Source organism: Cynocephalus volans, chromosome 3 (genome assembly GCF_027409185.1).
Source record: "Cynocephalus volans isolate mCynVol1 chromosome 3, mCynVol1.pri, whole genome shotgun sequence".
NCBI classification, from domain to species: domain Eukaryota; kingdom Metazoa; phylum Chordata; class Mammalia; order Dermoptera; family Cynocephalidae; genus Cynocephalus; species Cynocephalus volans.
The window spans coordinates 119,284,647-119,356,735 of NC_084462.1; the positions used below are offsets into that span (position 1 = coordinate 119,284,647).

General features: G+C 38.9%; 1 protein-coding gene and 2 non-coding genes across 3 annotated transcripts; 2 read left to right on the top strand and 1 right to left on the bottom strand.

Moving 5' to 3' along the window:
* Positions 1–2,476: 2,476 nt before the first annotated feature.
* LOC134374446 (U1 spliceosomal RNA) lies at positions 2,477–2,640 on the top strand. The gene has a single exon (XR_010023291.1). It is a non-coding gene; the product is annotated as a U1 spliceosomal RNA (small nuclear RNA).
* A 4,170-nt stretch (positions 2,641–6,810) lies between these two features.
* Positions 6,811–57,364, bottom strand: SNX6 (sorting nexin 6). The gene is made up of 14 exons (XM_063089057.1): positions 57,288–57,364; positions 57,084–57,131; positions 44,218–44,322; positions 43,282–43,392; positions 40,998–41,119; positions 38,975–39,098; positions 32,006–32,101; positions 29,394–29,499; positions 24,939–25,014; positions 23,044–23,083; positions 20,603–20,689; positions 15,919–16,078; positions 15,744–15,829; positions 6,811–8,643 (listed from the first exon to the last, which is right to left on the bottom strand). Exons 1-14 carry the CDS (start codon positions 57,327–57,329, stop codon positions 8,590–8,592), a joined length of 1,257 nt encoding a protein of 418 aa, XP_062945127.1. The 5' UTR covers positions 57,330–57,364; the 3' UTR covers positions 6,811–8,589.
* On the top strand, positions 30,247–30,321 carry TRNAI-GAU (transfer RNA isoleucine (anticodon GAU)). Its single transcript has one exon. It is a non-coding gene; the product is annotated as a tRNA-Ile (tRNA).
* Positions 57,365–72,089: the final 14,725 nt, after the last annotated feature.

The window sequence follows — 72,089 nt, forward strand, 5'->3', positions numbered from 1 at the left end:
CCTCTGTCATCACATGGTGTTCTCCCTGTGTGGCTCTGTCTTTACATGGTGTTTTCTTCTTCTCATAGGACAGCAGTCATATAGGATTAGGGCTCACTGTAATGACCTCATTTTAACTTGAAGGTACCTGCAACGATCCTACTTCCAAATAAAGACAATTTCATAGGTACTGGGGCTAAGAATTTCAACATATCTTTTGGAAGGATGCAAGTCATAACATACATAACGTACATACATAACATCTGTGTAATCGGTTTGCCAAGTTTTTACTTTCGTTTGGGTTCAAAGGATTCGTTGGTAAAACAAACCACTTGTCACACTAATAAGCCAGCTTATGATATTTATGAACATACAGCAATAAGCAAGTAAGCAAAGAAAGCGAGCTTATGCAGGCATATTAAAAAAGAAGAAGAGGAAGAAGGAAGAAGGAGGAGAAGGAGGAGGAGAAGAAGAGAGAGAGAGAGAGAGAGAGAGAGAGAGAGAAAAGAATTAAACAGTGTTTACATCACCAAATTGGGGAAACACCTACATCCAGATCCAAGCAGCGCTGAAAGTCCCCTGAACAGCGATCTGGAGTCTCAGCTGGGATCGCACCCGGGCAGTGCGTCCACTCCACGGGTGAGACTTCAGAGAGCGGTCTGGGGAAATCCCGCTTTTATCACCCAGCCGCAGACTGACAAAATTAGTCTGCGTGCAAACATGCAGCTGTGGTTATTTTATTAATGCTTGGATCTCTTCTCACAAGTCTTCGCGAGGTTCTTCGGCCCTGGGAACTGGTCAGGTCACCAAGGTCCAAGAAGCTCCAGGACTTACTTTCCTTCTTATGTGATGGTTACCAAGCAGCTATCCACACAGTTTCTGAGAGTCTGGCACACAGCCTATGCAGGGTCGGTCATTCTTTGGTCAGAGGCCTGGCAATGCCTCTGAAGCCTGAACAAGACTATAAACCTTAATGTTCCCAATAGTAATGTTCCTGTCAAAAATGCATACCTGACTGTAATTATGAGGAAACATAGGACAGAGCAAAACTTGAGGGACATTCTACAAAATAACTGGCCCGTGGTCTTCAAAATTGCCCACGTAATGACATGCAAAGAAAGACCTGGGAACTGTTTCAGACAAAAGTAGGTTAAAGAGACATGGCAACTGAATGCAACACGTGATTTTGAATTTTCCTTTGCTATCAAGGACATTCTTGGGACAATCGGTGAAAACGGAATAATGTCTACAGAGTAGATAATAACATTGTATCGACGTCAATTTCTTGATTTTGATCATGGTACTGGAGGGATGTAAGAGAATCCCTTGTTTTTAGGAAATGCACACTGATAAAAGAAACTGTTCCTGAAACAACCAACAATGAAGAAGGATGCCGCAGTCGGCGTTCTCCCCTCTCTGAGGAGACACAACCCCAGGGAGGCCTTCCCTGACCCTGACCCTATAATGTCTAGTCTTCTCTCCTGCCTAGTCTTGCTCCACAGCACCGACCATCCACGAACTCGCAGAGGTCTCTGACTCTGTTCACACCGGGGGAGGAGGCACGACTGGCCCAACCTTTAACCCCCCACTGACCTCGAGAACAAAACATCTTGTACGGAAGAGGAAAAGACAAAGTCCCCGCGGCGAGAAGGAGGCAACCGAATCCCCTAGGACGGAAATGTGGCATGTGGCATTTCTACTCACTTGATTTTCAGAGACCCTTCAACAACCTCCCCCCCCCCCACACCTACGCAGTGAGTGGACGCCTTGCCTCGATGTCCGGTTCGATTTGCCCTTTTTCTATCACAGATTAGGTAACTACGTGGTCTGAAAGGAGACAGTCACGAACGGAGATCACGAGAATTTCACGCTGGGCTGGCCGGTTACTCACTGGGTTAGAGCGTGGTGCTGCTAACACCAAGGTCAAGGGTTCAGCTCCCCACACCGGCCAGCCACCGAAAACAAAAACGAAAACAAACTCCACGTTAAATAGGTGAGGAAACTCTGCGATTAGTATGTAAAGTCCTCAAGGTGCGACCAAACCCGAGCCCGGAGCCGCCCCCGCGGTGGGAGCCTCGACTGCGGGGCGGCGGGGCCACCAGGCCTCCTCTCCCCGCTCCGGTGCCAGACGCGTCGCCGCGCGCCCACCGGCCCCGACCCCGACCCCGACCCCGACCCCGACCCCGAGGTCCCCGCGGGTCTGCCCCGGGCCTCAGCAGATCCGGCGTCGGGCAGGGGGAGAGACCGCAGCGGCGGGGACGTCACCGCGAGGGCGGGGCGTATGCAGATGAGCCCGGCGGCGCGCGGAGGCTGCCGGTCCCGCTGAGCCTGGGCCTCCGCGTCCCGCGTGGACAAGTCCGGACGGTGCGGAGGCTGCTCCCCGGTGAGGCGAGGGGGCCCGAGGGCGTGGGTGCGCGGAGGCGGCGTGGGGAAAGTGACCGTGTGTTAAGAGCGGTGCGCGCCCGAGGGTGTGTGGTCGAGGCGGGGGCGGCAACTCATACTTACCTGGCAGGGGAGATACCATGATCACGAAGGTGGTTTTCCCAGGGCGAGGCTTATCCATTGCACTCCGGATGTGCTGACCCCTGCGATTTCCCCAAATGTGGGAAACTCGACTGCATAATTTGTGGTAGTGGGGGACTGCGTTCGCGCTCTCCCCTGGTCATCCGTGGTTTACAAGAAAGGACGTGTGTAGTAGCTGCTTTAGTGCTTGTCTACAGAAGCGGTAGTAACCTTGGCTGCACTCTCGCTGCTGTGGTTTGCTCTTCCCCGTTTTTCTCTTCTTTTTGCTCTTTCCCCCCCCCCCCCCTTTTGTCCGGGGCTCAAGCGACGGAAAGGCAACGTTTAGTTATGGCTAAACTTGTGCATTGTCTGTAGGGCCCAAAAGCTTGAGGAAGTCGTCAGCATCATCATGTACCCGCTACTTCAGAACGTTTGAAGGCGCCCCTAGGTTAGCTGTCGAACTTGTCGGGAGAGAATTACAGAAAGGCAAAAGTGTGTTTATCACGGAGACACACAGCCCGCTGGAATCACCACCACTAGGCAGCTGTTAAGAGTATTGAGGCGACAAGGGATCTGGGCCCAACCAGCGCTTTATGGATGTGTGGGCTGACGCTACCACCAGCAATCGCAGCTAGCCACGAATAGCAAGTTGCAAGTGACAGGGCTAAGTAACACACTTCGCCTTCACGTCTGCTGATGCATTTCCTTCCAGTTCAAGTACCTCCGCGGTAACGTACTCCAGGGTGGCTGCAGCTGTGCACAGCGGCAGTGGCGCCCACGCGTCCCTGACTGGTCCCACCGGGCACTGCCAGCTGGCTCTCTGCAAGCCGGAGTCTTTCCCTCACTCACCGCCAGCCTCTCGGATTCCGTCGGAGCTCTGACAAGCAAGCGGAGGCAGGGCTAACGAGACACACAGCTAGATCCCACCGCCCACGCCGTCGCACCGCGATTCAGAGCGCCTAGGACTTCGTTTTCTTACTCCTTCGCGCTGGAGGACTCCGGAGCTTCTGTCCTCGGGAGGTTTTGAGACTCTTCTATGTCAGCATGGAGTCCTGGAGAGGCTTGGAACAAGGAAGGTCAGAAAGGGCCGATTGGCCCATGCTGGGGATCCAGGCTGGGAATGAAAAGGGTCACGTGAAGATAGGTCAGAGCACCAGACGGGTTTGTGTTTAGAGTTGGGCAGAGGCGCGAGAAAAGGAGCGGCGGAGGACGGGGAGAGTTGAATGGGGTGGTCGAAAAAAAGGGCCATGTTGTTCGGAGCCCGAGAGTCGGGCCACGGGGAGGGCTCCGTGCCGGGTGCAGAGCAGGCAGGAGTTGGGGGCCAGAGACACAAGCTGGCCAGACGGCGGGGGTGGGTAATGAGAGAGGAGTCTGAGCCCCCAGGCATGGGTGCGCGTTTACTTTTCACACCTGGCACTGGGATTCTTATCTAAACAGTGAAGAGGACGTGGCCCAGGCGCCTGGGGAAAACATCCCGGGATCCGGAAGCGCAGGCAGAATAAACGTGGTATGGGCAACGATTCTGGCACAGGCAGTATCTGGCTCTGAGGCTTGGTAGGGACCTGTCGAGACTGAGCCTCTCCCATCTCCCAGGAGGAGGTCCAGTCCGTAGAGGCTGCTGATCCTGCCGGGGGCTGGGTGCAGTGGGAGTCCCCACTTTTCCAACAGTAAGTAGGCAGGTCCTGGGCTCCTCGGCAGCAGAGTCTCTGCGAAGGACTGGAACTGAATCGTCCATCATCCCACTCCCAAATAGTGCTCCGACAGGGAAGGCCCACCTACGGGCCCTTAAGAACAAGGGGCTTGGGTCTTCTCTCGTGGACTCGGGAGACCAGGCAAGACCCCAGCCATCTAGAAAGGCCTTTCGGGAGTGCTGGAAGGAGAGAAACTCCTGACTGCCTTTGAACATGTCCCCAGGAAGAAACAAGAGACTCTCTGTCATGTTTGGGCCACCATCCTGACATGGGACTTTCCTCCAGTCATACTGTTTCACCATCTTAAGTCCCTATGTCCCAGCCTGCCCTGAGCTCACTGCCACTGGGATAGAGGTACCGTGTGGTGGCACCTGATTCAGTAACCAACCGCCCCATCGCTCCTGCTCAGTCACAGGTCAGCTTGACTCTCGGGTCCAGACTCATCTTGCAGTGTGTGCAGGGCATCTGGTGGCCACTCCTTTCTTACCAACCGACCCTGATTTCTGTCCAGAGCATCAACGTGCCCAGCTGAAACGGCTCAATTTCCTGGCCGCAAAACACAGTTCTGACCGGTTAGACACAAGTCCCCAGGGAGATGAAAAGGCCGAGCCTCTTTTCAAAGAGGGTCTCCCCCTCCCCTCCACCTTTTTCTACCTGGAAGTCAGACTGAGGCCTGGAGGTGTAGCAGCCGACTCGGCACCTGGAGGGAACGGTCGCGCCAGGGAGAGCTTACACGTGGTAGAGCGGAGAGGACGAGCCGCCTGGTGAAGAATCTCATCAACAGCTGCACCAGCCCCAAACTGCTACTCCCGACCTTCTGGGCAGGGGAGAGAAATAACTCCTGCTTGTCTAAGCTGCTCGTTGTTTTAGATACCTGCAGCCAAGGTTATATCCTACCTAAATATAGAGAGTTCTCCACCAGTTTTTCTGTTGCGTGCCATTTCAACGGAAAGAGAGGGTGGGTGTGGGTGGAGGTGGACGTGTTCTGATCACAAGGTGATGTTAAGAGTCAGGGAGGATCTCGCGCCCTTGTTTTAAATCCTGGAATCACTCCCCGTTGTGAAAACCCCCCACAGCAGTCTTTCCTCTTAAGCAACTGCTCATGTCTCCCTCTCATCTTACTCATTCTCTTTTCTGCATCGTGCCCCACTTCCAAAAGATCGGTTTGAGCTCCACCTCTGTAGTTTTACTACAAGACATCAAGAACATTGTATAAGCTGTTCCAACCTAGGTACAGACGTCTCACCCAGCCTTTGAGCCTCACTGGCCCACAGGCCGACCCACTTTCTTTTTTTTTTTTTTTTTTTTTTTTTTTTAAAGATGACCGGTAAGGGGATCTTAACCCTTGACTTGGTGTGGTCAGCACCACGCTCACCCAGTGAGCGAACCGGCCATCCGTATATGGGATCCGAACCCGGGGCCTTGGTGTTATTAGCACCGCACTCTCCCGAGTGAGCCACGGGCCGGCCCCGACCCACTTTCTTTTGCAACTTCGACTCCAGCCATCCTTTCACCCTTATGCATAAGCCCCTCCCCCTGACCGCCCCAGGCTCCACCCCACAGTTGCCTCCCCAGGCCATTCCCACTGCCTGGGTCCCTCGGGGCAGAAAGCATCGCCTGAGGGAAGCCTGAGACCTCCCACAAGGTATACTCTGCTTCTGGCCTCCCAGAGGATTATCTTGGAATACCGTACTAACCCTCTAGGGCAGTTGTGCATGCGCAGCTTTTTCTCTGTCGCTAGGTGTCTTTCTGTGTCACTTTTGTGTCGCCCGGGCACCAGATGGTCAAAAAATGTCGAATGAATGCCTCCACGCGACAGCAGTGAATCCAGGGCTGACCGTTATCATCGGGGACTATCAGTGGGCTGTGTAATTGTTCCGGAGGCCCGAAGAAATCTTTCCTTAGTATGCCCCCGAGGGAGCAATATACATCCTTTCCCTTATTTCTACCTCCTGTTAGTGAAAGGCCTTGCGTGGTGTGACTGTCAACTCAATGCGTCCTCATGAGGGACCTTCCCTCCTCTAATGTGTACAGTGGTCCCCCCTTATCCGTGGGGGACACCTTCCAAGACTCCCAGTGGATGCCTGAAACCGCGGATAGTACCGAACCCTGTATTCGTTCCCATATACGTACACAGCTGTGAGAACGTTTATTCTATACATCAGGCACAGCACTCTTGCGCTTTGGGGTCGTTATGAAGTCGAGTAAGGATTACTTGAAATTTCTTGGCAGTGGATCTGATAACCCAGGATCCGTAGCTTGGAGGAGCTGGACAAATGGACGATTCACGTCCAGGGCAGGGTGTGGCTGGATGTGGCTCATCATGCTACTCAGTACAGTGTGCAATTTTAAATTGATGGATTGTTTATTTCTGGAATTTCCCACTTAACATTTTCAGAGTGAAACCGCTGGAAGCGTGACCGCGGAAAAGGGGCTACTGTCCTGCTGTTTCCAGTCCGCCCCCAACCCCACTATGAGCACTCTAAAAACGTAGACCAGGGCCTAAGGGACGCACTTTCCACTCCACCCTCTTCTGAAAAGACCACCGCGCTAAAAACGCAACAGCCAACGGATAAGCAAGCGTGGTATATAGTCTCTGGCCTTGTACTTGCTCGCTCTCAGCATTTACACAGTGTCGTCACATTTCCAAAAGGCGGTACCAACATTTATTAATCCTCACAACACCCCTGTGAGGTAGGTCAATATGTCCTTTATAGTAGAGAACGGAGGCAGAAGTCAAGCGAACCTGCCCAAACCTGATTGAGGTCACAAGGGCAGCCAGCGAAGGGGCTGGACCTGAATTCAGAACATCTCACGGGCATACTATTACCATTGAAGGGTACGTGTATGACGAAACTCACAGATCTCTCAGCGAACAACAGAAAAGTCAGCAGTTCAAGTAGCAATGGGGAATGTCAATTAACTAGCACATGTGTGAGGCACGAAAACATGCTGCTGAGAAAGGCTGGAATGATCACGGCTGGCGATGAGATGGAGACCAGGCATTCTTCAGAATGGTGTGGGAAAATGTAAACAAACTAGGAACCCACCCAAAGGGTGACTAGCCCAAATGCCCGTGGTTTCCAAATGGGAGAAAAGAGAAAAAGACAGTGGAAAAATCCAACTACTCAATCTAACTTTAAACTGTGAATGGCAATAATGTTCATTCACATTAGAAAGGCCAATAATATTTGTAACGTAAGTATTGGCAGCTAATATCCTATCTATACACCATTTTTTTCCCCAAATATTCCATTGTATTTCCCTCACAGATAAGTGCTACTCCTATAGCAGATCTCCTTTCCTGTACATACCAATCTGTATATCGGCATGATAACTACCAAGTGGCTCAGTGGTATATGTCTCATGGTTAACTGGCTGCTGAGCTGAGGACAGAATCCAGGAAACCATAACAGACTGTATTCTGCTCCTGTATTTCAGAAAAAGCTATCTGTAACCTGTCTCTGCCCAACTACACCTTCTGTGAAGAACACCCAGAGGAGCAGTTCATTCTTTTGTAAAGGGATTGGTGAACTTGGTTCAATATGCCATTTTAAAAGAAATAGAACAAGAAAAACTAAGACCTGCAATGTAAAGCATAATACAGGAGTAGATTTGTTACAGCTACTCCAAATTTTAGAGTGCTACAATGACCACAGAGTTAAAAACTATCACTGTTATCGCTGTTTATTTTACAATAATTGGTTTAGTCTACAAGTTTAAGGCAAACATACTAATGCATTTGCTTTTCTTCAGAAATCATACTTATAAAGATTACATAAAATCTGTCCCCAAACTTTGTTCATTAATTAAAAATAAGTCTGATTAAGATGCTTTACCAGGATACACGAATGAACTAAGGTGGCATACAATGCTTTTTAAAAAAAAAATTCAAGGGCTGACTGGTTAGGTCAGTGGATAACAGCGTGGTGCTGATAACACCAAGGTCTAGGGTTCGATCCCTGTACTAGCCAGCCACCAAAAACAAAAAAACAAAACAAAAAAATTCAAGAAAGGCAATCATTATCTTGTTTGTACAATGCATTTTGAAAGAATTCAACTTCAGAAATTATTTAAAGGTAAATAAGATTGGCAGCCATAAGGAATAATATTTATAAAATAAACACAGTTACAAAGGCTAATTATTAAAAAAAGACCGAACTTTGGACTTCTGAGGAGGACGAGTGTACGATTATGGACAAACGTCCCAGGAACACAGTGCAGCATTACACCACACAGGCTGGTATTGCCTGTGCACGGTGCCGCTCCATTGTTTGTCAGAAAAAGATGAGTAGATGCACTTTGTCAGCTGTTGTTCTGTTTGTTTCCAGTGAGCATAAATGCCTAATATCATTAAGAAAACAAAAATAACATTTGAAGGAAGGCAGCCCTTTTTAACAGGAAGGTGGAGTGTGGCTTATGTGTCTCCATTTAACACTGCCAGACAGTTCTGCAGCAACTGTAGGTTACCCTAAAAAGGAAGAGAAAATAAATTATGAATTTCTTTAGTTCAAATAGCTTGGAAGAATTTTATTAAAAATACATAGGGCTGACCGTGGCTCACTTGGGAGAGTGTGGTGCTGATAACATCAAGGTCACGGGTTCGGATCCCTACATAGGGATGGCCGGTTAGCTCACTTCGGAGAGCGTAGTGCTGACAACACCAAGTCAAGGGTTAACACCGGCCAGCCACATGCACACACACACACAAAAAGATTTTTTTGTTAGCCGGCTGGTATGGGAATCTGAACCAACTGAGCTAACCAGCCAGCCCAAGATATCAGAATTTTGGAAATAGCCATTCATTATATACAAATAAAGGTTTAAAGACATAAAATTATATATAATTTGTTTCATTTACAATGTTTTCCGTGGGGTCCAAGGGCCTCAGCCACATCCCTCTAACATCTGCATCCAGCTCAGTGATGACTGCATCTGGAAATGCCCTGGGCTCTGGGGTTGGGGGGGAGCCAAGGGTCTCAGCCACACACCCCTGAAGTCCACATCCAGCCAGGCCACAACCAAACTGCTGCTGGAAGCCCCCTGGGCTCCCCTGCTGAAATGAGGGGGGTGCCACAGGCCTTGATCATAACTCCCCTTCCTCTTCCTTCCACCCTATCTCCTCTCCCTCCCCCCAACTGCTCTGCAACATTGTAGAATAAAAAAAAATTTTTTTTAATTAATTAAAAACAACACAAAAATAATGTTTCCCACATACTGGATTCTTCAGTAGATAAATTTCTATCTAGACCGATACTAATGTTTTGGATTATCTAACATGTTCTAGTGAGGATAAAATATGACCTTGTGTCCAAGTTTAACTACTGAAAAATTTCTGATTGTATGATAGGTTCTTATTCCTTCCCTTTAGCCATTACAATATATATTAGCATAGATTTAAGGTTTTTATAAAAATAGTAAGATTACATACAAAAATATTCTATAAAATTCATACCTAAGTAGCCATTTGTAAAACATGTGAACTTGCATCCCAATTTAGAGACATATGTAAAGACAAATGTATTGCCTTTTACATTAATATTATAATTTGTTACATTAATATGTAAAAGTGGTGAATGGAAAGCTCTTCCTTCCAACAGAAAGTCAACTAAGATGCATAAAGAAAATGAAATTAGAAAATCAACATTTGGCAACCACTGTAATAATAACTGATTCAGGTAAGAATCATCAATGGATGATAAAATCAGTGTGGAGCTGCACTGCCAATACTGTAGCTATTAGTATGGGTAGCTATTTAAAATTTAAATTTCCTTTAATTAAAACTAAATAAAATTAAAAACTCAGTTCCTCAGTGGCACTACCCACATTTCAAGTGTTTGATAGCCACATATGACTAGTGGCTACCATATTAGACTGTGCTGATTATAGCATGTCTTCACTGTTGCACGAAGTTCTACTGGAAAGCAGTGGTTAAGTGATGGGATATTTACACAGTCCCAAAGTATCTCCCCACAGAACACTTATTAATTCTGAAAAGTATAAATCAGCAACTTTGCCACTGAGAAATCTGCAGTTAACAATGCCAGTAAGGCAACTAACTAACTGACAGCATGGGCCTCCTGGTCTGATACAATGAGAAGATCTGAGCACCACCTCTATGGTATTCCTGCCAGAAGTGCATATAACCTAAACCCAAACTTTAGGGAACATCAGACAAACCCAAATTGAGGGACATTCTATAAATAGGCCTGTGCTCGTCAAAAATGTCAGTGTTATGAAATACAAACACTTGAGAATGTTTCCAGATTAAATAAGTCTAAAAAGATATGTGCACTAAGTGCAACACATTATCTTGTATTTCCTTTTGCCATTAAGAACAGTATTGGGACACTTGGCAGAAGGTGAATAAGGTCTGTGGATTAGACAAGGTCACTGTATCAATAGTAATCTTTCTAATGGTACTATGGGTTTGCAAGAGAACTACTTGGTTTTAGTCATACTGAAGGGTTTACGAGTGAAGAGGCAGAGAAAAAAATTGGTGTCTACAAGGGTGTGTGTGTGTGTGTGTGTATGTGTGTGTAAAGAGAGGAGGAGGAGGGAGGAAAGGAGGGGGAGAGAGAGAGAGGGAAAAAGAATAAAGCAACTATGATAATATGCACATTTGGAGAATCTGGGTGAAGAGTATCCAAGAATTACACGTATTCTTCCTGCAACATTTCTGGAAGTCTAAAATTAAGTAAAAAATAAAATTAAAAATTAAAAATTAAATTTTAAGTGGTAAGGTTACTGTCAATTTTTTTGCCAGTATAACAACAGAATTGTGACAAATGACTGTGAGCCTCTCTTTTTATATCTGAGAAATTATCTTCTTAAAGGTATATTTCCGAAGTGGCACTGCTGGGCCAAAAGATGTACATTCTGCATTTTGACACACTGCTAAACTGCCCTCCAAAAGGGTGTATACTAGTCCACAATTTACCAATGGGAAATAACAGTGCTCTCTGCACACCTTTGATAGTTTGCTTCATCACTTTTTCTTTTCCTGCCCTTACTGTACATTTTATACTTCATTAATAAAGAATCTGAGATTATTTTCAAGGACACAAAAGTGACCTACCTACCTAGTTTTCCATTATAACCAGGTTTCAGTTATGTGGCAAGACATAGTTATAATAAATGAAATCCAAAGTAGTTTCAAACTATCTTACTGAAAATTTTATTAACATCTAGTGTCTTTGGAACAATTTATGTGAATTCTGGAATCAAAATGGGACTGTTCAGATTCATAAAATCATTAAGAAATCTCAGACTCCGGGTTTCTCAACCTTGGCACTGCTGACATTTTGGGCTATATAATCCTTTGTTGTGGGGAGCCATCCTGTGCACTGTAGGAAGTTTAGCAGCATCCCTGGCCTAAGTCCACCACATACTGATAATAACCACAACCCGTCAGTTGTGACAATCACAAATGTCTCCAGATATTGTTAAATGTTCCGGGGGGGGGGGGGGGCAAAAATGCCTCTGGTTGATAATCACTTGAATAGAAATAACAACTATCAGAAATCTGAATACACAGATCTCATTTCAGAAAGGCTTTGAAAAAGTACAAAATCCCAAGCCGGCCCGTGGCTCACTTGGAAGAGTGTGGTGCTGATAACACCAAGGCCCCAGGTTCGGATCCCATATAGGGATGGCTGGTTAGCTCACTGGGTGAGCATGGTGCTGACAACACCAAGTCAAGGGTTAAGATCCCCTTACCGGTCGTCTTTTAAAAAAAAAAAAAAAAAGTACAAAATCTGGAAATCAGAGGCTGACATCAATCATAGCAGGAGTCAGCAAACTTTTCCTGTAAAAGGCTAAATGGTAAATATTTTAGCTTTGAGAGATATTTGGTCTCTGTTTCAACTACTCCACTCTGCTGTAGTAATATGAAAACAACCACAGACAAAGAATAAATGAATGAGTTTAGATGTATTCTTTTTTTTTTCCCAAAAGATGACCGGTAAGGGGATCCTAACCCTTGACTTGGTGTTGTCAGCACCACGCTCTCCCAAGTGAGTCAACCAGCCATCCCTATACAGGGATCCGAACCCGCGGCCTTGGTGTTATCAGCACCACTCTCTCCCAAGTGAGCCACGGGCCGGCCCCAAGTTTAGCTGTATTCTAAAAAACTTTACTTATAGATACTTAAATTTGAATTTTATATAATTATCACATCATGAAATACTATTCTTTTATTTTACAACCATCTAAAAATATGAATACTGTAGTGCTGATAACACCAACATCAAGGGTTCAGATTCCCTTACTGGCCAGCCAAAAAAATTAAATTCTATTAAATTAAAATATGAATACCATTCCTGGCTCACAGGCTGTACAAAAACAGACAGGCTGTATTTTGCCAACCCCCGATTTCTAACAAAATTCTCTTTAGTTTTTACTTTTTTGGTGGACAGTACAGGGATCAAACCCCAGACCTTGGTGTGAGCACCACACTCTAACCAACTGAACTAACTGGCCGGCTTCTAGCAAAATTCTTGGAAGTTCACAATCTTTTTGGTGGCTGGCTGGAACAGGGATCTGAACCCTTGACCGTGGCATTCATGACCTCTTTATTTATTTTTTTGGCAGTTGGCCAGTATGGGATTGACCTCTTTAAAAAGAACAAAAACAGTGAACATTAGAAACCACCACAGGTTCAGCAAATCATGCCAAGCTTATCAAAACATTTTCTTTTGACAGGGTTATGAGACCAGGAAATCAGACAACAAAACATCTTGATTTTGATGTTGAATTTGGTACTCCTTATATCTTTCACAAATAAAATGTAGAAATAAACACTATGAATAGATGAATTCATAACAATTAGAATAACTATAACCCTATAACCAAAGAATATGAATTAATAAATCATTGCCAATTAGTATAAAAAAGAAGGGAACTAAAAATATAGGCTTTTTTGGTGCCAGGTATTTTTGCATATTTAAAATTATATTAACAGATGTTCCTGTGGTCCTTTTTACTGTTTTTTTATTTTACTTTATTTTTACTTATTTATTTATTTATTTTTAAAGATGACTGGTAAGGGGATCTTAACCCTTGACTTGGTGTTGTCAGCATCACACTCTCCCAAGTGAGCTGACCGGCCATCCCTATATAGGGATCCGAACCCAGGGCCTTGGTGCTATCAGCACCACACTCTCCCATGTGAGCCACAAGCCAGCCCTTTAATTTTTTTTAAATCAAAACTTCGATGAAGACATAAAAGGTAAGTTCACACAAATTACAAATGTCCATCACTTAGGAGAAATAATTAGTATGATAATCGACAATAAAATCGAATGCAAGTTTCAAAAAAATCTTGATAAGCTAGGCTAAAAGTAGTAACCTAAAATTTAACAAACGTAAATGCAAAGTGTGCCATTACTTTTAAAAAAATCAACAACAAATGAAAAGTTCTGGAGATCTGTCGCACAACAATATGAATATACATAACACTTAAAAATGGTTAAAATGCTAAATTTTGTATTATGTTTTTTACTGCAATTAAAAACATTATTAGAAAATAATTAAACATACACTACAGGGTGGAGGTTCAAGAATTGACTTATAAGAAAATAAAAGGTATGATTATAATGTGATTATAAGCCAAACCAAGCTGGTGCAATATGGCAGCTAAACTCTCTTATACATATAAAACATGCTGTAAAAGGAAGTGTTTCCACTTCGGGGTGCAACATTTTAAAAGTGCAATGACAGGAGGATAACAATATTATAAAAAGCTTGTCAAGGTATATGGAAAGAAAAATATTTAGCCTTAAGGATGTCTACCCTGGAGGAGAAAAGATATAAAGGGAATATAAAGTATTCAAATATCTGAAGGGCTAAACTATAAAGAATTAAACTTATGTTTATCATTTCACATAACAAAACTAAGACCAACAGGTCAAAGTTACCAGATATAGATGCTCATTACAGGGAGTCCCAAAATTCTTATGTAGTTTTACACTTTTATAACTTTAGAAGTGGGGCTGGCCAGTTAGCTCATTTGGTTATAGCATGGTGCTGATAACACCAAGGTCAAGGGTTCAGATACCCATACTGGCCAGCCACCCCCCCCCCAAAAACCTTTAGAAGTGTAAATGTTATAAATGTACCCAAAATAGCATTTAAAAGTTCATTTAATTTCTTTTATACTTCTTTGGTTTTGGGAATTTTGAATACATTTTTAATTTTCAGTTCTCTCTGAAGACAGCAAATATTAAATAAATTTTTAAATGATGTTTTTATAAAGGAAGGCTTTTTTAAAAAAACAATTAGTCAAAAAATGATACTAGTTTCCATATTAAGTATAGTACTAGATTCTTTCAGAGCTGACCATTAGGGATTCTTACCTGAATTAAATTATCTTTAAATTCCCTCTCAATTATAAGATTCTTTATTGTTAAAAATACTATGAAGTTTGGGCCTAGGTTTATCCTTACATTACCTACAAGAAGGGACTTAATTTGAAGTACTTATCCATAGGCTGTATGTTCCAAGACCTCCCGTGAATGCCTGAAACCACAGATAGTACTAAACCCAATATAAATACTATGTTTTTTTCCTATACATACATACATACCTATCATAAAGTTTAATTTATAAATTAGGCACAGTATTCCTTTGTTTTAGGGCCATTATTAAGTAAAATAAGGGCTACATGAACACAAGCACTGACATACCACAACAGTCAATCTGATAACTGAGCCAGCTTTTAAGTGACTAACAGGCGGTAGCATATACAACATGGATACACTGGACAAAGGAATGATTCTCCTTCTGGGGGAATAGAGTGGGATGGTGTGAGATTTCATTATGCTACCTGGGATGACATGCATTTTAAAACTTATAAGTTGTTTGTTTCTGCAATTTTCCATTTAATATTTTTGGATCGCAGTTGACCATGGGTAACTGAAATCGTTGAAAACAAAACTGTGGACAAGAGAGGACTACTGTAAACAAATATTGTAAAAAAGACCAGAGGGAAGATATTTATTTACTTAAGCCAACTATTTTGAAGCAATGAAATAATCTTGGGGGCCGGCCCATGGCTCACTTAGGAGAGTGTGGTGCTGATAACACCAAGGCCATGGGTTTGGATCCTATATAGGGAAGGCTGCTTCGCTCACTAGCTGAGCATGGTGCTGCCAACACCAAGCCAAGGGTTAAGATCCCCTTACTGGTCATCTTTATATAGGATTTAAAAAAAAAAAAAAGAAAGAAAGAATCTTGGAAAACATAATTTCAATTCAGGAATAGTTCTTACAGCATTCTTGTAGAAGGCAATTGTCATTAAAGGATTATCAATTTCATAACTGAGTCATCACTCTTTTTTTATTTTTATTTATTTACTTTTTAATTTTTTTGACCAGTAAGGGGATCGCAACCTTCAGCACAGTGTGGTCCGCACCACGCTCAACCAGTGAGCATACCAGCCATCCCTACATAGGATCTGATCCTGCGGCCTCGGTGCACCCAGCACCACACTCTCCCGAGTGAGCCATGGGGCCGGCCCACTGAGTTATCTCTAAATTACATATAATTATTCGATCTTTAATATGAGACTACCTTTGCATGCTTCAGTTCTAACTCTGCCAGTTCCACTAAATTCTTTCGGAATGCAGCAACTCTTCTTGTCTTAAAATCTATTAGTTCTGTGAACAAAGGAAATTAGAATTAACTATTTTAATTTACATAATAGTCATAAAGGATACCTTGTGATTTAAGGTTAATATAATAGTACCTTGTTTTGCAGATTCAGATATTTTTTCAAATTTCTGACAACATAACTGTTGGGAAGTTTCAGCTTGCAGAACATCTTTATTTTTTGCTCTTGCTTTATCCAGTGCTTTATTAGCATTTTCATAATCCACCAGTGACCTAGATCTTCGATAGAGGAGATCCTATAAAATAGAATGCTTTAGAATAATATATGCTGCATGTTTCTAGTAGTATACTCAACCAACACAAGAACTAACACTTACACAGTGAATACTACATGCCAGTTACTCTTGTTTTTTAATATCAGCTTTTTTTTCTCCCCCTGGCTGCTGGCTGGTATGAAGATCTGAACCCTTGACCTTGGTATTATCAGCTCCATGCTCTCCCTAATGACCTAACCAGCCAGCCTCTATAACAGCTTTATTGAGATACAATTCACATACCACACAACTCCTCCATTTAAAATATACAATTCTATGGTTTTTTGTATGCTCACAGTTAGTAACCATCATTACAATCAATTTTAGAACATTTTCATCATCCAAAAAGAAACCTCAGGGCCAGCCTGTGGCTCACTCGGGAGAGTGTGGTGCTAATAACACCAAGGCTATGGGTTCGGATCCTATACAGGGATGGCCAGTTTGCTCACTGGCTGAGCGTGGTGCTGACAACACCAAGCCAAGGGTTAAAATCCCCTTACCGGTCATCTTAAAAAAAAAAAAAGAAAGAAACCCCATACCCATGAACAACCACTCTCTACTTCCCCAGCATCCAACCCTAGACAAACCATCAATCTGCCTTCTGCCTGTATAGATTTGCCTATTCTGAACATTTCATAAAAAGGGAATCATATGTGTTTTTTTTGGTCTGGCTTCTGTCACTTAGCATAATGTTTCAAGTTTATCAATGTGGCATGAATCAGTACTTCATTCCTTTCTATTGCTGAATAGTATTTCATTGTAGGATATGTTATATTGATTTATTCATTCATCAGTTCATAGGCATTTGGTTTTATTTCCACTTTTTGGCTATAATGAGTAATTCTGCTATGAACATTTGCATGTGTTTGTATAAACGTGAAACATGTTTTCATTTCTCTTTCATTTCTCATTAGCTAGGAGTGGAATTGCTGGATCATATGGTAACTCTATACATTAAACCTTTTGAGAAACTACCAGACTGTTTCAAAGTGGCTGCAAATTTTACATTCCCACAAATACCATTTAAGTGTTCCAATTTCTCCACATCCTTGCCAACATTTGTTATGTCTTTTTGATTAAAGCCACTTAGTGGGTGTGAAGTGATATGCTGTAGTTCTGATTTCCATTTCTCTGATGGCTAATGACATTGAGCATTATCTCATGTGTGTTTATTGGCCATATTGTATATCTTCTTTGGAGAAATATTTATTTAAGTCCTTTGCCCATTTTTTAACTGGGCTATTATATGAGGTCCAGTTTATTGTTTTTTCTTCTCTTTTCTTTTTTTTAAAAAGATGACCGGTAAGGGGATCTTAACCCTTTACTTGGTGTGGACAGCACCATGCTCACCCATTGACCTAAACGGCCATCCCTATATGGGATCTGAACCTGTGGCCTTGGTGTTATCAGCACCACACTCTCCCAGTGAGCCATGGGCCGGCCCCAAGTTTACTGTTTTTTTCTTTGGTTGCTGTGTTTAAACCATTGCCTAATCCAAGGTCATAAAGATTTATGTCTGTGTTTCCTTCTAAAAGTTTTATAGTTTTAGCTCTTACATTTAGGTCTTTAATCTATTTTGAGTTGATTTTTATACATAGTGAGTAAGGGGTCCGAGTTCATTCTTTTCCATGTGCCTATACATTTATTCCAATACCAATAGCTGAAGTCTACTCTTGCCCCCATTGATTGTCTTAGCGCCATTTCAAAAATCAATCGACTGTCTCAGCAAAGTAGAAATAGGGGGAAACTTCCTCAACTTCATATAGAACATCTACAAAATGAAAACTTATGTCCACACAAAAACCTTCACATGAATGTTTATAGCAGCTTTATTCATAACTGCTGAAACATGGAAGCAACCAAGATGGTCTTCAGTAGGTGAATGGATAAACTGTGGTACATCCAGACAATGGAATATTAGTCAGTGCTAAAAAGAAATGAGCTATGAAGCCATGAAAAGCCATGGAAGAAACTTAAATGCATATTATTAAATGAAAGAAAGCATTGTGAAAAGGCTACATACTGTATGATTCCCACTACAGATGCTCCTCAACTTACAATGGGGTTTTGTCCCAATAAACCCATGTAAGCTGAAAATATCATTAAGTCAAAAATGTATTTAATACCTAACTTACTGAACGTCATAGCTTAGACTAACCTACCTTAAATGTGCTGAGAATACTTATATTAGCCTACAGTTGGGCAAAATTCTTCTAACCCAAAACCTATTTTACAACAAAATGTTGAGTGTCTCATGTAATGTACTGAACACTGTACTGAAGTGAAAAACAGAATGGTTGTAATGTATACTCAAAGTACAATTTCTACTGAATGCTTGTTGCTTGTACACCTTTGTAAAGTTGAAAAATTTGTAAGTCGAACCATTGTAAGTCAGGGACCATCTGTATATGACACTATGGAAAAGGCAAAACTGTGGAGGTAGTAAACAGAACAGTGGGAGCTGGCCAGTTAGCTCCCTTGGTTAGAGCATGGTGTTATAACACCAGGGTCAGAGGTTTGGATCCCCGTATGGCCTAGCCACTGAAAAATAAATAAATAAATAAAAAGAGGTAAAAATGGCAAATTTAGGGTTGGCTGGTTAGCTCAGTTGGTTAGAGTATGGTATTATAACACCAAGGTCAAGGGTTCATATACACATATGGCCAGCCACCAAAAACAAAAAAACAAAAAACCCCCCACAACAGTGGTTGCCAGGGGATGGGAGGAGGGAGGATTAATAGAGCAGAGGATTTTTAGGGCTGTGAAACTATTCTATACGATGATACTCTAACAGTGAACACGTCATTGTATATTTGTCCAAACCCATAGAATGTACACCTTTAATGGTGTGCCCTAATTAGACTATGGATTTTGTTGCCTGGCTTCTTTCACTCAGCAAAATTACTTTAAAATTCATCCATGTTGCATGTCTCTGTAGCTCATTCCTTTTTACTGCTGGGTAGTATTCCACTGAATGGCTATACCACTATCTGTTTATCCATTCACCTGTTGATAGGTGTTTGGGTTGTTGCCTATTTTCAGCTATTACAAATAAAGCTACTGTGAACAACTATATGGACACATGCTTTCATGCTCTTGGGTAAATACCTAGCTGTGAAATGACTGGATCATTGGATAGACATATGAGGATACTTCAAAAAGTTCATGGAAAATAGAATTAAAAGATAATATAAATCTTTCCATGAACTTTTTGAAGTGAACATAATATATTTAATTTTTTGGGAAACTGCAAAATTTTCAAATGTGTTGTACCATATTCCTACTAACAGTGTGAAAGTTCCAGTTGCTATGTATCTTTGCCAGGATTTTTTTCATTTTAGCCATTTAAACTGAGGTGTGCAGTGACGCCTTGTAGTTTTAATTTTGGACACTAAATTTTAATTATTTTTTTATGATTACTAAAAAATTTGGACTTTTTTTTTTTTTTTTGTCTTTTTCGTGACCGGCACTCAGCCAGTGAGTGCACCGGCCATTCCTATATAGGATCCGAACCTGCAGCAGGAGCGTCGCCACGCTCCCAGCGCCGCACTCTCCCGAGTGCGCCACGGGCTCAGCCCTGGACTTACTTTTAAAGCCAAGTTCTAAAAAGTTATTAACAACATTTTATAATAAAATAATGAATTTAAAGTCTTCAAAAGTGAACATTTTAACCCTGTCCATTCACTGTAAATCATTTATAAGACACAATTTGACTTAAAATTATTTGATACGGATAATTTCTAAGTACCTAAGTATTCAATGTAAATGGGTTATTGATAATTTCATAAAAATTATCAGCAACACTGATCTGATGGAAATTTTCTATATAGTATCTCGATTCATAAATTAACATTGAATTTGGAGTATCTGAGCCACTGAGTTTTCAGTGCTTTTTAGATATTTGCATTAAAAATTTTTTTGATTAGAGTTTTAATCTTGCACACAGACAGCATTCCAAAAGGAAACGTGAGTTGCCTCAAAGTAAAAACATGTTCTTGTTTTATGGCACTCTCACCTTCCATAAAGAACTTACATAGACCAAATTAGAAATCACTTAGTTATACAAATGTTATTTGGGGGTTTTGCTTTTTTTTTTGAGACTAGCCAAGTGCAGTATTGAGAATGGGGGAAAGAATAGAACAAGGACTTTGATCAGTAACTGACTGTGAACGATCAACTGAGACAACTTGATACCTTCTGACCAGCCTGGGGGTTTTACTTCTGTTTTTGCAGTCATTTTACTTGAAAAAATATACCAAATTTATTTAAAAAAGAAGTTCTAGATTATATAGTATCAGAAGTTTATACAGTAGAGGAAACTTTTATGTGGGGTTCCCTGATCTACAATTTCTAAAAGGATAAAAAATAATTCACACTTGAAAACATAATAATTTACAACCAGGAGATAAATAATCTTTAATAATCTTAAGTCTAACAATCTCTAAAGAAATGGCTTTTTGTAAAATAAAATAGCTCATTTAAAGAAACAATGAACAATGAAGTTACCTTAGCTGCTTGAGATTCTCTTAAGTAATATTTTAAAAGGTCAGAAAGTTTGAGGTCCTCATCAGCAGACACTCGTGCTTCTATTTTCTGAAAAAGGGGGAAAAACTGGGTATTTAAATCAGCAATCACATTCTGTACTTTCCTTAATAAATACTGTAAAAAATTAAATTTATAAGTAACCACAGTATCCATTCCTATCTTATGTAGGTTTCCTTCCCTTTTACTTCCTACTAGCCTGTTACTTTTCTTTGCAAGTCTGACAAAAAATGAATAGAAAAAAAGATTAGATCATGAAATTAGTGAATTTATGGAAACACTCTGCATTTGATTCAATTACTTGGCTATAACAAGTTTCAATATCATCTTCCAGCTTTCATTTGTATTTTCTCTCTGTTGATTTCAACGGCAATTGTATATGCTTTTAAAGTAATAAAGGCTAGTGATGGTAGACCAGGTAATTCAAACCAATGCTTTCACTGAGGACAACTAGAAAACCTAGTCAAAGCTTTAATAAAATGTGCTTGAAGACACCAAAGAGTCACCGATGAAGTAAGTTCAAGATGGGATGGAATGGGAAGTAGCCATGGCAGACTGAAAAGATGAGACATTTTCAGTATGGAGAGACAGGATAAAGAGAGATGTATCACATCAATCAAATGCAATAGGGGACTTGTTTGAACCCTGACTCAAATTACACTGTAAAAAGCCATTTATCAGACAATTGGTAAAATCTGTATATCGAATATTTGATAACATTAAGGGGAATCATTGACAATAGTATTGGCTATGTGCCAACCCTCCAGGGCCTCCCCACCCACCCAGCCACCCTGCCACCTTGATTGCAACCAGCCAGTGACAAAACACAGGGACAGGAATGCCAGCCCTTTCTTGCCTTATGTGGAATTCCTCTAATGAGCAACTCTGACTTGGGTGAGGACTGACTTTTGACCTGCCCGAAATGTTCTTAGAACTGAGCTACCGTCTGAGACTTTTCCTGCCCATTTCTCCTTCCTCTGCCCTCTCCTTTACAGGTGTCAGACCTGCCCTGCAGTCTGAGGCCTCTTCCTGCTTACCCCTCCTCCTCCCTCTTTTTTTTTTTTTTTTTTTTTTTTTTTTTTTTTTTTTTTTTAAAGATGACCGGTAAGGGGATCTTAACCCTTGACTTGGTGTTGTGAGCACCACGCTCAGCCAGTGAGCGAACCGGCCATCCGTATATGGGATCCGAACCCGGGGCCTTGGTGTTCTCAGCACCACACTCTCCCGAGTGAGCCACGGGCCGGCCCCTCCCTCTGTTCTTGACAATCAATCTCTTGCACATCTAATTCTATTTTGACGTCTGCTTCTCAGAGGACCTGAATTGACATAAGGCTATTTTGTGATAGGTTCCTATTCCTTTGATGTATATGCACAGAAAAACAACTATATTTTCCCAGAAAATGCTCACTGATACAAATATCAAAGGCAGAATAATGGGCTCTCTGGACCTCAGTATAATAACACTTATGTATTTTTCCTTAGTGAGAGAATATCTTTTTTTTTTCTTGTCTCCACTAAACATCACTCAATTGACAAGGTCATGATGAAATCAGATTTCTACACTAGACTAGCCACCACCACTCTCAGCTAAGTACCATTAAATATTTAACAAACATTTCCACTACTCTATCAACTGACAAAAATGTTAAATACGAGGGTACTTCAAAAAGTTCATGGAAAGATTCATATCTTTTGATGCTAGTTTTCCATGAATTTTTTGAAGTATCCTTGTATTATTGTATCTAGGGCTGATCCTTGAAAAATCACAATTACGTCAAAATTAAATTACTACTACCATGTGTGCAACCTTTCCACAGTTGTGCATCTGTCTCATACTGACACTACTCTCTCTTTTTTTTGGGGGGGGGGGCAGCTGGCTGGTACAGGAATTGAACCCTGAACCTTAGTGTTATCAGCACCATGCTTTAACCAACTGAGTAACCACCAGCCCAACACTACTCTCTTTTACACCAGCATGTCATGGGGGATCAAAAGCAATACAGTCTTGGTAAAGTTATAAACGAATCTAAGCCTTTCTTATGTTTTACATAGCCCCAGAAAAGGATCATTCTTCATAAAAATAAAGTTTCCATAATAAATAAGATATATGAACTTTTACACAAATACCAAAAGGCCATAAAAATTAAATTTCCTGAAAAATTCTCAATGGAATTCAAATCTGCCTCATCATCCTTCTGAGTATAGCCATCTTCCTCAGTAAAGTTAAGCACAGTAACAAGAAGTTAAATATTACTGTATGTGGAGATTTAGATCCTCAAAGATTAATTAACAGTAATTACTCATTTAAAAGTTTTCATTGTGGTAACATTTTTAAGTTGTACAATACAGTATTGTTAACTACTGGCACAATGTTGTTCAGAAGAGCTCTAGAATTTAGTACTTACTCTTGTTTTATCAAACAATTCTGAAACTTTGAGAAAAAACCTGGAAGGGAAAAATATTTTCATCAGAAGCTACATTGGAAATAATTTTCCATTTCAAATGTTCAGAGACTATGCCTCCAAACCATATTAATAATGAGCATTTTATAGTCTCATTACAGTAACATTCAATGGTCTTGTAACTGCAGACTTCATTTACTTCAACAAAAATCTCCCCGTACTTCCAACCATAACTGATTACTTGAAATCTGTCGTTACAGAATATCTGCCCATTTTATTTCAAGATGACAGTCTAAGCCATACATGAAACTTAAAATTTATCTTGATGTTCTTTAGTCATATGCCACACAATACTAAATAATGTCTACACCTTCGAAACTATTACAGAAATACAGAGCAATCACATCAAAAGAGACAAAAGGCTGACTTAAAGGAAAACACCAAAATTGGAGCAATTCTTAGTTATCTGATAGTTAGGTTTCTGTTGTTGTTGTTTTGGTGGCTGGCTGGTACGGGGATCCAAACCCTTGACCTTGGTGTTATAACACCTCACTCTAACCAACTGAGCTAACCAGCCAGTCCTGACAGTTATGTTTTAAACATTTCCAAACATAGTTGCTTTGTTCTGAAAGACAACAGAAATTAATAACCAATTTCTATCTCAGGATTCATCTTCACTTTGAACTAAATAGCCTGTCAAATGTTGATACAAATAAAAAGGATCCCAACACCAAATCATTACAGGGTACTCTGTAAAATAATTACAGATGGACATTATAATTGAATTAGGGCAAAAACTACTGAAAGCAAAAACACAATTTTATGAACTTTGCTTTACTGAAAAGAACTTGCTTTGACAGGTTTATGTTAGATAACACATGGCAAGGATGATTTTTTTCTTCTTATCAAAGACTTAAGTAACTCTCTGGGAAGGCAGCAGATTAATTAGTGTAAGGTATGGTACCTTGCTTTGCTGAAAAGCTGGCTTTTAAATATCTACTGAAACAGGATATACTAAAGAAAATTTCAAGGATGTGGTTTGAAGAAAGGCATAAACTATGAAAACAGTTTTCCCACCTAAAAATTACTTTAAAATGTTTGAATTATTTTTCAATAGAATTAAGTTTAAACAATATTATAAGAGCAACTAAAATTAACTACAGTTAAATTAAAATTAAAGTGAAAAAAACTAGCATAAAGTAAATAAAGAACAGCTGTGTAAGCAAACTTCTAGAGAGCTTTTTCTACACTAACATGCACAACACCTTCTCTGTTGGGTCACCCTAAGATTGCCCTAAGGTTCACTAAACTATAAAATCTAGAATAGAGGGCTGGTGGGTTAGCTCAGTTGGTTAGAGTGTGGTGCTGATAAAACCAGGGTCCAGGGTTCAGATCAATGTACCAGCCAGCTGCCAAAAAAAAAAAAATCTAGACTAGCCAATCTCTTTAAATAAAAAGTGAGAACTGATAGCATCAAATTTTACTTGAAAAGTCAATTTGGCCTCTAATGAAATAACAAATATACATGTATATTTTTTAATTCCAAAATAGCATTTCTTATTTATGATAAACTGTATCAAAACCTAAGAATACTCTGACATAAATTCTCTCTCCATCTCTTCCTCTCAATCTTATACACACACACAAATCAGCTCATTTTCATCAAATAACACATTGTAAATATTAAAATTATATATTTAAAGTCCATTTTTATTTCTCAGATTTAAAAAATGAGAAAGGAGGAGAAAAAATGACATTGACCCAAATTTATGAAGCTCCTTTCAATGTGTTTTGACAAAAATATTCTAAAATGCCTGCCTGAATTAGAAATACTGTGTGTGCCCAGGCTGCCAAAAGAAATTTTTCTCTGCTTTAATGTTTTTAATTAGAATCCTTACTTGCATATATCTGTAGAATCCTGAGTTCCTAAAGCATATAATGAAGAACCAATTCTATTGTAATCATCTGCAGCACCTATGGAGAAAGTTTTAAGAATTTAATGTATTTATTCATTGATTCAAAAATACTTACTGAGCACCTATCTAACAACTAACAATGTATAATATGAGATACCCAAAGTCTAGTAAACAACACAAACAACCATAAATACAATATAATGAATATTATATTAGATATAGGTAAAAACTGCTTTGAGAACAGGGGAAACATGATTCTACCTGAGTCATTCAGGGAAGGATTTATAGAAACTACAGAATGAGTTGGAGCTTGTAGGATGAGCAAATGTTTACCAGGCAAAGGGAGAGCATTTTGGATAAAGGGAACGCCACGGGTAAGGGCCAGGGAGACACAGAGGAGCACAGTATATGCAGAGAGCCTCGTGGGACTACAGTACTGCAGGGAACAAAGGGGAGTAGATGCAGCTAAAGATGGAAAAACTCAAAGCACTTTGGGAAAATAAGTCTGGTAAGCTAAGAGAGTCTGGATTTGATCTTGTGGGAATGGGTTTTACTAAACATTTTAAAACATAGTGGTAAAATCAACCAAAGAAAGATTTCAGATAAAAAATTTTGCTGCCTGGAGTTTGGACTAGAAGTGGAGAGACACAGAAGGCAGGGTGACCAGTCAGGAAAACTGCTGCAATACTCTGGTAATGGATAATGAGGGTCAGGATCCAGATAGTAGGAATAGTAGGAACAGAGTGGAGCTGACAAAGCTGAAATTAATTTAGGAAGTGTAACAAGTAGGATTTAGAAACAGTAGAGCTGAGGTAGGAAGGGAAATTATGGAGTTTGGGAAGCTAGATGAATGGTGGCACCTTTACCCTCAGGGGCTTCTAAAGCAAGGTACCCAACTTAAGAACAACACTCTTCCCAGGGCACACCCCACAGGCAACACAATTGTTAAGAAAAGATTATAATAGATGCTTCTCTTGGTTTCAGAAAAGGAACAGCACACAGCAATGGTCAAAAGCATGAACTTGGAACCAGGTCACCTGGGGTCCAATCCTAGCATCCCAACTTAACAAGCTGTATGACATATGACCTTGCGCATGTCACTTAAACTTGCCTTGTTTTCTTCATCTGGAAATGGGGATAATAACGGTAATCACCGCACATAGTTACTTGGAGGATTAAATGAGTTAATAAATATTACTATTATCTGGCACATAGTACAGTACTATGTAAATGTTTGCTATTATTAATTAATGAAGTCCAAGGCACTTTGTATGAAAATTCCTTATACAAGTAGTATTTTTACAAGTGTTTATTCCCTAACAAATAGTAATCCTTATATTATACTTATGTTGCACAATATTACATTCAACTGATAAGGCTGGAATATGGTGACTATTTACGTGTTATTTAAAGCTAATCTAATCTGATATCTTTTTATAAAGAAATTTTGAGTATAAACTTCAGACTCTGAATAACTTCTATACTTGAGATTCTTCACTATTATCTTAACCTAAAAGTTTAATTAAAAAAAAAAAAGTACTTAAAAATCACTTAAAGTTTAGTTTACTGAGAAGCAGGAATCAAAAACAATTTTTGTGTTCAATATCAAATACATTAATATTTTATGCTTAAATTGATCCTGAAATTATTTTTTAGAGCAAGAACTAACCTGAATTCTAATATCTGACTCGGAGAACACTACCATCTATAACTATTACATCATTATGTGATCACAGAAAATATGCAAATTGCCCTGATTTTATACATCAGAACTCAAAATGATATTGAAAAGCATAATTTTTCATACTCCAGGCTAAGTTCATTTATTATGAACAAATAGTTTTACTTCATATAATTATTTTATGATATAGGTTCACTATCATCTCTCTTAAAGTACCATTCCATTTGGCTAAATAAATAGAATTATTAGGAATCACTAATAATTTCTTCACTTTTCTTAACATATGATTTTCTATCTCCGTAGTTCTCTATGTTTGCATAGCACTAATACATACCTCTATAATGGGATATATATTTTAATCTTTTTTTTTTTCCTGCTACCTGGTAAAGGGTCAAACTCTGAACGTTGGGGTAAGACTTATAAACATACTGTAATCTTTTTGCTTTTTGTGTTTATCTTGCCTGCAAATACTGTGTGTGTGTGTGTGTGTGTGTGTGTGTGTGTGTGTGTGTGTGTGTGTGTGTGTGTGTGTGTGTGTGTGTGTGTGTGTGTGTGTGTGTGTGTGTGTGTGTGTGTGTGTGTGTGTGTGTGTGTGTGTGTGTGTGTGTGTGTGTGTGTGTGTGTGTGTGTGTGTGTGTGTGTCTGTGTCTGGCCTGTACAGGACCCTTGACCTTGACTTTGGTGTTATAACACTGTACTCTAACCAACTGAGCTAACTGCTCAGCCCTTGCTATTAACTCCTTAAGGGCAAAAGCTATGTAAGTATTTCTTCATCTTGAAGTCACCAATACCTAACACAACAGTGGGTACACAATAGGTATGCCAATGTTTATGAACTAAATTTTTAAAGAAATCTAAAAAGTATAGTAGTATTATATTTTAAAACACCAATCTAAACTTAAGGGCATTCCACTGAACAGTAATTCCTAATAATTACAATCAACACAGGTATGTACCATTTTATATTTATAAAATTTTTAACAGAGGATTAAAAGTACAAAAAAAAAAGTATGAGATATTTTATCCTTAAAGTCATTTTATAAACAAGGAAACCAACAAAAGACCAATTATGTGACTTGCCCAGGTCTCCAAAGCAAATAAGTAATGAATCTAGGAAGAAATTCAAGTTTCCCACACTTTTACTTTATAGTTCTTAATTATGGAACAGGCAAGTATAATCTACTACTAAATTAGAAGAAACCTGCAAATCACAAAGGTATAATAAAATAAAATATAAAAATAACTTTTAACCCTCTCAAAAGAATTACACAAGAACAGAAGTTAGCAAACTAGAGACTCCTTTTATTTATTCCTTTCTGTTATAGCACGTAATAATACCTCAATGGAAGTTAGTACTTCTAGGTGGAGCATCTACTGATTTATCTCTACATCAGAGGTTCTCAAACTTTTTGGTCTTAGACCCCTTTACAACTTAAAAATTACTGAGAACTGTAGAGATTTTGTTTAAGTGGGTTAAATCCATTAATATATTACTGTATTTTTTTGAAAAGTAAAACAAAAATTTTTAATATTTACTAATTCATTTAAAATTAATAGTATTAAAATCATTGTTAACATGACATTTCAAATAAAAAACTGTTTTTTTAAATTAGTAAGCAGAGTGACACTACTACATTTTTGCAAATCTCTTCTGTTTTTCAGTATTGCAGCTTATTGATATCAGTTACACTCAATAAAGCTGTTCAAAAACCCCTCTGGTCTATCTTGCACTACGAATGGATCTTTTACGTACATGACTTTGTCGTATTATGCAATGGCCATTTAGAAAATATTGTTTCAATGAGTTATGCAGATCTTCCAAATGCTGACACACTTTAATGTAGATTTTTAAAAATCACATTCACTAATATTACCATCAATCTCATCAGATAATTCTTTTATTATTATGAAGCAAGCTCATGGTGTCAGATACAAGTTTTCCAAAATTCTAATTATTGCTTGAAAGCTGGACTTTATTGACAACAAATATTTTGTTTTCCTTGAAATGACAGGCTCACTTAGTTAATTTTTGAGAAAAGGTCTGCCAAATACTCAAGTTTGAAAGATCATAGTTTGTCTATCAGTCATTCTTTCAATTAAAAATGGTGTCTGTGAAAAAAGCAACTACTTCAGCCACAACTCAATCTCTAAAATGCTTTTCTAGAGAGAACCATCATATTTTGGTATGCAGCCAAAGCGCTTTATGCATAACTCCTATTTTATCACGCAATATAAAAAAAATGTGTGCTCAAGGGTGGAGATTTACTACTATTAATAATTTTTATTGCTTTGTCAAGGACATTTTTTTCCGCTTTAAATGTGAGGCTGGTACTGCCCACGTGAGGCTCCCTCCTTAAATGCCTCTGCCCCAGGGATGCCTGGCCCATCTACTCTAGGCTGGGCTGAGGGAAGGTGGATCGTTGAGGACATTCTTAAGTGAAAGTCACATTTTTAAAAATTGCAATGCATGGCAGGAAAGAATACAATGATTATTAATACAGTTTTATCCAACTTTTTTTGTATCATTAATGTAAATTGTCAACATGGTGAAAAAAGGCAAAAAGTATCACAGTATTATTATGAAAATAATTTTGACCTTGCAGACTCACTTTCAAAGGGTCTTGGGGGTCTAGGCTTCATAGACCACAATTTGAGAACCACTGTTCTATATCAAGATCTTTACAAACTGTAAATAACATGTCAACTTTATAATTATTCCATTAAAAAGGTAAGCTTTAGCCACAGAAATATCTTACTTTTGTGGGATCTTGTCATCCTATCAGATTTAGCAGATGCATCCTTAACTCGGTTATGGTACTCTAAAAGGAATGTTCGCTCATGCTCAAAGAAATCATCTACATCCTATAGAATAAAAAAAAAGAACTTTTTTCACTTATTTGCTTTAGTTTAATATGTAAATCACTTTGTTACCATTAATATATAAGACTATCAGTAAAACAGCACAGCTATCCTCTAATAATCAGATGTTATAATGACTTCACCAACAAGTTAAGACTTTAGTAGACATTCATTTCTATCTATCAAGTAAGAAATCTCCTAAGGGCCTGGCTTGTTAGCTCAGTTGGTTAGAGCATGGTGTTGAAAACACTAAAGCAAGCATTCAGATCCCCATACTGACCAGCCAAGAAAAAAAAAAAAAGAAACCTATGGTTTTATAGTTGAGGGCCTAGAGCTCCCCATATGGTTCATGTTCACATGTTGTACTCTGAAACATGTTCCTACTTATGCTCTGCCTCTACAATCTTGCCTCTCCAATAAAAACATTACTATTGCTAATGGGAGTGACCAATTACTTTTGGGGAAAAAAAAATTCTGGTAAACAGAAATGAAAAATCTATTTTTCTTGGTCTATTATGTATTCTGTGGACGATTCCTGAACGCTGCCTGGCCTTAGTCATTAGTGCCCTGTCTGACTGCTCTGGAGAACCTGGCCAAACTAGCTAATCTGAAAGCAACAATATAATTAATCACTTTCTTCAACCTTTTTTTGAAACAAAGCTAGACATACATTAAAAGTAAAAAGTATTAATGGTACTTTCCCCCTTCAGAACTAGCAATGATTCATTGAAAAAGCATCAGTTGAGGGCTGGCCGGTTAGCTCATTTGGTTAGAGTGTGGTGCTGATAACACCAAGGTCAAGGGTTCAGATCCCCTTACCGGCCAGCTGCCAAAAAAAAGAAAAAGAAAAAGCATCAGTTGACATGATGTATTGAGCCCCACATTCACAGAACACAAGCTGCAAGAGTTAGAACTGGCAAAATATCATTAAAAAATCTGTAATTCCTATGTACCAGTTTTTTGAACTGTAAAAATGAGAATAAAACTATCAAACTTGGAAGGTTGTAGTAAAGATTAAATAAGAAAATTGGTGGTCTACCAATCAACACATTTTGTAAATGTTTTAATATGTTAGTTATTACTTTACTAATAAAATTATCAAAATCATAATCAACATAGTGATTTACATTTAATGGCTAAGAAAAATGTTTAACAGTAATAAATAAGCAGAGCCACAGCACATGCATTATCAACATATGAATGGACTCGTCTCTGACAAATCAAAGTACAAATCAGGGGGGAGGGAGAAGGGAGGGAGGTTTTGGTGATGGGGAGCATTAATCAGCTACAATGTATATCGACAAAATAAAATTAAAAAAAAAAAAAAAAAAGTACAAATCAAATAAGCAGTATTCTGTACTCAAGTTTTATTGTAGATGTATTTACAAAAACAGGCAAGGATGACAAAGCAGCATTATTTATCTCTGTTTTAGTGTTTGAGAGTGTAATATAAACATTTTTCTCATATTTTAATGGTAAGTCTTCACATAAATAAAATTTTGTGCCATTTTTAGAACATCATCAAGAAAAATATAGCTGTTATTTAAGTAAATAATTAACTTTCTTTTTTTTTTTTTTCTTTAAAAGATGACCAGTAAGGGGATCTTAACCCTTGACTTGGTGTTGTCAGCACCACGCTCACCCAATGAGCCAACCGGTCATCCCTATATGGGATCCGAACCCGTGGCCTTGGTGTTATCAGCACCGCACTCTCCCGAGTGAGCCACAGGCCGGCCCAATAATTAACTTTCTAAGTATTTTCACACATATTATCTTATTCAGTCTTTCCAACAATCCTGTGAACTAGGTAGTATTGTTAACCCCATTTTGAAAATGGCAACACTGAGATTCATAGAAAAAAAGTGACTTTTCCTGTGGTCGTGTAGCTACCTCAAGATACTACAACACCTCAACTGAGATTTTCTAACTCCAAATCTGAACCCAGGTCTGTCGCTAACATTTGCAAGGCTAAGCTAAGGGTAAGTGTACAAACAGGGGCAGCCCCTCTCGACCACCCACAGAGTGCACATGACTGGCACTCTATCCTCTGAAGAATGAATTCAGGGAAGACGCCCACACAGGACTTGGAAGAAGGCCTAGGATTTGGGCAGGGAAATGTGGGGTTCTAGATACTTGAAATATGGTCTGGTTTGGAGGGAAGGAGCATGGGCTCCAGGTGGACAAATTCCCTCGGACTGCTGACTTCTCACCCCTTAGAGAGGGAGCTCTCTAAAGAGAGGAATCCAGCACAGCGGGCACACTCTCCCAGGCCTAAGGATTCTACTATCCAAACTTCTTTTACTCCAAGTCTGTACATTTTTGTTTTGTTTTTTTGGCAGCTGGCTGGTACAGGGATCCAAACCACTGGCCTTGTGTTGTAACACTGTGCTCTAATCAACTCAGTTAACTGTCCAGCCCCAGTTCTGTACATTTGAAATCTCAATCCACCTCTCTTTTAAAAAAAAGTAAATTCTCAACCAATACTACTGCAAAACAAATCAAATCTTACCTTTACTCCTGAAACAATTACTCCATCTGCTGATTTAACCATGTTTTTAAAGAAATCTTCAAGTTTCTCTTTTTTATTTTTTCCTCGCACACTCAACTGAAAGAAAGGTAATTTAAATGAGCATTTTCTAGGTTACAAATGGAAAGTAGTGCCTCCTTTGTTCTTGGACATTTCAATGGCGATCTTTAAAGGATCCTGGTTATTAAACTTAACAAAGTGGCAATTTCATCATATATATCAGTGACTTTCAAACTTTAGGGCATAAAAGGAGTTTAGTAATAATAAAGATACTGAGGCCTCACTCCCAAAGATTCAGATTCTTTCTCAAATTTTATGAGCACATCTGATAACTCTGTTGCAAGTGGTCCTCTAGCCATACTTTGTCAAACACTGCTATATAATATAAAGACAACTAAAAATTTAATTCAGGAGTTCCTTTAACATGTGAAATTTATTGGGGTACAATACACCATCATATGATTCTGCAAAAGTTCTGCAAATATATTTTGCAAGTTCCTCACTATGAGCTTATCCAAATATCATTTCTTGTCCTGTTTTTGGGTAAGTAACTTGTAGTACAAGGGACACAAAAGGTGACTTTGAATGGCCTAAATGGTTATCCAAGGGCAAAACTGAGAAACAGCTAACTCTTTGACTCCTACCACTTGCTGCATCAGAATGCCCCATAAAGGAACATCCCATCTGACTTCTTAGTTGCCATGGCTTCAACACTCACCTTTCTTTAAACGACTCACAAATCTCTATCACTGCCTGCTCTGATCTGAATGTATGTGTCTCACCAAAATTCATATATTGAAACCTAACTCCTAAGGTGATGGTACTAAGAGGGGTGGGGGGCCTTTGGGAGGCTATTAGGTCATGATGGTGGAACCTTTACGAATGGAATTAATGCCCTTATAGAAGAGGCCTGAGGGAGCTTGTTAGCCCTTTGACCCTTCCTCTGCCAAGTCAGGATGCAGCAAGAAGGCAACCTCTATGAAGCAAAGGGCCCTCACCAGACATCAAATCTGCTGGACGCTTGATCTTGGCATTCCCAGCCTTCAGAACCATGAACAATAAATTCTGTTGTTTATAAATTATCTAGTTTAAGGTATTTTGTTATAGCGGCCCAAACAGACTAATATACTACCTCAAAGCTCTTTCATGAACCTTATAGCCTACTTTTAATTGCCTACCTCAAATCCCTACATGGAGATTTTGCTAACCTCACATCAGATGAGTCTAAAACAGTGTTCATTTTAATAAAATAATCTCCAAATTTTTCCTTTCCCAGTTCCATATCTTTGATTCATGGTCCCTTCATCTAACCAATCTCTCAGACTCCCACGTGTTCCCCAAAATTCCATACCTCTCATTAAAATCTTATAATATCTACAACTTCTTCCTTTTTCTCACAGCTCAAATTCGACCAGCAAATTATCAGAAATCTGCCACTTCCTACTCTTACTTTCCTAGTAGAAGTCCTCATCATTTCTTGCCTAGACTGCTACACTGGACTAGTTAATTACCCTCATCCCCAAATTCCACACTATTCTGTTGACTGGGACAGCTTTCTAAAATCAAATTTTGAGCATCTCATCCTTACTCAAAAACTTTAGTTTCATTTTGTTCAGAGAATGCAGGCAGATCCCCTTAGCGTGGTACATAAGACTTTCAACGATCTCACTCAATTTACCTTTTCACCTACCATCCTACCCCTGCAGAACTTTGTGCTCCAAATAGTTCTTAAAAGAAGCTCTGAACTTTTAGTTTCCTCTGTATCTAAAATTGTATCTATTCTCCCACTGAAAATTCTACTCAGGCTTAATTAAACACCTTAATTAAAAGGCCCTTCCAAATTCCTTGTTAGAAACCTTCCAATCCCTTCCAAACTCCCAGTTAGAATTCATTATTCTATCTTTAGGTCTCCCAAAGCACTGTTTTTTTTTTCTTTTTTTACTGCATTCTTGATGTTAATTCATTCATTCATTCCACAAACCATTAATGAATATCTAATTACAGTCATGCATGGTGCTAGGGATACAAAAATTATTAGAAGATGGCCCCCACTTGCTGTGGTCTGAATGTGTATCCACTCCAAAGCGCATGTGGGAGGCTGATTTCCAATGTGGCAGTGTTGAAAGGTGGGGCCTTTAAGAGGTAATTGGATTGTGAGGACTATGCTGTCATGAATGGATTAATCCATTCATGGAGCAATGGGTTAATCATTTAATGGGTTATCATGGGTATGAACTGCTGGCTTTATAAGGACAGCAAGTGAGCTCATTAACAAGCGCTCTTGCTCAGTCCTCATTTTGTGATGCTGTGCATCTCCACGGTACTGTGTAGAAAGTCCCCACCAAAAAGAAAGCCCTCATCAGATGTGCCCCATGGAACTTGGACTTCCCAGCCTCCTGAAGTATAAGAAATAAATTTCATTTTCTTATAAATTACAGTTTCAGGTATCCTGTTATAAGTAACAGAAAATGGACTAATACACTACTCTTAAAATAAGTTATGGTACAGAGGATGATACAAAGAAGCAAGCATAAGATTAAATACAATACGATCAGTATAATGTTAGAGATATACATAGGGGCTAGGAGAGCACCCAAGGAGCTCAGTACAGACTTAGGGGCAGAGAAAGATAAGACTGGAGGTTAAATGACCAGTTAGGGGGCTGCTTCAATAACTCAGGCAAGAATTATAGAAGTTGGAACTAATCTTTAGGTCTGGCAATGGAAGGAAGTGGACGTATTCTTAATATAGTAAGGTAGTAAAACAGATGGAATTTAGTGACTCCTAATAGGAAGTAGGAGTCATGGGTAATTTTCAGGTTTTAAGGAACCAGGTGGATGGTGGTACCTTCTTTCAGATACAGAATATAAAAGGACTTACAGGTTTAAAGAAGAGTTTTTCTGAGGACAAAATGCTAAAATGACACCTAACTGGAGCTTTTCAGTAGTAGTTTTTTGGGGGGAGGGGAGGGTTGGCCGGCACAGGGATTGAACCATGGACCTTGGTGTTATCAGCACCATGCTCTAAATCAACTAACTAGCCAGTCCCCCACTGTTTAATATATAGGGCTAAGTCAAGGACTCGGATTCCCATACTGGCCAGCCACCTTTAAAAAAAAAAAAAAAAAGGCTCACTTGGGAGCGTGTGGTGCTGATAACACCAAGGCCATGGGTTTGGATCCTTATATAGGGATGGCCGGTTAGCTCACTTGGGAGAGCATGGAGCTGACAACACCAAGTCAAGAGTTGAGATCCCCTTACCGGTCATCTTTGAAAAAAAAAAAAAAAAAAAAAATTGGGCTGGGACTCAGGAACGATATAGATCTATAAGTTAATAATAGCATATTAGAGTATTTGAAGCCAAAGAGTAGGTGAGATCAACTAGGGAGAATTTACAGAATTAGAAGTCTAGAGAAACAAACTTTCAGACCTCTAGGGAACTCAATAAGGAACCCTGGAAGGAAAAAGTTTAAATAAATGGATATATGGAGGAAAAGTCCATGAAGGAGACTGAGAAGGAGCCAGAGAGTTAACAGGAAAACTCAATCAGAATATATCCTGAAGAGCAGGAAGCACATGAGATCCAGCATAGATAGAGAGATATCTTAGACCAAACGGAAAGGTACAATGTATTATGCCATATTAACAGAATAAAGGACAAAAAACCCACATGATCATCTCAATAAACTCACTTTTTCATGATAAACATACTCAACAAACTCGGAATAGAAGGAAAATTCTTCAACCTGATAAAGGACATCTACAAAAAACCCACAGCTAACATCATATTTAAGGGCGAAATACTGAATGCTTTCCCCTTAAGATCAAGGACAAGACAAGGATGTCTGCTCTTGCCACTTCTATCCAACACTGTACTAGAGATTCTAGCCAAGGCGGTTAGGCAAGAAAAAGAAATAAAAGGCATCCACATTGGAAAGAAAGAAGTAAAAACAAAAATAGGAAAGCTAATGAATGAGTATGGCTATCAAGGTAGTCAATGGCTGTGGGGGATACAGAAAGTTCAGGGGCTTGATTTCTGATTGGCTTCCACTTCCCTATGAACAAGGTCATCACCCAATCTAGAGGAACTGCTGTGAATTGAAATTAGCCTTCATGGTAAATGGGAGATGGCTGTCTAAAGACATAAGTTTGTTATAAACGACAGAGCAGGCACTCTAGCCTAGATGAAAAAGAAGCAAAAACAAGAGCTGTTAACAGAGTCAAAATGCGGGAGGTCAAGAGTCTAGATGTACCAATGAATGAAAGAACAGGTTTAATTGGAATAGGAAGAAGAGAGCTATAAGGACAGCTATACTTGGGAGTCTATAACACTAGGGTGATGACAAGATCCTAGGTGTGACCACTGATGAGGTAGCAAGAATTGAATGGAGGTTAGAGTGTTAAATAGGTTAAATATTTAATCCATCATTAAATAGACTCAGACTATACCTACTGGAAACAGAGAAGATACACAGCTACATAATAAAAGCAATAATAAAAGCAATCACTCCTTATAGCACTGACAGTTTCTTATACAAGTAAATGCCGAAACAAGCACTTCTAGGCCTCCCATATGCTCCATGGCCTTCAACACTTTAAGACACCTCAGCCCCACTTCAACAGCTCATCAGTCCCATGATCCTGTCAATCTAATAGAATATCATACAGATTTCTTTCCATCACCACTGAACTGAGTAAAGATTTGGAAAAAACAGCATTAGAAACAGGTTGGAAAAAACTTTTTATTCTGAGCCTATAATCTTCTACAATCTGTTAACATACTTTATTTTAATTAATTTTTTTTTTTTTTTTAAAGATGACTGGTAAGGGGATCTTAACCCTTGACTTGGTGTTGTCAGCACCACGCTCTCAAGTGAGGTAACCGGCCATCCCTATAAAGGGATCCAAACCCGTGGCCTTGGTGTTATCGGCACCATACTCTCCCAAGTGAGCCACGGGCCGGCCCTTATTTTAATTAATTAAAGAATACTTGCAAAATACAGTACTTTCCAGTCCATCTTTTGAGGCTTTCTCTAAAACACCATTTGCTGATATTAAAAGGGTTATATGATGCATCATCATCATCATCTTTCTTTTGGCAGCTGGTTAGTATGGGGATCAGAACCTTTGACCTTGGTGTTATCAACACCATGCTCTACCCAACTGAGCTAACTGGCCAGCTCTACATCATCATCTTAATTAAGCATATGTTAGTTGGTGAGGAAGAAAAATAAATAAATCTACCTTGGTGGGAGAAAATTTATGAAACCCTAAGATTTCTGAAGGCTATTTATAAAGCTAATCTAAACATTTAATAATATTTGACTTATCAATTCAATAAATGTTTATTTTACATCTCAATTTCTAGGCACTACTCTAAAATAGTGAGAATGCAGAGGTAAAAAATTAAAGTCTTACCTTCATAGAACTTACATTTTAAAATACAGGTATATAATTTCAGGTAGTACTAAGGGCTGTGGCAATGGGATGGAATACTTGGAGAGTTAGGCTGCTCTAGCTCAAGTGGCCTTGCACTGATATCTCCATGCCTCATTTGATACCTAAGCTGTTCCACCAAATTATTACTAAGGTTTTAGCCCAGGTCATAAATAAGACTCAGCCAAAAACAAACTTATAAAAATAAAAAAGTAATGATAGCACCCTATCATGTGTTCTTCCCATGTATTCCATAGCAACCCTATCATAACTCATTTTTCAGTTTCTTATATTTCATGATACAGACTGAGTTCTTTACAGTTCCCAGTTATGAACTACCACATACCACATTTACACTATGTAAGTATCTATGCTTAAAGTACTATATTTCTATGACCTTGAGTTACTTCATACATATTTTATAAAAATTTTTGTCCTCTACTGTTAGACTTAGGACATTTTACTGTCCTAGCTACTAAAACCAAACCGGAAAAGTAAATTTATATATACAAAATTCTTTGATCTTGACATTAACTTGTAAGCAAATAAGCACTATGCCATATTCGTTTTCTGCTGAAATTATTAATTAATCTTGACATCCAAATATAGGTTCCAAGATCTGCATCACCCATTCACTAAAAAAATGTTTTTGAGGGCCAGCCCGTGGCTCACTCGGGAGAGTGTGGTGCTGATAACACCAAGGCCGCAGGTTCGGATCCTATATAGGGATGGCTGGTTAGCTCACTGGCTGAGCGTGGTGCTGACAACACCAAGTCGAGGGTTAAGATCCCCTTACTGGTCATCTTTAAAAAAAAAAAAAAATGTTTTTGCCAGTATTATGAATGAAGAAATCTTTAAAGCTCAACCACCTCAATCTCTCTTATTGCACTGTAACAAAGTTTTTTCAGGCAGGGAGGGATGGAGGTAGGAAAAGTAGGAGCAATCAGCACTGGAGGAGGTCAGTTAAACAGAACAAAAGTCAATGATTTACTCAAAAGTAATCTGGAATTCTTTAGTTCAAGCACCTCCCTGGAATTCTCCATAAGGCTTCAGAAGACTCCAAACTCAGATTTAAGAGGCATTCATCAATCTGATAACCCTGTTCTTAAGAAGTTTAATTCAGGATGAAAAAAAATCAATGTCTCGAGGGGCAGATCAGGAAAAAAAATCGTCTCATGTAGTAACATGATTTACTATCATTCCTTCAATTAATCTACTCAAGTTCTATTGAAATAGTACTGCATTACTACTAAAAAAGTGTCACTTTAAACTTCCTTGAAAAATAACATTCTAAAAAAGGCATTAATGTTGGGCCCAATCTTTCTCCTCTATTACAAGACCCTATTGCAGTGGTCCCTATACCTACTGTGATGGATGGTCCTGAAAAAAGACTTCCTCACCATTCCTTAAAAAAAATAAATAAAAGGCCTTATGCCTTTCCTAACTACTCCCTGCCTTTTCCAATGACTCTTTAAAAAGAAACCTTGATTACTGCTTTAATCAATTCAATACTCACGTCTTGATTATATTCCAAGAAGACATGGAAATTTAAATCTTTTCTCAAAATAGGATGTGCTGCCACACGACAGAGGAACACTTCATGCATTGCAACTGTCTTCTTGAATATTGCCAAATACTCACTAGAAACAATACACAAAATTAAAGGTCAGAAACTTCATCAACTAGAAAATTATCTACAACAAAATTTTTCAGCAAATACTCTTCGGATTATTCCAAATGCAAAATTAGAGATACGAAGATATAATTCATGTAAAAAACAGTTTTAGTTGAATTGTTAATTAAATATAAAACCCAACTCTAAAAAAAGACTTCATGCTAGTTAACAGTATTTATTATATCTAAATGTTAATATTTTTAAGTTCTATGAACTTTTCTTACTATGCACGTTGATGTTAAAGGTAACTATAGTGATGCTTGTTTTCAGCTCCAAAGAAAGCATACAAATTATTTGATACAAACTTAATGATTCCATTTCTATATAATTACTACTTTTAAATACCCTAGTACAAAAAATATCAAAACCGAAGCCTCAATAAGCATATTTTCAACAATAATTATTTTCATCTAATGACCCAAACACAGGAAAGAAACACACCATAGAGAGATTCATTTTTGCCATTACACTGAAGAAATGTATTTAAAATATTTTAATATCATCAGTGAATCCCAGTGACCATATAATAATACATGTCAGTTTAGGGGAAAAAAAAAAACACTCAAGGAAAAGGCCCTGTATTCTTGCTTCAACTACGTGCAAGAAGGATAAGTTTTACGTACCAGTAAATCAGCAGGACCAATGTTGGGAGAAGTTTGATCTCTGTGAGGGTAGTCATTCAGTGAAGACAAAAAAGAAGGATGCAGAGGATGGAGGTAGCAGTAGAATAAACCCAAGGTCCTCTGTTATCCAACCCCTAACCAGACCACAAAAGAATCATGATCAGGGCCACTGGAAAATCACAGATTCTACTATATTAATGTGTTCTACTAAACTCCAGTTTTCAATCTTTAAGTATATATTTGTCTGCTATCACACTACTGCTTGCACCCAGTACTGACAGAATTCTTAAAATATCTGTCACCTTACACTTTGACAAAGAACTATTTTGCTAATTCATCTTTTCAAAAGAGTTTAGCATTCTGAAGAAAAGTCTGGTAGCAGTATGAATAATACACTTAAAAACTGAAACTGAGTAAAAGAGGAGAAAAGGAAATGCATGAAGGGGAGAAATAACCAGAAAAAGAATGATGGAGGTTATGATAAGGCAAGGAAAATTATTTCCTTGTACAATTCTCAAAATACAGAGAAACAGTTCATAGTAAATCCAAAAATTAGTTCGAATATTTATTGAGGGGAAAGATTCTGTATTTTCAGCAAATATACTAAAAACGAAATAAAAATTATCACAATTTTTCAAGGATTTAATACATTTCTAATAAATGTGAAACTAACAGTCATTTAATGAAAAACAATTTTTAACTATTCTTTAGTTACTTTGCTCCTATTCTTTTCCCTTTGGCCAGAAGCCACAGGTAGAGAAAAGAGGGAAAAATCACATATACACACACGCACTTTTTAAAAAAGAAAACAACATATACAAAGAGTTGCTAAGCACATTCCTCTATGATAAAAGAAGTTTTAGTAGTATGCACATGTTCGAAAAAAGATAACCAGGTTGATAACGACTAAGGCCCTGTAAATAAAAAAAAATTAACATTCTGTTTTCAAAACCTCATGTTCCCTTTCTATTATTTTTTTATAAGCTTATGGATCCTTTGTTTTCAATTTTCAGAGTGTATTTAAAATATCAATTTAAAGAATTTACAATGTAGATAATTATTCTATAATTTTCCTGTAGGCTCTGATCATGATCGTTAACACTGGATGTGTGACCTTAACATGCATCTTCCAGAAAGGGTCACTATGGTGAAATAATTAAAAGGATGATATCAGAGAGCACGAAAAAAGGTTTTAAAACAAGCACAATTAACAAGGTCAACAACAACAAAAAATCACATACGCTTCTAGTTCCTGTTTCATCTTTGTGAATTCTTCCTTCGTCATCGATCCCTCTCCTTCTCCAAGCTTCTGTAGTTTTTCCCTTGAAGCATCAAAGTCAGGTCTTGGTGGTGCTGGTGGGATCTATAACAGAACCAAATCACTAATTTTAAAGAATTATTTCATTTCTTGCAGCATTGTACTACCATCACCATAAGACCATGTCTGGGAAAGTTAAAGGTATCCTGAAAGAACTGAGCAACAGGAACACCCAAACCCAGATTAGAGAACCTGAATAGTTCTAGAAATGAAGATCTTTGAGGTCCTTTACACCAAAGTAGAAATAAAGCATGGGGCTACTTTCTGGTTCTAGAACAGTAGTTCTCAAACTTCAATCTGCGGACTCCTACATGGCAACCCAGAGTCCTCACATTCATATGCACACTAAGCTTTGCCTATAGACTGAATGAATACATAGAGCAAACATGTATACCATTTTTCGAAAGTATGTAAGTAGTATAATTAAATGCAAATGTATTTTTTAAAATTAATGAATTCATAGTAGCTTTATGCTATTGTATTTTATTAATTAATAAAAACTAAAAATACAATCCAGCAAGGGATGTTAAAAAGGGCCCTGGATTAAAGCAGTGTGCCAGAAGCAGAAAGAACTGCTTTAAAAAAGAGAACAAGACACAGATTAATGACTAACCTCATTCTATTCATTCCACAGTCAGGGAGTAAGGATGTACTTAACATTAAATAAAAATACAACATCTAGAAGATATATATCACTCAAGGGAAGGATATAAAAAAATTATCTTAGGAGGAAGGGCCTACAAGTAAGAATCATCAAGGGAAAAATGATGGAAAATTAAAGAGAGCAAGTGAGATAAAAGGAAGAAAAGTTAAAATAAGAATGATTACAAGAAAAGGATTACACCAAGGAAAGCAACAGAGTCCGAAAGCATCAAGTACAGTTTAGTACACATTCACTGAGTATCTACTATGTGCAAGGCACAACACTGAGCACTGGGTATATAAATATAAATAAGACATGGTTTTAGACTTTGAGGAGTATTTACTTTATGGAAGGAGAATACAAGAACATACCAACTGTGAACGTTAATTGTAGGTGTCAACTTGGTTAGATGAAGGAATGCTGAGAAACCTGGTAAAACTATCTTTTTAGGTGTGTCCATGAGGGTGTTTCCAGCAGAGATTAGTTTGAGAGTCTGAGTGGACTGGGTGGGAAAGACCCACCCTCAACATGGGTGGGAACCATCCAATCCGCTGCGGGTCCAGAGAGAACAAAAGACAAAGGAAAAAGGTAAAGCTCTCTCTCTCTATCTGCTGGAGCTGGGATACACTCCTCTCTCCTGCCCTTGGTCATCAGAGCTCGCGACTCTTCAGCTTTTGGATTCCAGGACTTACACCAAGGACACCATCAGCTTCCCTGGTTTTGAGGCCTTCAGACTTGGACTGAGCCACACTACCAGCATCCAGTTTATAGACGGCCTACTGTGGGACTTTTCTTCACAATCGCGTGTTAATTCCCCTAATAAATCCCTCTCATATATTTATAACATATTCTATTGATTCTGTCTCGCTGGAGAACCCTGACTAATACACCATCAGATAAGAAGGGAGGGAGGGGAAAACGGGCAGAAACAGAATGGGAAAAGAAAAATGCACTATTAGTCGTTCATGAAAATCTGAACTTTAAAAAAAAAAGGAAATAAATGACTGAAAAGGAGTGCTGACCACAAGGATGGAGATGGAATCAGGTCACAATAATTTCAAGGAAACCAAATGAAACTAAATTTCAGTAATCTGAGTGTGGTCAACAGCTGAGGCAGAATAACCATCTATTTCAACATCTGGTGCATATTTCAATAAGGGTTCAAAACCAGTATGGTTTATAACATGCCCTTTATCCCTAAGACAAGCCTGCTTCAATTTTAACAAACAATACAAATGTAAGCTTAAACGAAGGAGTTTAACATCTTTATGCCCCTAAACTAGACAACTCAGGATAAAAGGTGGTAGCCAAGCATGTTTTATAACTGGCAATTTTAAAAATCATGTAAGTTCAGGGCAGTCAGCTCAGTTGGTTAGAGCATGGTGCTGATAACACCAAAGTCCAGGGTACGATTCCTGTGCTGGCCAGCCACACACACACACGCACACACACAAAAAAGAAAATCACACAAGTTCACTAGAAATGCTAAACAAGGTCCCAACACATAATAGAGTACCTAAAAAGCTTCTAGAAAATGGAATGAAAATGGAACTTCAATACTTACGATGTAACCTGCATAATCTTCATTTTCAACGAAGGAATCGTGAAGCCAAATAAATTCCTCATGTTGTCGAACAACAGAAAACTCATTTTGTTTAAAATTTGGCAGTGAACTCTGCAAAGATAGAGATTCTCTTGAATAAAAGTCAAAATTACACTAAAAAAGCTTTTAAATAAACATTTTATATCTTATTTTTTATTTTATTTTATTTATTTTTTTTAAAGATGACTGGTAAGGGGATCTTAACCCTTGACTTGGTGTTGTCAGCACAATGCTCTCCCAAGTGAGCTAACCAGCCATCCCCTATATAGGGATCCGAACCCGTGGCCTTGGTGTTATCAGCACCACACTCTCCCAAGTGAGCCACGGGCTGGCCCTTATATCTTATTTTTTTTTAAATTAGTCTTATACAAAACACTGTCAGTGCCTTTAAACTCTATTATAAAACCCTGAGATCCCCAGACAAAATTATCCTCAGATCCTTGGGAAAATAAGTTGTAGGATCTTCTTATATTGTATTGCTACCACTACTTACAAGTTATCTTATTAATACATATCAAACTCGACTATTCAAACAAAGGAAAATAGCTATGCAATCTGAAAATGTGCCCAAGAACCGAAATCTAATAAGAATAGTAATTTGTAAGATGGTAATTTGACTAACTGAAGGAACGTAACAAAATTGAAAACAAGAATGGAAAAAGATATTAATAAAAATCTACAGAAAACAAAATTTGTATTACATTTAGGTTCTATGATTAATATTTAAAATGTTGACCTTAAAGAAGCACATTTCATTAAAACTTTGTTAAAATAGTGAATTATAAACTAGTCTCTTCCCAATTATGTTCAAAACCTAAGTTTTAGTCAATATATTATTACATGTAACATTAGCATAATACATAGCTAAAATCATACAAAGTACAAAATCACATTTACCTTTGTGTGAACAGTGAATTTTACTTTATCCCTCTCACTAAGGGCATCAGAAATGTCCACCTGCAGAGCAGCATCGCTTTGAAGATCTACATTTATTGCTTTAAGCTAAAAAAAAGAAAACCAATAATATCTTAATAAAAAGTCTGTGTGCTTTTATATAATTCCATTCTTCTCCCAGACAATGAAACAATGCATATACAAAACAAAACAAAAAATAACAAAACAATCTTAAGTCTAAAAATGTATTCAAGTTCATTTAACTATATACATACTTGTATTTTAGGGCAGGTGCTTTGGGTAATGCTATTACCTCAACCGATTTTCATTCTACATCATTCAACTATGCTCTGCTTTGTGTAAGTCACTAAGCTAACCATGATTCATTATAGTCTCACACAAAAAGAAAACTATTTTCTAAGAAGATGGCTCATCTCCAAGTGTTCTAAAATTAAGGAATGGGTCAGTTAGCACAGCTGGTTAAGCGTGGCGTTATAACACCAAGGTCAAGGGTTCGGATTCCCATACCAACCAGCCATCAAAGAAATAAATAAAATAAAGGAATGTATCTATCTTCAGGAACAAGAAAAATAATAAAAAGAATATTGAGACTAGCTGGCCAGTTAGCTCAGCTGGTTTGAGCATGGTATTATGACACCAAAGTCAAGGGTTCAGATCCCCAAACTGGCCAGCTGCCAAAAAAGAAAAAAAATATATATTTAGCAATAATTTTAACTCTATTGCTTCTTTTAATTTGGGAATACACAATGAAACTATTAAATATAGTTAAATACATTACACATAATTTTTTATCTAAAGTGCTAAGAAAATACTAACACATAATAAACGCTTAGTAAATAACTCTGTAAGCTACAATACATTAAAAGAATTGAACATGTTCCTTATTTGTTGCTTCCATTTACTCATCTTTAAGAAGACTTTTCCACTTATAATTATCATAATTCTATTTATAATTCTTAAACTTCATCCATTTTTCTCACTCCTTAAACAATAAATATTGACACATTTGGGTAATTTGGAGACTAGCAAAAGCGTCAAACACTAAAGGAAAATAAAGTCTCAGCAAGCAGCAAAAATATGAAATATTTAAAGTCTAATTAACTAGCCTGATCAAATACCCCAATTATAAAACACAGGACTTACTTCTGGAATCTCACCTACTCATTAGCATTTCAAATTTTATTTACAATGTAAATGAAAAAAATGCTGGAATGCAAAATTGTTTATACACAATGATCACAAACGGATTTTTTTTTTTTTTTCCGTAGCTGGCCAGCACTCAATCATATTTTTTTTTGGCCACTAGCCAGTAAGGGGATCTGAACCCTTGACCTTAAGGTTACAACACCACACACTAACCAAATGAGCCAATCAGCCAGCCCTCGATTGTATTTTTTTAAATGCATGCAAAAAAGACAGGAAGTACACCCAAATGTGAAAAGCAGTGGATTTTTTTATACATTCCTTCCTTCTCCCAATTTTCCACGACACACATGAATTACTTTAATAAACAGAAAAAAAGTAATAAACAGAAATCCTGAGACTTATTAAATGACGAATTTTATAAAGTTTCTTACTAAGTGGAATTATTTAACTTTAGTAGTAGTGAGAAAAATAACTTACACTTTATATTTCATTTGGCACAACTGGCTCTTAAATGAGTAAATACACGTTTTAAAAATAAACACCATTACATAAAATACAAGATTTTTCAGAATTAATCACTTTAAATTGCTGTGATACTCTATACGATGGCCTTTAACAGAAATCGTACTGATGGGCTGGCCTGTGGCTCACTTGGGAGTGTGGTGCTGATAACACGAAGGCCACGGGTTTAGATCCCTATATAGGGATGGCCGGTTAGCTCATTTGGGAGTGTGGTGCTGACAACACCAAGTCAAGGGTTAAGATCTCTTTACCAGTAATTTAAAAAAAAAAAAAAAAACTGTACTGATGACTTCAATAAGTTTATATTAAATTTTAATTGTAATCATGTTTTTAAATATTTGTACTATAAAATTACACATAAAAACAATTTTAAATGTTTAAAAAATCATATTGCACTCAATGCTACATGTAGCCCTTTGTCTGATTAAAAAAAGAATTTAAAAGTTGCCTTGAATTACGAAGAAATTTTTTTTTTTTTGAAGATGACCGGTAAGAGGATCTTAACCCTTGACTTGGTGTTGTCAGCACCACACTCACCCAGTGAGCTAACCAGCCATCCCTATATGGGATCCGAACCCATGGCCTTGGTGTTATCAGCACCACACTCTCCCGAGTGAGCCACGGGCTGGCCCCAAAGAAATTTTTTAATTTTCCAACTACCTTGTTGCCTCTGCAATACTAGAAACATTAGAGATTACCTAGTTCTTTGGTTTTCTTGCTTCTATTTAGTCTTATCAGGTCTTCATACTGTTCTTCCTACCTCTTCCCCAATCCTTTACCTTAATTCCAGTTTTAAAAATGTTTCCTTTTTCTCTTTACTCACATCCAGAACACTTTCAAAATGTTTATTGTGGTAGGCTGAATAATGGCTCCCCAAAAGATGTCTGTATCCAAATTCCTGGAACCTGTGAATGTTACCTTATATGGCAAAAAAGGACTTTGTAGATGTAATTCAATTAAGGATATTGAGATGAGGGAAGTATCCTGGATTACCCAGGTGAGCCCTAAACACATTCATACATATCTTTATAAAAGGAGGCAGAGAAAGATACTACACAGACAAATACTCTAATAACTAATGTGACCACAGAAGCAGAGCTTACAGTAATACAGCCACAAACCAAGGATTGTTGGCAGCCACCAGAAACTGGAAGAGGGAAGGAAGTCTTCCCTAGAGCCTTTGGAGACAGCGTGGCCCTTGATTTCAGCTCAGTGATAGAGATTTCCAACTTCTGGCCTCCAGAACTGTGTGAGAATAAATTTCTGTTGTTTTAAGCCAGCAAATATGTGGTAATTTGTTACAGAAGCCACAGGAAACTAGTATATTTATCACACAGTTTTTGTAATAATTGGGCCGGCTCATGGCTCACTTGGGAGAGTGTGGTGCTAACACCAAGGCCACAGGTTCGGATCCCTATATAGGGATGGCAGTTTAGCTCACTTGGGAGAGCCTGGTGCTGACAACACCAAGTCAAGGGTTAGGATCCTCTTACTGGTCATCTTTTATTTAAAAAAAAAAAAAAAAGGAATAATAATCTTGCATTTCTCCATTTCTTACGTTTTCATTGCTTGGTCTAGCATTTCCCAAACACAAATGGTAACTATCAACCCAGCTGTTTTTTAAAATGCAGAATCCCAGGTATATCAAAACAGGATCTTCATGAAAAGAGCCTTAAAATCTGTAATCCAGAGCACCCGCAGATTTTCAGGGTTTTCCTTGCGTTTACATTCTGTCAAAACTTCATCTCAACTGCTAATATTTTCTTTTTAATAATCACTGTATATAAAATGTTTTTGCCAGATTTCATATACATTCGTACATTTTTATTTTCAGATTTGTTTGTATTTTTACCATTGATCTATCATTATGGAAACACACCTTTCAGGGGATTTCTACATTCAAGTAGCTGTTATTTATTCCTCCAATTTAAAATTATTCTGTTATTAAAATATTTCTCTTTTCCATTTCCTTATCCTTCTATACCAAATACACTGTTACCTCCTTTATTTTTGATAGCACAAAACTTGGCTTTTTTAATTGGAACTTTTCTTTTTTCTTTTTTTTGGTGGCCGGCCTATACAGGAATCCAAACCCTTGACCTTGGTGTTATAAGCTTCATGCTCTACCAAGTGAACTAACCGGCCAGCCCTTTTTCTGTTTTGTTTTCTATTTTTTGGGGGCAGTTGGCCAGTACAGGGATTGAACTCTAAACCCTGATGTTACCAGCACCATGCTCTAACCAACTGAGCTAACTAGCCAGCCCTGTAACTTTTCTCTGCATAAAACATTCTTGTATTATATACTCAACACTTTTTTTTTTTTTTTTTTTTAAAAGATGACCGGTAAGGGGATCTTAACCCTTGACTTGGTGTTGTGAGCACCACGCTCAGCCAGTGAGCGAACCGGCCATCCGTATATGGGATCCGAACCCAGGGCCTTGGTGTTCTCAGCACCACACTCTCCCGAGTGAGCCACGGGCCGGCCCTATACTCAACACTTTTGATCTTGGGTTTTTTTTAAAAGAATTTACATACAATGCAGATATTAAGTATATAATTTGAAGAGTTTTACACAGCCTACATACCATAATCAAGATTTGGAACATTTCTATCACCCTCAGAAAGTTGCCTCATGCTTCTTTAACAACTTTATGTCTTTTTTATTTTCTATTCTGCAAATTCTTTCTTGTATACCTTCTTAATGTATGTTATCCATTCACATATTGCCTTAACAGCTATTAATTCAATCTCCATTTGTCTTTTTTGTTCTTTTACCTACTGAGTTCTAGAACTGATCTCAGGAAAATGTGCATGAATCACAAATGCTGATGCTTCTGCATGATGCAAAATACTTATGGTGAGAATATGACTTAATTTTTTTTTTTTTTTTTTTTTAGCTGCTGGCTGGTACAACTTCTTTAATTTATATTTCATAATAAGTTCAAAACATCAGCTGAAGTGTTCGTTCTGACTGCATCTTCCTCTCGTCAGTTCTGATATACACTTCACACCCCAAATAATTCTTTCTGATTTCCTGAGCATATAGAGAAAAGTAAAAATAAAGAATTATTTTGTTTGATGATAAGATTTGCTTTAAATACATAAGGGCTTTTTTTTCCCCCCAAGTCCTGTCTCTAGATGTGTAATGGAAAAGCAGTTGCTAAAATGAAATTACTCTGCACACCAGTACAAAATTTCACTGAAAGTTAATGTGCTATCATATTTCTTCAACTGTAGATGAGTATTTTTTACATTTTAACACATCTGGAATAGGGATGTCTTTCAACTGATGAAAAATTACAATTTAAATGACTTTTTTTCTTAGTGGTACATTAAAAAAGATATATCTTTCAATCAATTGCATCTTAGATTTGATAAAATATCATATTGTAACTTTTGTGTTAATTACGTAAAAGGTACACAGATTTTCCAAGCAGATTTTCTTCTGTTTAGAGAGAAGTCAATAATTTTAGAGGGTTTTTATTAAAGGAAAGAGTCAAAGCAACACAACTTGTGATTCACCAACAATTAACTTTCTCCAACTAGAGAGTTCAGTTTGAAGAGATTTCTTATTAGACTACATTCAGTGGCTTAATCTTTATCTGGGCCAATAAACTTTGTACTTTCTTTTGTCAGAGACTGACTAGGTTAAATATTTGTATCAGTGGTCAAGTGAAAGACTAGGACAGAGAATATAAATTAAGAAACAGAAATATAATAGCATTAGAAAGATAATTTTAAAAGCCTGCCCTATTGGAGGTAGGTTAATTTTCCACATATACTTAGTAAAGAAGACATTCACTACTAGTTACTATACCAAGTAGCTTAAAGTATCTAGCTTAAAACATTCCTAAGACAATCAGCTGCTTCTTTGCCAGAAAAGCAAATGTATAGAGAAAAAGAAAATAATTTTGATTACTGCAATAGCCTCCCACTTGGACTCTTGATTCTGTCCTTGCCCTCTTCAACTTATTCCCTATGGAGCCACCACTATGATCCCATTAAACTAGAAATCACTTCTCTGCTCAAAATCTAAGGGGTTCCCACGTGCAGAAAAGAAAAAGTCCTTATAGCAGCCCATTAAGTGCTATAAAATCTCCATCTGATGTCGGTCTGACGAATCTACTATTCCCCTGGCTCAATGCAGTCCTGCCATATGACCTCCTTGTTGTTCCTTGAACACACAGGCATGCTGCCACCTCAGAAGTCTGCACTTACTGTTTCCTCTGCCTGGAACATTCTGCTCCCAGATAGCTATCTGTATGGCTCATTTTCTTCAAGTCTTCAAGTTTTTGTTAGGAAGGACTTTCCTAGCCACCCTATGTAATCATCGTCCCCTCTCCACCCAAAAATCCCTATCCCTCCCTCATTTTTTTTCATAGCACTTATTCACCATCTAATATTGTTTATTTTTTTAAATGCCCTTCCCTCACTAGAATTCAGCTCCATGAGGACAGATTTTTGTCTGTTTTGTTCACTGCTATATTCCCAGTGGTGGTCCTCAACAAACTCCTAGGCCAGTTATGATTTTGGAAGTCCTGTAATACATCACCTCCACTACTAATGTATGCCCTGCATACCCACCCAACAATGAAATCAATAGTTGACTATATATACATTGTCTGGAAACTGACATTCTGGAAATTAGATTTCCTCTCACATACCATACCAGAAACAACAAAACATTACTAACGTAGTACCAGCGGTATCGACCTATGCATCTCCTGGAAGTCAAAGTTAATATTATTGGTCGGACAAATGTAAACACTTGACTCTTTAGGCAATATAATATGCATTTATTTAATACACTTTTTTGGCCTTTATATGCAAACAACTGTCCTAGATATTGTGGAGGATTTGAGGTGAACAAAAAGCCCTGCCTTCAAGGAATTTGTTTGCAGTGAGGAAGACAATAAACCTTATGTAATAAAACATGAAATTAAGTGCGTGCTTCCCATTTTCTCCTGGTCAATTTTACTACATGTACAAATTGATCTTATCAACACCTCTAGTCCTGTGACCTTTCCATATATTTCCAGTCTGTCGGCACCCTCCCTGCTCTATAATCCCCTCCATGATATGCCACTCTTAATGCCTTTCTTGCCAGTCCCTTGAATTCCCATTGCTCTTCTGCCATACCTGGCTTGCAAATTCCCACATGTTGGATCAATTTAATCACCAACTTTCTCTGCTTCTAATTTGAACTACTGAGTGTAGCTAAAGAAAAGTCACAACTGTACTGTTCCACTACAATTTATTGCATTAGGTTCCTAAAACCACTTAGCAGTACTGCTCAGTTCCCTTTCTGATTCTCTGCAGCAACTATACCAGACTTTTAACTACCTCAACCTTCTACCACATTACCACTCCACTCTCAACAAGTGACCTTCCTTCCCACATCCCAGAAAAATAAATGCCAGCAGCTGTGTTTCTCTCAGATTCACCAACAAACCTTTCTACAAACAAATCTAACCTCACCACCTTCTCCGTACTCAGAGAAAGCAGTGTCCTATGGAGGTCTGAGCTGTCTGTCCACCTGAGCATTTGATCTTGTCTGCTCCAAGACCTGCTCATACACTGCTCTTCTATTCAAGTCTGGCCTGGGCCTCCCAAAACCTTCACATAATGAGTACCTAATTTCCAAATCCAATGACACTTTTCAGTCTTCTCGGCCACTCTGAAATATTCTGCTTTGGTATCATTCTAACCACTCCCCCCTTAAAACTCCATCTCAACTTCTGGAGTCTCCTCTCATTCTCCTCCTACCCATTAAGTAATCTTCTTCCCTTTGGTCCTTAAATGTTGATTTCCCCTGAGTACTATCTAAGGTGGGCAATCTCAGCCATTTTTTCCCCCATTTTTTCAAACTTAAAAAAATTTTTTTTGGATCATTCCTAATCTGAAAGGCAATCTCAGCCATTCTTAACTAATAGTTCCTAATTTTTTTTTTTTTTTTTTTTTTTTTTTGGTGGCTGGCCTGTACAGGGATCCAAACCCTTGACCTTGTTATTAGGTCGTGCTCTAACCAACTGAGCTAACCAGCCAACCCAGTAATTCCTAAATTTATATCTCCAATTCAAGTTCTAAGTTCCCAGTCAGAATTCCAAGTTACCAACTAGACATATCCGTCTGGATGTATTCACAACTGTCTGAGTTCCTTTAATGTGCCAAGCCCTGTCCTAGTGTTAGGAAGATAGTAGTGAAGTGACACAATCCTCACCTTCACAGATTTTACATTCTAGTTTGGGAGGGAAGGGTTTAAATGTTCTGTAGGCACTTTAAATCCAACATATCTAAAACCAAACTTATTATCTACCCTCTAACCCTGCTCTTCCCTCCTATATTCTGCATTTTCTCCTCCCCTGTCCAGCCCATGGTCTTATTCAGTCACTATGCCCAGTCAATTCTACCTCCTCAACATCTTTTTTACTATGTCCCCTCTTCCACTGCCTTAGTTCTACCTTCGTCATTTCTCATCTGGACTGCTGAGATAGCCTACTAACTGGTCTCCTTGCTTTCTGAAAGGAAGCATCAATCCACTCTCCACATGAGAATAACCTACAATGTTATTTTCATCTGGGCATATGTCTTTCCTAGCACTTCCCACTGCCTGGAGAGTTCGTCATTATGCACATTACCCTATCTGTATTAGCCATATCTACCTTTGCAATTCCTGCTCTGATAAGAACAGGTGCTCCAGATGGAACCAAATTATCCACACATGCTGGCAGCAACCCCTGCCCCCATTCCTCAACCCCGCTTCCCGTTTCCTGTGAGACTACAAAATTTTGGTTTAACATTTAAGGCTTAAGCTCATTTTGGTGATAATACAGTGGTTAAGAGCCCACTCCCTAGAGCTGGACTACCTGTGTTTAATTGCAGCTCCTACCAGCTGTGTGAGGTTGGGCAAGTTATTTAATCTCTCTGAACCTCAGTTTTCTTTTCCAAAATAGAAATAACAGCAGCAGCTACTTCATAGGGATTTGAGAACTGAGTTAATATATGGAAAGTCCCTGGCATGCAGTAAATGCTATATAAGTGTGTAGTCATTGTTATGTCTTCACTGCTGTCCCTTCCCCCAAAGTTAAATACTCTTGCCTTTGTACTCCCATGGCACTTTATCACAAGGGATTCTAACTCTACCTCCCTCACTTCATGTCTCAAGGCAGGAACTTTGTCTTACGCATCTTCTTATCCTCAGCCAATACAATGTATGTCACATTTTTATCTGAAATAATTATCAATAAATGTGGAATGTGTGCAGGTACAAAAGAAAATGCAAAATCTGGGCCAAGTCTTGAAAGATAAGTCAAATTTCAAGTGAAAGAAAAGGTGAGGGGGGAAAAACCACTCCACAATACTGAAATGCATAAACAAAGCAGATATTGAAGTGCAGAGGTACTTGGGAAATGACAAGTAGGCTAGGGTACATGTAGTGTGTGGGGGGGTGTAGTGTGTGGGGGGGGCAGGGAACATAACTGAGAAATGAAGGAAGTAGGAAGTAAGAAGGGGTTATGAATGGTGTTGAATGCTAGCCTAAGGAGTTTGGACTTCACTCCATAAAGAACGGGGTCCAAGTAAGTCCTTTTGACTAGTGGTACTACATGATTTAATCATTTTAGTTAGGTAACTATGAGTGATGTGAAAGCTGGATTGGAAAGTAGAAAGACTAAAGACAGAGACTAATGATAGGTACCGCTACAATCCAAGCAAGAAGTAGCAAGGACCTTAGCTAAGGCCATGCAAATGAAAGATGGGGTAAACAACATATCCAAAGTGAAATTAACTGGCTTCAGTGACTGTTCTTATACGAGGATGAAGGATATGATTCATAGATTTCTTGCCTGAACAACTGAAAAATGATGCCATTAATGAAGATAAAGAATACAGAGGGAGGAGCAAGGTTAGGAGTCCAGGACAAGGTGCAGTTACTCCACCTAATTTTTGAAAACAGTAAACATATTATTTAGAATTGAAATCAAATGCTGAGAGAACTATGCCATCGCTCTGGCATGCACTGCTCTTAACAAGCACATCACAGCAAAATGTGTCCAGTTCAAAGGGCTCATTTGTTTACTAAATAATATGTTAGGGGAGAAAAACTTATTACATAAAGGTAGGGCTGAAGAGATCAAAATGTGGCCAACACTAGGTATTCTGAAAGCCTGCTTTTTTAGTTTCTCACAAAATACTTTAAGACTAAGGTTTTGTTCTGAGCTACATATGATGAAAATTTAAGGCTGCTTAAAGATTTATTTAAAAACACTGACTTTAACTTTGCTTACTTGGTGCTTTGTATACTATGTTTGTTATTATTTTTGAATCTGGGCTGTCCCTTTGCAACTCATATCAAATATGCACTTTGTGCTTTTTCTCTATCAAGACTCCCTTTCCTAAAAGGCTGAAACAAGGTGATCTAAACTAAAAGTGCAATTCCTGAAAGTTCTATCTTTTAAATTAAAAGTGCTATCTATTAAGACAAACACAATATAAGGAAATTTAAACAGACCAGATATTTCTATTCCTGAAATGAGGAAATGGCAGGATACGTTTGTGCAGCAGTAATCAAACTTCAGTGCACAACAGAAACATCCTGAGTGCTTATTCTCTGGGGCTGGCAGGTATGGGATCCCAACCCTTGACTTTGGTGTTACAAGGCTATGCTCTAACCAAATGAGCTAACCAGCCAGCCCTTTGGGTGCTTGCTTAAACAGCAGTTATTTGCCTTTCTCCCACCCCAAAAGATTCTGATTTGGTAAGGGCACGGGACTCAGAAAACTCTTTTCAAACACCCCAGGTGATTCTAATGCAAGTATTTCAAGGCCACTTTGAGAAACACATGCACCAGCTCTGATATCAGACACATGGTTTTAGGTCCAGTTTTCCCACTCACTGTTGTGTGACCTCAGACTACTAACCCAGTGTCCCTGGGGTTCAAGTTTCTCATCTATAAAAGGGGGATACTAAAGGCTTCAGAGGGATGATGAAAGAGGACATAATGAAACAATGCTAAAACAGTGCTTAACACAGTGTCCCCCCATAATTATTACTATGATTCACCCAGTTCCACAGGACAAAAACAAGGAAGAACTGGACATGGGTACATATTCATCATGATATTCTAAAAGCTTTCTAGTTCATAATTTTTTCTTCCATTTTCATATTAAAATTTCATCTACAAGATTCTACAAGAACCTCCTGGTCTGGCATGTTCTTTTTGTCTTCCTCTCTCCTTAATTCTGTAATATACGAAAAACATTTTGGACACATAACTTAAGTGCTTCCAGTTCCATAAGCAAGTCTTACCAAAGGCATAAAGCCATAACACAAATATTCACCAGAAAATACTCTTATTTTTCACATCAATGTAAATACTCAAAAAATTAATACTTTTACTGGATATCAGTTAAATATTATAAGAAAGCAAATCCTGTTTGCTTTTCCTGGCAAACCACAAAAATAAGACACAAAGTTGTCATCTAAATAAAGAAGGCCATGTTTTATATTTAGAAAAATTAGTTTAATTGTGCTATAATCAATTTATCTTATTTTATTAAATAACTCTGCTGGTTTCCTGTATTTTAAAATCCAAAATATAATTTACAAATGTTCCTCTAACTGTCTTATCTCAGAAGATACATATACACATTTACACACACATTTTGTTTTGTAATTCACTGGAACTAAATATTTTAGAAACAATTAGAAATTCTATATGCTTTGGCATTGACCAGAAATTCTAAATGATGCTTTTGTGTAAACTGAGAAATTTATTAATTTAGCATTTATAAAATAAAAGTATGCAGCACCCTCTGCATCTTTCTTAATATTTGAAAGTTTTATAAAGGTCATCTGTTAATACGATCTACCTCATCTCTTATTACAAACAGTAATAATATCCTACAATATTTTATCACCTACCAAAAATCCACGAACAGATACTTATGTCACATTATCCAAGATGGATAAGTAAAAGCAAAATGGAAAACTAAAGTGCAGGCAGTTAAATGTGAAGAAACCATGGAACTCTGCTCAGTGGCAATTATCATATATCATTATTTTCAAGTGCTCACTTGTACAAGGCACTATACTGATTACCACCCTTCAGCCAAGGCAAATGGGGGAGGGGGCGGGGGGGGCGGGGGGAGGGAGGAGGGAGGAATCTGCGCCCTGAAGGTCCTTTCTGAAGTGAATGCATCTTGCCTCACCAAGGATAGAAGGCAGATCAGAGGATTGGGGTGGGGTGGGGAGCTGGTGGAAAAGGGAAGATGGTCAAACTTTCCGTTAAAAGATGAATGAGTTCTGGAGACCTAAGTACTGCACGGTGACTATATTTAATAATAATGTGTTGCATACTTGACACTTGCTCGGAGTAGATTACAAGTATTCTCACCAAAAAAAAAAAAAGAATTAGGTGAGGTGATGGATATTTTAGTTAGCTTGACGGTGGTAACCATTTCACAATGTACAGTATAGGTACATGAAAATATGTTCTACACCTTAAACATGTGCAATTATTATTTGTCAATCATACTTCAATAAAACTAGAGGCGGGGGGGGGGCAGAGAACACCAAGGGAACCCTGCAAATGATGAAATTTTTTGGATATCAGAAAAAGTACAGATACCGTGGGCTACCAGCACTTTGCAAAACCTGGAAAGGCACTGAAGAAGAGTTGAGATTCGGCGACTGCAAAAATCCTTGCAAAAGGGTAATTTAGAATAAGCCCGTACTACATCGGTTTTAGAGAAAGAAACAAGGGTGGGCGGGAGAGGGTTCGAGAGGTCCACACTGGGAGAAAATCGAAGGTGCCGCCAGGGAGGTCTGAGAATGGGTTTTCACCGCCCCAAACTGGCGGGGATGGGGGCGTCCCAGCCCCGGCTTCCACCTCCACTTCCACCCCCCATCTGCACCCCGCCCCGGGCGAGTGAGAAGGTCCAAGGGAGGATCCAAGCCGGGTCCGGGTGACAAAAAAGCGGCTGCGGGTTCCCGGGAAATCAGAACAGAGCGGCCCCCAGGGAGCCAGGGCTGCAGGAGGGGCGGGGCGCGGGGCGGCTAGGAAACCGAAAGGAGTACGGCAGGGAGGGGATGCCGCGGGGCCAAGGACCCCTCCTCATACCACACCCCGGGACCGCAGCGGCGGAGGGAGGGTCCCGCGACCAGGTGGAGGCAGAACTTACTCCGCGGTCCTCCTCCGAGAGGAAGTCGGGGCCGTCGTCCAGGCCTTCCTGCGGGGTGGACAGGCCCGGCGCGCCGTGGGAGAGGATGAGATGGGGGAGACACAAAAGGAAACATTAGTATCAGGCCGGCGCGGTCCCCGCGCCCGCCCCGAGCCCGCCGCCCCCACCGCGCGCCCAGGGCTCGGCGCCGCGGAGAACACCCACCATCATGGCTGCTCCGAGGCGAGGACCAGCGCAGGCGCGCATCTCACAGCCAGCCGAAGGCAGCCGGCGGCAGCGGGCCGGGCGGGTCCGGCGGGGCGGGGCCTCGGAGCAGCCCCGCCCCCTCCTTGGCGGCGGGGCCGGGGCCTCCGCCCAAGGTCGAAGCACCAGAGTTTGGGAGGGCCCGAAGGCCCAGATCCGCATGACTGGCGGCGGCTCGCGGCTGGTCGGCTCTGACCCGCGCAGCGCCGAAGGCCACCCGGGAGCTGTCCAGTTCCCTTGCCCTGAGGGCTCCAGCGAGAAACCATGCAGACACCCTCCGAAGGCCGCAATAAATCCTCTTGTCTTTATATTGTGCCACACGATAATTAATCACAATTTATATCATTTTGCCTACGGAAGTTGCGGGAACCAAGGACCTTCACACAGTCAGCAATCAGGGGTTGTAATCAAGCTTTTACTGCTAAGAGGTAATAACTACCTCAGGAATGGGGCATTAATGGTTGAGCACTATAAAAATGAGCTGTTCCCTTTACAAGAATATTCCTTTCCTTCCTCCGAAGAAGTTTCGCCAGGCATATTCTAACTGTGCAAGTGGACAGCACCGCACAGATATCCACAGGCACTTCAAACAACAGGATGAAATCGCTCCTAACCCCTGCCCCACCTCACCTGTTACACACACACACACACACACACACACACACAAGCAATTTCTGTGCTTCCATTCAGTAAATGGCACAGCATCTTCAGACGTTCAGGCTAGAAACCTCAGTCCTATTCAAATCCTTATTCTCCCTCATGCCTCACATCTAATCGAATTCTATTGCTTCTACAATAGATTTTCTCCATTACCTCTTGAATTAATCCCATTTTCCCCACTTCCACAGCATTTACCATCAGCATTTCTTGTTTGGACCTTGGCAATACCCTCCTAACTTTTCTTTTTTTCTTTTTTGACCGGTAAGGGGATCGCAACCCTCGGCACAGTGTGGTCTACACCACGCTCAGCCAGTGAGCGCACCAGCCATCGCTACATAGGATCCGAACCCGCGGCCTTGGCGCTACCAGCACCGCACTCTCCCGAGTGAGCCATGGGGCCGGCCCTAACTTTTCTTATTTTTCATATCCCTCTCCTCTATTCTACATCCTGCTGCCAGTTTTCCTCCCAAAATACAGATATTGATGATTATGCTACTACCCTGTTCAATAATCTTTACATAAAGGTCCATTACATAAAGGTTCAACTCCTCAGCCTATGATTTCAGGCGCTCCACATTTGAATCCCTTCCTACTTTGCCAAGCCCTCTATACTATCTTATTGAATTAAAACTCTCAAAACAATAATATTAAACTTACTAATATTTCCATGAGAATTTCTTGTAGCTTTCATTTTGTATGTAAGGAAAACTGAGGCAAAAAGAGGTTTAAGTTACTGCCCCAACAAGGGTTACTTTCCAAAATGGTGTAGAGAAGGACTTTATTTTTTGTCTTTTGTTTCTTGTTTCCCAGTGCACTGTCATGACTACTAAAGTCTTCTTTTTCACTGGGAGTCACGAGGCATCATGCAGTGTCAGTGTAGTATGAGGAAGTGTCAGGAGGAATGTTCCAGTAATGTGTTACTGATAAAAAGTGCCAATATCTCCTAATGGTTTGTTTTTGGATTGAAGGTAATGCCTGAAAAGCTCTACTTCTAGGTGAAAAGAGCAGAGTGAAGCTACAATTAGTGAGCGGGATTTGCATACAACTGATAAGAGACTCAAAAACCACATCAAATGCCTCCAATCATTAATCAAGAATTTTAAATTTCAATATTTAAACAAAGTCCAGAAACATTGTAATTTCTAAATGCCGAACCTTTTTTTTTTCTTGGCAGTTGGCTGGTACAGGGATCCAAACCCTTGATGTTGGTGTTGCAAGGCTGTGCTCTAACCAAATGAGCCAACCAGCCAGCCTACCAAATGCTAAAACATTAAAATCACTAATTATGGGGAAAAAAAGACAGGATTTAAAATACAAGTAGCATGACTAAAAGTATCAACAAAGACATGTGGTAATTACTGCAGCTGTGCTCCATAACCGAAAAGTCACATGAGTAGAGAACCCAAACTTGAAATAATAAAGTTGTTTATTAATACCTGAGGTTTCTTTCTGAGCAAAGGTCTCATACTATGTTTTGTGAATGATAAAAAGGAATTGCAGTAACTGATACTAACAACTATAAAAAAGCCAAGTTATAGAAGTTAAGGAATTTCAAAAGAAAAGAAATTAAGATATCACATGACAGATTTCTCTACTACTTATAAAAGAAATCAAGAAGATATTAAAGCTGAACCACTCCTGTAATATTTTAATCAAATAATCAATTCTCCATCTTGTTCTGATAGATTTCTATGAAGTTATCTACTTGTATACAAATGTCATGAACAAATTATGTTGAATAGCAATCTGATTACTTGATAGATTCAGCTACATAAAAGTAAAATGTTATGATTGTGAATAGTATGTCAACAGTGTGCTTCAAAAACAAATGTATTGGTTTTTGACAGACATAGAAAAAAAAAATCCTAAAATTCATATAGAACCACAAAAAAGCCCAAATAGCCAAAGCAATCTCTAGCAAAAAGAACAAAGCTGGAGGTATCACACTACCTGACTTCAAAACATATTACAAAGCTATAGTAACCAAAACAGTAAAGTACTGTGTGAAGGTTAATTCTAGGTATCAACTTGGTTAGATGAAGGAATGCTGAGAAACCTGGTAAGGCAATCTTTTTAGGTGTGTCTGTGAGGGTGTTTCCAGCAGAGATTAATATGAGAGTCTGATTGAATTGGTTGGGAAAGACCCACCCTCAATGTGGGCTGGAACCATCCAATCAGCTGGGGGTTCAGAGAGAACAAAAGATGGAGGACAGAGGTGAAGCTCTCTCTCTCTATCTGCTGGAGCTGGGAATACACTCTTCTCTCCTGCCCTTGGACATGAGAGCTTGAGATTCTTCAGCTTTTGGGTTCCAGGACTTACACCAAGGACACCATCAGCTTCCCTGGTTTGGCCTTTGGACTTGGACTGAGCCATACTACCGGCATCCAGTTTATAGATGGCCTATTGTGGAACTTTTCTTCATAGTCACGTGAACTAATTTCCCTAATATAATTTCCTCTCATATAATCATAATGTATCCTATGGATTCTGTCTCTCTAGAAAACCCTGACTAATACATACTGACATAAAAATAGACACATAGACTAATGGAACAGAAATAAATCCACACACTCATAGCCAACTGATTTTTGACAAAGGCACCGAGAGCCCACATTGGGACAAGGACAGTCTCTTCAATAAATGGTACTGAGAAAATGGAATCTCCACATGCAGAGGAATGAAACTAGGGGGTTGGCCCAGTTAGCCCTTGCTGATAACACCGAGATCCAAGGTTTGATCTCTGTACTGTCCAGCCACTCAAAATAAAAATAAAAAGAATGAAGCTAGACCTCTTATCTGTCACCATATACAACAATGAACTCAAAATGGATTACAGACTTAAATGTATGACCTGAAACTATAAAGCTACCAAAAGAAAACATGGGAGAAACACTTCGTGACATTGGTCTAAGCAAAGATTTTTTTGAATAAGACCTCAAAAGCACAGGCAACAAAAGCAAAAGTAGACAAATCAAACTAAAAAGCATCTGCACAACAAAGAAAACAATCAGCAGAGTGAAGAGACAACCTGCAGAATGGAAGAAAATATTTGTAAACTATGCATCAGACCGGGGGTTCATATCCAGAATACATAAGAAATTCAAACAACTCAATAGCAGAAAAACAAATAATCTGATTTAAAAATGGGCAAAAGACTTTAATAGACTTTTCTATTTATTTATTTGATGGCTGGGTGGTACAGGGATGGAACCCTGAACCTTGGTGTTATAAGAACCATGAATAGATTTTTCTTACAAGAAGAAGTAGGAATGGCCAACAGGTATATGAAAAAAAAAATGTTCAACATCACTAATCATCAGGGAAATGCAAATCAAAACCACAATAAGTTATCACCTCACCCCAATTAGAATGACTACTGTTTTCAAAAAGACACAAAATAGCAAACACTGTTGTGAATGTGGAGAAAAGGCAACTCTTCAGCACTGTTGGTGAAAGGTAAACTACTACAGCCATTATGGAAAACAGTATGGAGGTTCCTCAGAAAATTAAAAATGGAAGTACCATATGATCCAGTAATCCCATCACAGTACATATATTCAAAGGAAATGAAATCAGTATGTCAAAGACATATCTGCACTCCCATGTTTATTGCAGCACTATTTACAGTAGCCAAGATACGAAAGCAACCGAAGTGTCCATCAACAGATGAATGGATAAAGAAAATGTAGCATATGTGAGTATACTCAATGGAATACTGGTCAGCCATTAAAAAGAATAAAATCCTGTCATTTGTGCAACATAGAAGGACGTGGAGGACATTATGTTAAGTGAAATAAGCCAGGCACAGAGAGACAAATACTGAACAATCTCATATGTAGAATATAAAAAAGCCGATCTCATAGAAGTAGAGAGCAGAATAGTGGTCATCAGAGGCTGGGGAACGGACAAAGGATAGGGATAGGGAGATATTGGTCAATGGGTACGAAGTTACAGTTAGATAAGGTGGATAAATTTTGGTGTTTTATTGCACAGTAGCGTGACTATAGTTAACAATATTGTATCGTATATTTCAGAATAGCTAGAAGAGAGGATTTTGGATGCTCTCACCACAAAGAAATGATAAATGTTTGATGTGTTGAACATGCTAAACACCCTGATTTATCATTACACAATGTACATATACATATATTGAAACATCACACTGTACCCCACAAACATGTACAATTAATATGTGTCAATTAAAAATAAAATTAAAATTAAAAAGTAGATGGGAATGGAAAGTGTCTTTACTAGAAGCAATTATCTGAAGTCCTTCAAAGTTACAGACCAAAAACCATTTATATAATAAACAAAAAATTATTATATAATAAAAATTATTATAAACAAAAAAAATAAATGTATTGGAAGATTTTAGAGAAAAATAAAATTTTAGAGAATAATAAGTGAGTTAGTTTTAAATTTCAAAAATCAAGAATAGTATTTGAACATTTTTGTCAAGCAAAATTCAAAAAAGTTTTAATTTTTTTGACAAAGTTTTTAGAGGAAAAACTTTTAAAATATAAAGTAGTAATTATTTAAGTAGATATAAAAGAAAAATGTTTAATTCCTTTCCCTTTACCATATTTTGATAAAAGAAATTTTCACCAAAACATATTTTTACCAATTCCTTAGTTCTTCAAAATCTAGGAGATCCTTTTTTGTTTTGGACAACCTTTCCACTCTAATTCTTCCCTCCTCCTCCATGGCTACAACAAAATTCTCTATAGGAAGATTGCTGAACTCCATTTGTTCCGGGCTGTATTGTATCAATCAGGATTCCTTTAGCTGCAAATAATGGATGACATTAATTCAAATAAACTCGAGTGGTAAGGAAATTTATTATCTCAATTAAAAAAAAATTAAGAGGGCCGGCCCGTGGCTCACTCGGGAGAGTGCGGTGCTGATAACACCAAGGCCCCGGGTTCGGATCCCATTAAAAAAAAAAAAAAAATTAAGAAATAAGGTGTCTCTGGGCATAGTACAATTAGTGGCTTAATGGTGTTAATAAGGATCCAGATTCCTTCCAACTTTCCACTCTGCCACTTTCAATGACAACCTCATTGTAAGGCTGGTTCTCCTCATGGTCTAAGATGACTTCAGCAGTTCTAGGTTTCATATCCTGATGAGATAGGAGGTGCTCAGTTTCCCTGGACCCAGGTTTCAGGACACACTTCTGGGTTTCAAGCCACTCCCTGAGGTCTCAGGCCTCTCCTCTGGAACCTCCCCTAGAGGAAAGCTACTGTGGCCAGTTAGATCTACTTTCAGCTCCAGCATGGGGAAAATGAGACCACAGGGGGCTGGCTTAAGCAAATCCAGTAGCTGGGCATGCTCACTAGAGAAGGGTTTATACAATCCTGGTAGCTGAATGACCTTCCACTAGAGGTGCCAAAGAGCACAGAATATTCTTGAATATGCCTCGTGCATGTGATAGAATTTGACCAATGAATGTGCTCCAGAAAGAGACCAACTGAGCATGTGCGTGACTAATGTTACATAACTGGGAACCACCCCTTTAATTGAATATTCATTAGATAGTGAAACTGTAAAAGCTGAATCCCAGCAGAAGGCTGGGCTGTTGCTCACTCTCCTGGAGCCAGCCTGCACTCTGCCTGTGGAGTGTTTCTTTTTGTGTCAGACTTACTCTCAGTACTAGCAGCTGCTCATTCTCTTGAGCCAGCCTGCACTCTGTACTGAACATTGAATATGCATTTCTTACTTTTGTATTAAACTTGGTGTGGGCCCTGCTTAGTCTCTGGAGCTAGGCCACACACTCTCTGTGAAATCTGTATCTCGTATTCATTAAATTAAACCTGTTCTCACTTTTTACTGTGACTCTGCCCTTGAATTCTTTCCTGTGGCCAAGTCAAGAATCTGGTAAAAGGATGGGTTGGGTTGAGGACAACTATCAGGCCCCCCAAACCCTACCTCCGACATCACTGACATAACATCATAAGAAGAAAAAACCTGCTCAGAAGTGCCACCCCCTGCCCCCCATAACTCTCATGTCTCACACGTCCACACTTAAACAATCCCTGACAAGTGGACTGGCTTAGAGTCCAAGACTTAGCCCTGTAAGGATTTATCCCTGGAGCTGGGACTGGGGCTAGCCTCCCCAAACCAAAAGGCTTCTTAGAAGAATGTGGGCACCTGAATAAAACTGGAGTTGTGAGGAAAGAGAAGGAGGAAACAGATGCTGAGTAGAAAGCAGTGTCTCCAATAAATACTAAAGAAACAACTTTAAGGCTAATGTGGATCATGGGACAATAGCGATCAACAAAGACATGTTATCTGACACTGCCCCCATCTATTAAGTGTAATGATAGTTCTGACAAAGTGAACCACTCATAATTCACTACTTGAAGATGATCACTTTTAATATATTGGCAAATATCCTTTTAAATGTCTTCCCACGCATATGCCTCATGTAGTATTTTTCTGACATAATAAAGATACTATTTAACAGCATTATATCATATTACCAAGTATATTTCTATTCTTCAGCATGAGTTTTAATAACTGTATAATATTCTATCAGCTAGATATATCAATGTATTTACCTAATTCTCATTGTTTGAAATTAACATTGTTTATATTTTGGTTTGTTATTTTAAAAAACAGTGAATAGCACATCCTAGTAGTTGAATCTTTGGAAATATTCCTGATTGTTTTCTAGATGTGCAATTATTAGGTCAAAATCTTTAAATATGTATTCCCAAATTACTCTCTAGGAATGTACTAATTTACACTCCCAACAATACTATGAAGTGTCTATTTTCCCCATACCGTTTTCCTACATGGCTATTCTATACCTAGCACAGTGTCTGCCATATAGCAGACATGAAAGAAAACATTCAATGCGTAATTTACTTAAAAGGCAAAAATGGAATCACATTGTTTTAATACGTGTTTATTGAAAGACCGGTGAATTTAAACTTTTGTTCATTAATTTGATATTTGTTATTTTTTTCTTTTGAGAATTATCTATTTCTGTTCTTAGCCTGTACTTTTACTATTGCTTGGTGAAAGTTCTTTACATATCAAGGATAAAGCCTTTTGTTAAGTATGATGAAGATATATTTTTAAGTTAACACTGCCTTTTAATTTTAGGTTATAATGTTTTTGATATGCATAAGTTTTTTAAATTTAATGTTCTTAGATCCATCAATCTTCTCCTTTAGGCTTTTAGTTTAGTGGTAATGCCAAGAAAGACCCTGACATCCCAAGATTATGTAAATATCCACCAATATTTGTTCTACTAACTTTTTGGATTAAAAGTTACTGACTTCAGTTAATGGACCAAATTAGATGAACAAAATAAATTTGTCAACCCTATTGGTTCTTTATCTTCCCTCATAACTTAGTCATTAAAAAAAAATAATAATTGGGCCAGCCTGTGGGTCACTTGGGAAAGTGTGGTGCTGATAACACCAAGGCCATGGGTTTGGATCCCTATATAGGGATGGCTGGTTGGCTCACTTGGGAGAGCGTGGTGCTGACAACACCAAGTCAAGGGTAAGATCCCCTTACTGGTCATCTTTTAAAAAAAAAAAAAGAAAGAAAGAAAGAAAAAGAGGATTTTAAAAGATTTTACAAAATTATTGGACTCTATGCAGCACATAACCCATTGTTTCTTTAGTCCAGAATTTCTATCTTCAGAATAAAAATTTCTACCTTCTCTCATATCCGATAAAAAAACCACAACACTTCTCCCACATAAAATCATCCCATTACTTCTCTAGAGTTGTTTTTCCCTCCCTTTTCCTTTCGTACGTGCGTGTGTATGTGTGTGCATGAAGCTTTTTCACTTCCACTTTTCACTGTATTTTGGAATCTGGAATGTTTTTTAAAGTCCTTGTCTGTAAACAATGTCAATAACTCAAGTTGTCTCCAGAAAAACTGATTAACCCAAAAACCAAAAATTTAGCAACTTCATTTTTGTTTTTATGTTTTTAATTTTTATTAAATAGTACTTGATTATACATATTTTGGGGGTTCAATGTTGACATATGTTGGTCAAATCAATATCACTTGCATATATATTGTTACAAATCATACTTATTCTTTATGCCCCCTGTCTAATCTCTCCCATCCTCTCCCTCCCCTCTCCCACCTCTGATAACCCCAGATTTCCTCTCTCCTTCTGGAAGAGTAATGATTACTCTGTTGATTTGCAACTACATTTCTGGATACTTCCTCTGTTCAGTGCACTGTCATCAATATTATATCTTTTCATCTTCTGAAGAGTGAATTCAGGAATTGAAAAATCCTTGTCTTTTCTTAATCGCATCACGTTAATTTTTAGAGCGAGGTCTTTCTATTCTTTTGGTCAACTAACAGATAATTAACCTTAACATTGACAGTTACATTAATTATGCCGACAAACACAGCTTTTATAATTTTTCAATACCAGACGAGTTCTCCTGGATGAAATTTCAATTTGGTGATTGAACTAAGCACTCTTATGTGCAACATAGACGGAAGCACTGCTGTTTTCAAAAGACACAGTTCTGTGGGATTATTAACAGGTTTCTGTAAATGTGCTTTCTACAGGGTGTGTTGCAAAGTGCTCTGTCCGATATTAATTGGTGTGCTTTTTAAAGAGAAAAGTCAAGGCTGGCTGGTTAGCTCACTTGGGAGAGTCTGCTACTGATAACACCACAGTCAAGGGTTAAGATCCCCATACCAGCCAGCCACCAAACAAATAAATAAATAAAGAGAAATGACAGAAATAAATTGAAAATTGTCCCCTCCACTAATAGTAGATAGTAATCACCAGGGGCTGGGGGTGAGAGAAATAAGAAGTGATTGCTAATGGGTACATGGTTTATTTTAGGGTGATGAAAATGTTCTGGAATTAGATAATGGTGATGGTTGCACAATTTGTGAAGATACGAAAAACTACTAGATTGTACTGTAGAGCTAGGGCTAGGTTCTGGAGCTCACAGACCCCTCGAGCCCATTCACAAACCCTTCACACACAGGTCTATGAGCTAGCTAACCAGCAAAAAGGTCCTTGGAGCCTTGGTTAAAGAAGGAATAGTCTTTATTTAGCACACACACATCTGTGGAGCTAAGCAGTCCACAGGAGAAACTCAGAAACTCAACTGCTACCAGCAAGGTCCAAAGAAAAACTGAAGCTGAGCAGCTGACAGCAGAATAAACATGCTCTGTTGTTAGATGGGAGCTCTCTGCCACCAGCCTGCTTCACAAACTGCAGAACACACAATTGCAATTAACTAGAAAGATACATGGGTGCACATGAGCACTAACTCCACCCACACATAACTTGTTTACAAGAAATGTTGAGGGAGCCTGACTAAATTATCCTATTTTCACCACATGTACACTTTAAAAGGGTGACTTTTATGGTTTGTGAACTGAATCTCGCTTTAAAGAAAAAAATATGAAGTGACTTTGGAAATTTCTTTCTTAGGAATTTACACCTAGAGTTTTAAATAAAGCTATTCCAAAAGGTCACTACACTCTTCCCTCAAGATATCTGCATGTTTGCACAAAGGAAAATGTGTGTATACAAAATCCATACCTTGTTCTGCAACAAGGAAAACCTGCTGCCTCACCCTACTGCTTTAATCTTTTTTAAAAGTAGCTTGTCCCTTTGTTTAGGATGTAAGATTACCGGGGACAAGAACCACTTTCTAGCAAAGACTAATGGGTTAAGCCCCCAGGGAGGCTGTGAAGTGGCCTCAACCTCTGCCACAGGAGTCTCAAGAACTCAAGAAAGGAAACATTCAGGAACCAAGGAACTTTTTCAGTCCCAGGAGCAAATGACCTGGAAATCTCTCATGGAGGCTCAGCCATAGGCCCTGGGCACCCCCTCCATTCATCTCACCAGCACAGGTAATCAGCCCCAGCTAGGCCGAAGAGTGTCCAGACACACAAAGTTCTCCAGTTCAGGGGTGGGCTTGAAACACTGTTTGGAAATTGTATTCAGTAGGGAGTAAAATGACAGGCCCTTTAATTTGTGGTGCTAAACTTTCCTTCTCAATTATGGTAAAAAAAAAAAAAAAAAAAAAATCTAAGTGTGGTCTGGCCCAAAAGGGGGAGCCACCCAGATTTTGGTATGGGTAGGCAGCGTGAGGGCCTTCTCTGTTCTTTCTGCCTGAACTGACTTCCTTTCTCATCTTTGCCTCTCTCAATCCTATCCATCCTTCAAAGTCTGGCCTGCAGGGTGCCTCCACCACCCCTTCTGAAGGAAGTGCTTTTTACAAGGGTATAGGGAAAGTACAGCCAAGAGGGCAGGTCTGAGATATCTGCAGTTATGCACCTGGGCCCCAGCCCGGAGCCAAGGGCGGATAGTTCCCAGAAATAGACAAGTCAGTTAAAGTTTCAAGAGTGCCCCTCAGCTGTTTCAAGGACTCCCACATAACCGAAGCTCACCCCAGGCCTTATTTGAACTGACCAATTAAACTTGCTTCTCGCTTCTGTACCCGCGCTTATTTGAACTGACCAATTAAACTTGCTTCTCGCTTCTGTACCCGCGCTTTTTGCTATAAAAAGGACCCAGGAGCTCTACTCGGCGCGCCAGTCTTTCGAAAGACTGAGTCGCCCGGGTACCTGTGTGTTCAATAAACCTCTTGTTTTTGCATCCGAAGCCGTGGTTTCGCTGTTCCTTGGGAGGGTCTCCCTGAACTGACTGACTACCCACTGCGGGAGTCTTTCACTTCTTTATCTGTAATGGTTAAGAAAGGGCATGGGCTCTGGAGATGGTTTCCTGTGTTCAAATCCTGGCCCTGCAACTTGTAACTGTGGGCAAGCCATCTTGTCTCTCTGTGCCTGTTTCCTCGTATGTAATATGGCAATAATAACATAGACTGTAGAGTCAGACTGCCTGGGTATAAACCTCGGACTTGCCATTTTTTTTTAAAAAATAAAAGATGACCAGTAAGGAGATCTTAACCCTTGATTTTGGTGTTTTCAGCACCATGCTCACCCAGTGAGCAAACCGGCCATCCCTATATGGGATCTGAACCCGTGGCCTTGGTGTCATCAGCACCACACTCTCCCGAGTGAGCCACAGGCCGGCCTGGACTTGCCATTTAATTGCTCTGGAGACGGGCCGGCCCGTGGCTCACTCGGGAGAGTGCGGTGCTGATAACACCAAGGCCCCGGGTTCGGATCCCATATACGGATGGCCGGTTCGCTCACTGGCTGAGCGTGGTGCTGACAACACCAAGTCGAGGGTTAAGATCCCCTTACCGGTCATCTTTTTAAAAAAAAAAAAAAAAAAATTGCTCTGGAGACTTGGATCAATCTCTCTCTTTCTTTCTTCCTTTTTCTTTCTCTCTCTCTCTTTCTCTCTCTCCCTCTCTGTTCATGTAAGATAATGTCCAAGAGCCTTGAATTTTTTTATGCTTTTTTGTTCCTCAGTTTTCCTCTTCTTTAAAATGGGTACAATAGCATGTGACTATCTCAAAGGGTTTGAGGTGTTTAATATAGTCCTTATGAAAGCACACAGAAGAGCACCCGGCACACGGCAACAGCTCATTAGATGTTTTCGTGGGGTATTTTTTTGTTGTTTGGGGGGTGGTGGGCCATTATGAGGATTCAAACCCTTGACCTTGGTGTTACCAACACCATGCTCTGAGTAACTGAGCTAACTGGCCAGCCCTCATTAGATGTTGTTTATAGTTATATTATTATTTTTTGGAACTGCCTGTCCCACTCAAGGGTTAATGGGGCCCTCCATAGTCATGTTTTTGCCATAGACAGTAAAACCTCTGGCTACAGCTGATTGAACCACAGGGGGGCATCTGACCCAAGCTGGCCCAGCCAATTAGATTCCTCTGCTTAAAAATTTTAGCAAAGATACGCAGAGACCGAGAGTGGACTTTCATGGTAGTGCACATCACAAGAGGCAAGAACCCCAAAATGCTGTTGCTGAGGTCCCTGGAGCTGCCCTGACCCCAGCCCTTAAAGAAGACTGATAATTTCATTTCTCCTTGTATCCAGTGAGATACTTTAGTATTCTTCCGGTAACATCTCCTTCTTTGACTAAGCTTTTGGTTACTTGTAAGAAAAAGTTTTAATTAATACAAATATATATTTATTCTTTTGTATTGTTAGCTATTATATGTATGTATGTGTGTGCATATATATTTTTTTACATTTAGTGGTTAAGACCTATGTTAGTTAAGGTAATGCTAGTTACTTTAATAGATAAACCCAAAACCTCAATGGGGTAACCCTATATAATTCATTTCTTACCTATGCAAAATGTACTTGGCAATGGGGGAGAGTTTGGGAGTAGAGTCCTTGCTGTGTGCAAATAATCAGGAGCCCAGGCTCATCCCATCTTGTGGTTCTGCCATCCCTTTTTATTTTTTATTTTTTATTTTTTAAACTTTAAAAAATTTGTATTTTTTTTTTTAAGTTGAAACATAATTGATTGTACATATCTGTTGGATACAACATTATATACTTTTAAAATTTTTATTTATTTAATTTTGGTGGCTGGTTGGTAAGAGGATCCAAACCTTGACCTTGGTGTTATCAACCACTGCACTCTAACCAACTAGCTAACTGGCCAGCCTGCCATTCCTTTTAGAATAGTCATGGAGCCCCAGAATTCAGGGAACCTGTGAATGTGGGTGGGAAAATAAGTTTATATCTTCTTTTCTCTAGCCTTAGTTTAGGCAACAAACCACAATAGTAATACCCATGACTTTGTCACCAAGAGAAATCACAGGTATTTTCATGTTATATTAGAGTTGTTGCAGAATCTCCAAATAATGTTTATGCCCACTGCTGTTCTGAAATGAAGATAGTTATTATACGCAGCACTAGATCTAGCCATTTATTATGTTAATCAAAAAGCACATGCATTATTGTATTACAATTTTTTAAAATGTCAATACCTATATTTCAGTATGATTTGTTTTCTTTATAATCCTATTTTATGAATTTAAAACATTATTCTGGAATTCTACAAAATACCTGGCCAGTACTCCTCAAAACTGTCAAAGTCATGAGAAAAAGGAAAGACAGACACTGCCACAGACCAGAGGAGACTGGGGAGACAACTAAATACAGTGTGTTATATTGGATTAATCCTGAAACAGAAAAAGGACATTAATTGAAAAACTGGTGAAATCCGAATAAAGTCTGGAGTTTAGTTGTTTTTTTTTTTTTTAAAAGATGACCGGTAAGGGGATCTTAACCCTTGACTTGGTGTTGTCAGCACCACACTCTCCCAAGTGAGCTACAGGCTGGCCCTTTGAGTTTAGTTAATAATAACTTACCAATGTTGGTTTCTTAGTTTTGGTAAATGTACCACAGTAATGTAAGATGATGACTTTAGGGGAAACCGAAATTGAGTGAGGAATATGTGGAAACTCTATACTATCTTTGCAACTTTTCTGTAAATCTAAAATTATTCCAAAATAAAAAGTTTATTTTTTAAAAAAGCATTATTCTGATAAGGGATTCAGGCATTCACAGCACAAAATGATTCAGAATGCCTGTCTTAGAGCCTCAGATACTGTCGAGCTAGGGCAGAGAGAACACTAGGATCAAGTGGGAAGATTTGTGGGCCAAGCCTGGCATCAGGAATATCACTTCTGCTCACATTTGGTCATGTGGCCCATCCTTACACAAAGGGGTATGGGAAATGCCACCCCTGGGCTGGGCAGCACCAACTCGGCACTAAGGAAAGGGTGCATGACTGAGCTAGCTACCTGCCGCATGAGTTCAAGCAGTGGAGTCATATAGATCCTGTCTATCAGTCAGGGTTCTAATAGAAATAGATGGCACTCAGATTAAGATGATTCAAGGAGAGTTCATTTAGAAAGGGAAAAGGTTTAAAGATGAGAGTGGGGATAATGCAGGAACCCAGGGCCAGCAGATTTCCCAATGGATTTAAATCGTCTTGAGGGCAGGAATAGGTTCGCAAAAAGCAGTAACATAGTAAGGAGTTCTTAATGGACCTTCCATGAATAGTTTCCATTGAATTGCAGTAAAATGGAGTAAAAAAGCTAGGGAATATATAGCAAGGCTGACCTTGAGAAGAAAAATTAAAGAACAACTTCTTCAAATGCAAAGACTCAAATCAGACAGAAATGCATTTGAATTCTGGATTTGGCACT

What these genes read in the sequence shown, in the direction of transcription:
- SNX6 (XM_063089057.1), bottom strand. Translation starts at nt 57,329, where the DNA reads ATGCGCGCCTGCGCTGGTCCTCGCCTCGGAGCAGCCATGATG. An exon ending in TAATTGTTTCAGGAGTAAAG is followed by an intron (nt 29,500 to 32,005) that starts GTAAGATTTGAT and finishes TTTATTCTATAG; the next exon opens with GATGTAGATGATTTCTTTGA. An exon ending in GAGAATCTCAAGCAGCTAAG is followed by an intron (nt 16,079 to 20,602) that starts GTAACTTCATTG and finishes TCTATTTTATAG; the next exon opens with GATCTCCTCTATCGAAGATC.